General features: G+C 38.7%; 2 protein-coding genes across 2 annotated transcripts; both read right to left on the bottom strand.

The window, feature by feature from the left end:
* Nucleotides 1–23,425: 23,425 nt before the first annotated feature.
* LOC148481293 (olfactory receptor 6C4-like) lies at nucleotides 23,426–24,361 on the bottom strand. Its single transcript, XM_088453747.1, has one exon. It carries the CDS (start codon nucleotides 24,359–24,361, stop codon nucleotides 23,426–23,428), a length of 936 nt encoding a protein of 311 aa, XP_088309873.1.
* A 4,684-nt stretch (nucleotides 24,362–29,045) lies between these two features.
* On the bottom strand, nucleotides 29,046–63,356 carry LOC148481292 (vomeronasal type-2 receptor 26-like). Its single transcript, XM_088453746.1, has 9 exons — nucleotides 63,099–63,356; nucleotides 59,749–59,973; nucleotides 57,953–58,076; nucleotides 40,145–40,301; nucleotides 39,391–39,682; nucleotides 34,772–35,614; nucleotides 33,629–33,853; nucleotides 32,177–32,300; nucleotides 29,046–30,010 (listed from the first exon to the last, which is right to left on the bottom strand). The coding sequence occupies exons 1-9, from the start codon at nucleotides 63,354–63,356 to the stop codon at nucleotides 29,046–29,048; spliced, it is 3,213 nt and encodes a 1,070-aa protein (XP_088309872.1).
* Between the last annotated feature and the right edge of the window lie 8,733 nt (nucleotides 63,357–72,089).

The following is a 72,089-nucleotide window of genomic DNA, read 5'->3' as shown; positions in this document are numbered from 1 at the left end:
GTTAGTGTAAAAAGACAAAAAACGCACAATAGAGCAAAAAAAAAATCAAAAAAGACGCTATACCACTTGGCGCAGCTCTCTTGTGCCAGGCGTCTTGCTCCACATGGCGTATCAAGTCTAGGGGGTAAATTTAATAAAGTGAGAGTTTTTAGAAGTGAGTTTTAAAAGTGATGTTGCCCATAGCAACCAATCAGATTCTATCTATTATCTTCTAGAAGGTGCTAGTTAAATGTTAAGTAGAATCTGATTGGTTGCTATGGGCAACATCACTTTTAAAACTCACTACTAAAAACTCTCACTTTAGTAAATTTACCACTAGGTGTATGAGGACACAGCTGTATGCTCGGCTACGGAATATGTGCAGTGCTAAAACAATGATCAAAGATCTGTCCACAAAATGGTTTTGTGAGTATCAGTCCTTAATGTGGCTTCATTTTTACAGTTCTGAGCAATTTGTTAGGATCTTAAACAAAAGCAGAATTTGTAGAAAAATATTTTTATACATCTTACATTTTGCAATACAACAGCAACACACACTTGAGGGTGTAGTAGAAATAGTATTGCATGGAACTTGGCTGGTTTTAATGTTTGCAGTGTTTTTTCAGTTGCTAACTAATGCTGGACATTTTTGTATAGTGTATCTGTTAAGGCTCATACACACTAGATGATAAAAGTGAACTATAATGATATCATTATATCGTTCATATCGTCCAGTGTGTATGGGCTGAATGATTACCGATGCGTGCTCCCGCGGGTCGTTAATGATATCCCCAGTCGGCTGTCTTTGCAGCACAAGCTGGGGATATCGTTAACGATGCCATGCTGCCGAATGCAACATGGCCCCACTCCCCCCTTCCACCATTGTTTGTCGTGCCGACAGCGGTAAGTGTGTGTACACTTACTGATGTCGGCACCCCCGCTGGGCCCGCCTCTGACGATGTCGGGGGATACACATATCACCTAGTGTGTATCCGCATTTAGACATCTGTCTAATCTGGCTGGTTGGAATGAAATCCTGGTTACATATGGAAGCAAATAACATTTGACCATATGGTCCAAAACACTGGAAACCTGGACAAAAATGATTGTTCAAATTGGTTACATTTGTTTGATTTAACCCTTTTGTCTGAATGACCATTTTTGTTTGTTTCCCAGTGTTTGTGAGCAAATGGTCGATTGACATTTGCTCCCACACTCTACCAGGTTTTTATTCCAACCAGCCATATTGAACAGATATCCGACAGATAATTGTATAGTGTATGCCCACCCCTAGGAATGGAATCACATTAACATTAATTCATAATCTGTGTTAGACAATTATGTAATAGACATCATTTATTAAGTGATACATGTTTTTTAATACATTTGGGTAAATTAAAGGAACACACATCTATAAGAAAGCAATGGGTATGAAAATTGGTCAACAGAACATAACTGAAATCTTGTCGGACAAAGACAGTCATAAAATGACTGTTCTATAGGATATATCTGATACAGTATGCTTACCATGTGGTCCAATGTTTCATTCTTCTTTAAATACTGCTGAATTTAAACACATAAAAAATAAGACAAAGAACTGAATCTGATTTGTAGCAAACAAAGTATTTATAAAAATAGTATGCCGTCTGCTTAAAAAAACCCTCAATTTACAATGGAACTGGTTTTATTAGGTTATTTATTGAAATCCTGAAAGCCTTCTTAACATCGCTGTTTCTAAAGGTATAAATAAAAGGGTTAATCATTGGTATAAATGCTGTGTACATAAAAGAAAGATATTTGTCATTAGGATTTCCCTTAGGTTTACCATACACAATGAAGGCGGAACCAAAAAATAGAGCGGCTACAATGAGATGGGAGGAACATGTGGAAAATGCTTTCTGTTTTCCCTTATTACTTTTGATCTTTGAAACAGTCACAATTATATTAATATAGAATCCTATAATTATATTAAAAGGAATAACAACAATTAATACCGTGACTATAACTGAAGACATGTTGCTAATGAAGGTATCGGAGCATGCCAAGTTCTGCACCGGAGCCAAGTCACAGTAGAAGTGGTCTATCATATTAGGACCACAGAACTCCAAACATGCTGTTGTGATGACAGGAAAAGTAATTATGCCAAATCCCAGGATCCATGGCAAAAGAGCCAACTTAATACAAAACGTAGGAGTCATTACAGCTGGGTAGTGTAAAGGATTATTAATAGCTAGATGTCGGTCAAAGACCATTAATAAGAGAAGATAGCATTCAGTTGAACCCAATGAAATGTAGATATACATTTGAGTAAAGCATTCATTGAAAGAAATAATGTTATCAGCTGCAATTAGGTTGGCTAAAATTTTCGGGACAATGGTAGACACAAACATAACATCTAAAACAGAGAATATACTAATAAAAAAATACATTACAGTATGAAGAGAAGGTTCTAATCGAACAAGAACAACAATAGCAGTGTTCCCCATGACACATGTAATGTATGTCAGTAGGAAAACAAAGACAAGTAAATTCCGGAACTGGTGCAAATCGGCAAAAGCGTGCAAAATAAAATCTTTTACCACAGTTTTGTTTGTCTCTGACATTTTGCTGACAGAAAAAAAATCCTGTTAGGAAAAAAATGTCATGTTCCATGATTAGTATGTAAAGAATGAAACTTAAATATTCTCATTGGATATATATATACAGTATATATGCATGCAAGTGCAAATTAGTGTATGTGTAATCATTAGATGTGTAAAATAGTTCTCAAAATTAAATTGCTTAAATATTTTTCATTATAATCCAGATTTTAAAAAAAACCAAAAACATATGATTAGTGGTGTATAATTGATTATGTTATATTTTAAACCATAAAATAGAGCTGAAAGCATACAGTATTTCATCAATGTTATATTTTCAACCATAAAATAGAGCTAAAAGCATACAGTAGGTCATCTAATCCAAGGCAGTTATCAAAAACTGTTGTTAAGTAAAATTAATGTTATTTTAGTCATTTCACACAATTTTCACAGCTTTTTAAACACTGTTGCATTAAATATATAAATAAATATATATATAGAATTATTATATACAGTATAAAATATAAAAATATTGTATTTTATATAAAGTATCTAAATATTACTATATTGTTTATAGTGTTTGGAGCAAAGGCAATGTGTAATTGTTCAAATACAGTAGTCAAATAAAATGTATTCCAATTAAAATAAATACTCAGTTTCATGTATATACAGTATACGGTAAATACAGTAGATAGAGGATTTAGTTTCACATATATGCACTATTTATTCACTTTTCACTTGCTATTTAAAGCCAGAAAGAAGTGTATTAAACATGTATTAATTGATTTCTATGGGCTTTTTTCCTCCATTGTGTTCTAAATATTGAGAAAGCATTATGCCCCCTTTCTCAAAATTCATTATGTACTATAGATTGTTTTGGTAAAAGTGCACTGTTTAAAAATGCTATGACAAACATTAAAAATAAGTAATTTTATGTTTGTTGTGTAATGCTTATCATTGTGTATAATATTGGTATTATGCTTATTATATTACTTGTCTATATATTACAAACTTGTTTGCAGTGTTTTTGCTCCAATAAATAAAAATAATTAAAAAAAGACACTTAAATTCATCTAAAGTACATATTTGTGATTAAGTTAAATCTGTTCCATTCTAGTTACAATTTGTCTATGGCTCATATTTGTTTTAGCTACAAATAATAAATAGTAAATTGCATTGTTTTTTATGGAGCAGAACACACAAGTTTATTTGTTGCTTATCCATAAAAATTATGGAATTTTTAAATCGTTTACAGGTTGCTACCTGCAAGCAAACCATTCATTTACATTTTAGTAATTAGTTACTTAACAAAAATAATAATTTAATTATATAAAAATAAGTTTACCTTAAGAAAATTGTCTGAATTTGTTTTGTGCATACACTTGTTTTAGTATTACTTATATACCCAAATAGTTTACTTTTGCTTGTTATTTATTGCAAACAGACAAAATGTCCTTGTCCAAAATGTTGTAGTATAAACGTGAGTCAATTAGCTTTTGAGTTAGAGGTTCTGTGTTTCTTTGGCAGCTTTTGAAGAGTTAGTGCCAAGTAATGTAACCTACTGTAACCTTATATACCTGTGGATTATAATGTGTGCAAAGAAAAGATTTTACACAGGGGACATTTTTTTTCTATTCATGCTTCAAACAGTTCTCATTAACCAGCTGTTTGGTTCTTAATTAAAAAACAGCTCTAACAAGATCCGTAGTGGCTTTATATTTTTCTTTGCTACTATGACATCAACTTAAAATTCTGATAGTTCTGTAGTTCTACTCAATAAATTGCTTGTAGAGAATCATACCAGTGCCAGAATCCTGACCCCTGTCATAATCCAGTAGCCGGCATCTTGACCTCCGGCATCCGGAAGGTAAGTAGCAGGGTTAGGGTGAGTGTTAGGGGTTAGGCACTTGGGGGAATGTTAGGGTTAGGTACTAAGGGGGGAGAGTTAGGTTATGGTGCGCGGAGGTTAGGTTTAGGCACCGGGGAGGGAGGGTTAGGATACTGACTGACAGATGTCAGTATCCTAACTCTGTGGGGATGCCGGCATCAGGATTCTGACCGCCCAGATCCCAAACACGGGCATCCCGTACATAACCCCTTGGATGGTGTTGCTGTGCATTACCTCTTCTGGTTATGATTAAGTATTTGATAGAAACACTCCATGAAGGAAGAGTATGGCTGGCCACAGAGCCGTAACTAGACTTTTTGATGCCCTGTGCCAGAAAGAGCATTGGTGCCCCCTCATTTTTCAAAGGGACATAATGCACCCAAAAAAGGGACATGGCTTCATGGGGAAGGGCCAGGGAAGAGATAGGAGAGGCCAGGAGATGCTGGGGATGAAATAAGAGGAAGCTACAAGCAAGAATGAAAATAAACAGAAATATGACAGGCCCAAACAGCGCCCCTGACCTGTGGTGCCCTGTGCGATGGCACCGGCCACACTACTCTAGCTATGGCCCTAGCTGGCCACCCTTTTTGAGAGTCACATTTGTCTTGGGCAGGTATTATTTTTGAGCAGATGAAAGCAGTAGCAGATAATTAGTGGACATTGCCTAGTTAATTTAAATAGGGGCCTATTCAAATGGGGGTGAGGTTTAACAAGGTAAAAAATCTTGTGTTCAATTTTGGATTACTTTGGAAATGTGCGCTCATGATACTCGCGGTAACTAGCTGAAAAAAAATTGTGTGGGGTTTTACAGCTGAAAACCCTGCGACGCATTAAAAAAAAACGGTGACTTCTTGTCACTGGGAAGGGTGCTGGTAGGGAGTTTCTGGGATGCTCCGGGGGCTGCAGGTGTCACAGCCAGGGTTTCTCGGCATGGTGGTCGGCGGGTATTACCTGTGAGGTCACTATGGCGGGGGGTGTCTGGCATTTGGAGAGGGACATTGGCTGCGCGTGGTTCTGTGCGGGCGTATTGTCACTCAGGGTTGGTGTGGCCTGGTGGTGTTTCCGTTCCATTTGGCATGGGCGCCGCCATCTTGGCTTCTGACCATGCAATTCAACTGCCCAATCCTGGTGAGTCATGTGCTCCTTCCAGCCAGTCATAGCGCGGCACGGGGTATTTAGGAAGCTCCAGAGCCTTCCTTCATTGCCAGTGCAACGTGTATCTCAGCCTAGCTGAGAGGGAGTTCTCTGTGCTCAACTTTGGTTACCGTGTAAACACTACCTGCCAGCCTGCTTGTCAGCTCCAGAAAACCTGCTGGACTACCCTGCATCCTCCACTACCTTTTCCCCTGCCTGAGTGCCTGAGCCTGCTGACACCCTGCACCCTGCCTCCATTTCACTCCCAGCAGGACTCATCACCTCTGCCTGTGTTTTTTCAGCTCACTAACCTGCATACTGGACTGTTCTCACCTGCCACTATCTGGACATTCTCCCATTACCCTCACTACAGTCTACAAGTGCACTTTAGTGCTAAAACTGGACTTTTGCTTTTGCCATTCCCATGTCTGCCAAATCACACATTAAAGAATCTACCTTTTTATTTCAATCCGCTTCTGTGTCAGCTCCTGTCACCACCCCGGGTCCACAACTAAACCAGAACATTACAGCAGGGAGTCACAAGGGCTGCTGGGAGATGTAGTTCTCCCAGCGCCTGTTACCGGGGGGGAATACAAGCACGCTACGGGGGTCGCACACACCGGGGGTCACTGACACACATACACTCACTGCACACACATACTCACTCATACACACTTACAAACCCTAACAAACACTCACTCACACACACTCACATACTCACCCTTCTGCAGAAGACCTGGCTCCCGATGCCGGAGGAAGAAGACACTGCTTCGGAAAGTGAGTAATTAATGACTAATTAAGCTAATTGGAAACTTCCAATTGCTTACTTAGGCATTAAGAGGGGTACTGCTGGGGTCCCAGAGCATTTCCCGACCATTTTTCCTAAAAATAATGATTTTAGGAAAATTTGGTCGTGCTCTGGAGGTGCTCAAAAATAAACCTCCCTGTGCTAAAAAATGAAAAACCCCACTCCTAATTGAACAGGAAAACCCCTGCAGATGCGGAATTTTTGCTTTTCTCACACCTAATTGAATACTCCCCCTAGGGTCACAGGGTCTCTCCAATGATTGAAGCTTGGAGTGCCGCCTCATCTTTTCCTGAAGGAATGCTGTATTAGCTGCACAAAGGAAACATTTGTGAGTTTTTTTGGGAAGGCACCCATACTAGAGATGTGCATTATCCAGAGTGCCGATCCACAACAGAATATATATATATATATAATTATATATATATATATATATATACACATGCACCTATATAGCACTGCAAGGTGGTTCCAGCATCAGCACCTACCTACAGGTTGTTGCTCCTGTGATCTCATGGGGGGTGTGATCTTATGATTATGGGGGGGTGCACCCATGTGGGGGGCTGTTGTAATCGCCGGGTGGAGGGGTACCCATGGGTGGGGGGCAGTTGTGATTGCAGAGGGAGGTGCACTGTGATGTACAGAACCCAGGGAAGCAATAGCTCTGCCTCCAGCTGAGCATGTGCTGCCTAATGGACACTAGAGCCCACCTCTCCCTCTGGCCCTTACATTGCAGCCATTTTGGGAGGGATTTTCAGCTGGGCATCTCAGTAGCTGGCCCGGCCCATCTTGGCATCGGCCCTTCTGGCATTTGCCAGAACTGCCAGATGGCCAGTCCAGCCCTGGGGGTGACTGCTGCTGACTGCTGTTCTCATGCACTAATGGCGGTCTGTGCTCTTACATGGACTTGGCACCCTAGCCAGGTGCGGACACTGTTAATGTTCTGCCCAGTTTGGCTCCTGATTGGCTGTCTGGCTGCGTGACATAGCTATTAAATAATGAGGGAGGGTGCACGGGTGACACAACACGTGAGGCTGCTGCTGTAGGGGGAACTCTTCTCTCACCTACTTTCCCCAACACGTTGTCCAGGCTTGCAACTCCCAGCCAATCAGAACCGGGTTTGCGCCTCGAAAGCAATACCTCTTTTCTCTAGTATCCATGACAGTGTCCGGCAGCCACTGATTGGCTGGAGGCTGGGAGACAGTGAGGCGGAGTAACAGTGCAGTATCATTTGCATCTATAGGGGCTCAGCTTGCAAAACCCCCTGAAAATGGTCCATTTTGCTTCAGAGTCCATGGCCAAATATAACATCACACTTACAATTTGGCAAAATGTTACAATAAAAAAATCCCCCCAAACCATAAAAGTGCATGGCTTAGCCGGTTGTTTCATACACATCTTTTATTACCTGTTGTATTAACATATAATCTAGGCATTATATAGCAAATCATTTTCCGTACGTATGTTCTAGGTTCAAATTGGCAAAATGTTCGCCACGGGCATACTAGTATTACTATAAAATGACATTTACTATCTATATAATAATTTTACAAGGTCTGTCCCAAACAGACATGCGCAGTGAAACAGACATGCACAACCAACACAACAGCTCCCTCTGCTGGTGATGGAGACCAAGGACCTGATTCAGAGATGTACGCAATCCAGATATTTACACAGATTGAGCGATTGTTTGCTCTTGCACATCCGTTTAAGCTGCAATGTGCATCAATTTTTTTGCAGCTACGTTTACACAGAAGATTCAATTATAAAGTGAGTGACAGGTGGTCAGGCTTTGGAGGAGGTAATGGGGAAGTGGGGGTGGCTAGGCAAACCCTGGCATGTCTGACCTTTTAAATGTTGTTTAATGCATACATTAGCCATTGCAATCTCCTTTGCAGCATGAGAGTTTTCTGCTGTGTTTGAGACAGGTCAGACTTGCTGCATATGCTGCATGGCTGGCCGATCTGTGTCTATGTTACCAATGTTCAGGGTTGGACTGGCCCACAGGGGTACAGGGGAAATCCCCAGTTGGCCCCACTGCCTAAAGGCCCCACCTCCTCTTCTAATGTCAGTTTTCAGACTGTGCACTAGAATTATACATTGTTACTTTATTACAGGGTCAGTTACCTGGTAGAGCAGGAACTTGATGAATAGACCATGCACTGTAGATCCATGTTGTCTGCAGGCTACATCCACTATATTGGTTAGCCAAGCCTCTGTGGTTTAACCATGGGCCTCTACCACCACCTTCTGCTGGTGGGCACTTCAAGCCCCAGTCCGACACTGCCGATGTTTATGCTGGTGCGTGATGTTGGATGGATATGAGAAGGCAGCAGTGGGCATCCCTATGCTCGAGTAAGCTTTGGAAACATTAGCATATTTTGTCATTTTTGTTATTATTATTATTATTATTATTATTATATTACACCATGTAAAAATGGTTTCTGCCCCCAGCCGTATCCCAACAAAATGGCAGCTGCCAGACATTATGGCAGAGAAGTCCAGCTTACGGTAGAGAGACTGCACCATGAAACCACCCTCACCTGCACACCACTTAGGGGCTGATTAAGGAATACACACAAATGCTGTTGTTCACATAGTTGAACGATTATTTGCAACTGCGCAGGTTTGAAAAATTCTGCAATCTCCTACTGCACCTGTGTTACATGGAATATCTCTATAATGTGTGATACAATATGGTGACTTTCTGCATTTTGCAGTATTTGGTTTGCTACATATGACATTTTGAATATATATGTCACATACTTTGAGTTCAAATTATAGAGATATTCCATGTGGTTAGATTGCATTCAGCTGTACTGGGTTCCCAGCATGCACTTGACATTATGCAATGAAGAGGAGCCCGACACCCACCACACAGTGTCACCACACTGACACTCATCCAGTTACCATCATGACAGCCATGGAGGTATGCTCCCTGTGAGCCACCACAAGGGATGCCACAGTCTGGATGCCCCACCCAGCAGGCCAGTCAGTGGTCCACTGCTGTCTGGACTCCCACCAAGAGGAAATCATTGCCATGGACATGACACCCAGCAAACCATTCTATCATGGGAATGCCATGCTGGGAGGGGGGGCGGGGGTAAACTGAGTGAAAAGTGTGGGAGAGGAGCCAGGAGGAGGGGGAGAGGACAGAGTCTGGAGAGAGGAGCCTGGCTGCCGAGGAGAGTGGATGAGGAATTGCTATGACCTGGAGAGTGGGTGAGGAAGCTGGCTGACATAAGGAGAGTTTAGGGGAAGGTTGGAGTATACTGCTAGAGTGAGGGGAGTAGGTGCTGAGGCTGGTATAAGGGGAGTGAGTGAGGAGATTGGAATGAGGGGAGAGAAGGAGGCTGCTGAAATTAGGGGGTAAGGAAGCTGAGGCAGGCATAAGTAAGGGGAGACACTCTTGTCCGATGCGGTGCTGCCATCTAATGCATTAATCTGGTGCTGCCATGATGACCACACCTCCCTCCCTGTCAGTGGTCACACCGGGCATTCTGGGACTGTGAGCAGCCACAGGGGAGAGAAGACCAGGATCATGGAGGAGCAGCCTAAGCCTGGAGGGACACAGAAGGAGGTGAATCACTGAGGAGGAGCACTACAGTATGGCATAATGTGTAAAGGGCATTACAGTGTGGCATAAAGTGTAAAGTGCATTACAGTGTAGCATAATGTGTAAAGGGCATTACTGTGTGGCATAACGTGTAATGGGCATTACAGTGTGGCATAATGTTTAAGGGGCATTACTGCATGGCATAAAGTGTAAGGGGCATTACTGCATGGCATAATGTGTAAGGGGCATTACTGTGTGACATAATGTGTGACAGGCACTACTAATGCATGGCATAATGTGTTAGAAGAGGCACTACTACAGTGTGGCATAATGTGTATAAGGAGCTCTGTGTGGCATAACATACAAACTCTGGCTGCAGGATGAAGCAGCAGCACATCTACTTTCTGCTGGGCATGCCCCCTAGAGTGATGAACAGGGGGGCATGTCATGAAACCACACCACCTTTCAGGTGCACATGTCCCTTCAGCACGTGCAGAAGAATGCCCTCTTTGATTCTTGCATTTTGTGGGGGGAGGGGGGGACCAAAGGGAACCTTTGCCCTGAGCTCCACAAGGTTTCAAATCAGGCCTGTATGTACATGTTTTTGTGTTTTTCCTTTGTGTTCTTTTTCCTCTGAGCACTTGAGAACACCCTTTACAATTGGTCACACCTACTCTACCTCTAGCTCCACCCCTCCCCAACCACTTATGGGGGGGAGAGAGGGAGTATGTCCCTGCCTCAGCTGTAATAGATATTTGACTACTGCACCCAGCATATTCTTGCTGCATTGTAATTGTATGTCCCTGCCTCAGCTGTAATAGGTATTTGACTACTGCACCCAGCATATTCTTGCTGCATTGTAATTGTATGTCCCTGCCTCAGCTGTATTAGGTATTTGACTACTGCACCCAACATATTCTTGCTGCATTGTAATTGTATGTCCCTGCCTCAGCTATAATAGGTATTTGACTACTGCACCCAACATATTCTTGCTGCATTGTAATTGTATGTCCCTGCCTCAGCTGTATTAGGTATTTGACTACTGCACCCTGCATATTCTTGCTGCATTGTAATTGTATGTCCCTGCCTCAGCTGTAATAGGTATTTGACTACTGCACCCAGCATATTCTTGCTGCATTGTAATTGTATGTCCCTGTCTCAGCTGTATTAGGTATTTGACTACTGCACCCTGCATATTCTTGCTGCATTGTAATTGTATGTCCCTGCCTCAGCTATAATAGGTATTTGACTACTGCTATGAACAATTAACCTAGAAGTAATGTTAAATTAATTAGTTTTTCACTGCATACTATCTGTAGCTGATGGTTTTGAATATAGTTTTTTTTTGTTTTCTTTGTTAGCTTCTAGATATATAGACCCAGATGTTAGCTTAATGGTCTGTGCTATTTGTTTGTTTAAGTTAATTTATTGCTAGCATTATTAGTGGGAGTGTTTTGGGGGTAGTTAGTAATCAGTGGCTTCACATGCCAGGTCTCCTATGTAAGGTTCATTAGAAGGCTGGTGTGCCCTATCTTAGAAGTGCCCGATTTAAAAGTGCCAATTACATTTTAAATCGATTATTGGCGTTATATCAGCGTTACACAGAAGTGAAACAGAAGGAAACCCACCACACTACAATCAAACAACAACCCAAACATTACTTGGACAAAGTGTAACAAACTATTGTAAGTTCACAGTCTCCATACTACTAGATCCTGTGGACTACATTACCAGGACTTTCAGCACTGAACTCCCTGTCTGGTGGCTACATAAACCCGGTGCCTCCTTTGCTACTATTTCTGCTGGCTCTGTGCTTTACATATAATCCTAATGCATACTTATCTGTGTTATGTCAATTTACCTTTATAATAATGTACTTTTACGTTAGCTCTTTTTCTAAGTCTTAAATCATCTAGCTCCAACCACTGTCAAAGAACCGAACGGAACCGAGTAGAACCGAGCCTGCACATCCCTAATTTTAATACAGGTTGAGTCTCCCATATCCAAATATTCCGAAATACGGAATATTTTTAGCATGACTGAGATAGTGAAACTTTGCTTTCTGATGGTTCAATGTACACAAACTTTGTTTAAAGTACAAATTATTAAAAATATTGTATAAAATAACCTTCAGGCTGTGTGTATATGAAACATAAATGAATTTCATGTATGTACACACACTTTTTTGATGCACAAAATTATTGAAAATATATATTATAAAATGACCTTCAGGCTGTGTGTATAAGGTGTATATAAAACATAAATGCATTCTGTGTTTAGATTTAGGTCCCATTCCCAAGATATTTCATTATTTTATGCAAATATTCCAAAATACGGAATATTCCGATATCCAAAATACCCCTGGTCCCAAGCATTTTGGATATGGGAGACTCAACCTGTATTTAATTTCTGCTCCCACCAAATCTCCACTTTGATTATATTCAATAATAAACTTTTTTTTTCCACAGACACACTTTTTCCACCACTGTACTCTTACTTACATCTCTGGAAATCTGCACTCTTACATTCTTTCTTCATTCCTACCTTCAACTTTTTCTTCCCCTATTTACATCATCCTTACCATTACCATGTTTTCTTCAACTCCCACCTTCACTCAGTGTCTACCTAATCTTTGTTCTGCCCCTTGCATCCACCTTTATCCTTTCCCCCTTGTCTCTTCCATTTCCTCTTCCCCTTATTTCCTCTCCTCTGTTTACCTTCCTCCCCATCTTCTCCCATTACTCCACTTTCATTCTCTTATACTCCACCGGGATCCTACTACCTCACTGCTAATCCCTCCTCCCACCCCCTTCTCCATGTCACTTCACCCCACATCCATCCACATATCATTAAGCTCCCTTCCTGCCCACCTTCTGCTGGCTCTCATCACTGGAGACCGCACCATCGCTACACTCTATTCATCTCGGTCCCCCAAATCAATCTCACCTCCATGCTACAGCAACCCTGATAATCTCATTCAAGTCTCTACAACAAACCTTGTCTCTCTATCCTGTGAACTCTGGAATGCCAGGTCAGTCTGTAATAAACTGGTCCCAACCCATGACCTTTTCATCTCCAACTCCCTGAATCTCCTAGTCATTACTGAAACCTGGATTTTACCCTCTGACACCACTTGTCGTGCAGCTCTCTCCTCTGGGGGCCTCACCTTTTCCCACACCCCATGACCTGGGGGTCGCCATGGTGGTGGTGTTGGGGTCCTTCTATCCCCTGGATACTCATACCAACCCATCCCCTCTGTACCATCCCTTACATTCTCTACATTTGAAGTCCATGCTTTATGCCTCTTCCACCCAGTACACCACCGAGTAGCTGTCATTTACCATCCCCCTGGCCCTCCCTCCAAGTTCCTTGACAACTTTGCTTCCTGGCTCCCTCACTTTCTCTCCTCAGACCTTCCCTCCATTATCCTAGGTAACTTCAATATTCCAATTGATATCCCCACAGAATCCTCTGCCTCCAAACTCCTCACCCTCACATCTTCACTTGGTCTCTCCCAATGGACTTCCTCTCCCTCCCATGTGAGTGGCCATTTTCTTGATCTGGTCTTCACTCACCGATGTGATATTTCTGATCACTCCAATTTCCCTTTCCCACTTTCTGACCATCACCTTCTCTCTTTTAACCTGTCCCTCTCTCCTTCCCCTCCTCTACCTCCAAAAGCCACAATCACTAAGCGTAACATTGACAGCTATTGACACAGTTTCCTTTTCTTCCCTGCTTGACTCACTTCTCTCCCCTATCCTCTCTGTCTCCTGCCCTGACCAAGCCACTTCCCTATACAACGCCTCCCTTACTACTGCTCTGGACTCTGTTGCTTCAGTGATCACTACTCACACTCGCAGATCTACTCCTCAACCCTGGCATTCCAAATGCACCAGATACCAGCAAAAGTGTTCATGAACCGCCAAGCGACAGTGGAGAAGATCACGCTCTAAGGCATATTTTCTCAATTTCAAATTTATGCTCTCATCCTATAGTGCTGCTCTCTGCCTTTCTAAACAGTCATATTTCAAGATCCTCATCTCCTCTCAGTCCTCTAATCCCCAATGTCTCTTCACCACTTTCAACTCCATCCTTCGCCCACCCCCTCCTCGTCTCCCCTCCTTGCTCTCTGGCCTTGACTTTGCTACCTACTTTACATCTAAAATTGATTCCATACATCAGGACATCATATCCAACCAGTCCCCTAGCTCTCCACCTCCTCCTTTCCCAGATAACCCCTCCCCATCAACTTTACCAACTCTAACATCCTTCTCTCCTGTAACTGGAGAGGAAGTCATGGCCCTCATCTGGTCCTCCCCCCCTTCCACCTCCCCCCTTGATCCTATCCCCTCCTGCCTCCACCGCCTCCTCTCTCTTTCTGCCTGCTCCCATCTTGCCCATCTTGCCCATCTGGCACTGTTCCTTCTGCATTCAAGCATGCCCTTGTCTCCCCCATTCTTAAAAAACCTACCCTTGATCCTAACCTTCTTTCTAACTACCGACCCATCTCTCTCCTCCCTTTTGCCTCCAAACTCCTTGAGCGGATTGTCTACAAAGGCCTTACCGCTTTTCTTTCCTCCCGCTCCCTCCTTGACCCTTTTCAGTCTGGCTTCCATTCTCTCCACTCCACTGAAACTGCCCTCACAAAAGTCAGCAACAACCTCCTTGCTGCCAAATCAAAGGGCCACTACTCTCTTCTCATTCTCCATGATCTCTCTGCTGCTTTTGACACTGTGGATCACCCTCTCCTGCTGAATATCCTTCACTCCCTTGGTCTACATGACACTGCCCTCTCCTGGCTGTCATCCTACCTCTCTGACCGATCTTTCTCCATTTCCTCTCATGACTCCTCTTGCCCCAACAGCCTCTTACAGTAGGTGTTCCCCAAGGTTCTTTTCTTGGACCGCTCCTATTCTCCCTCTATACTTCCTCTCTAGGTGAACTCATCAGCTCTTTTGACCTCCATTATCATCTCTATGCTGATGATACTGAAATCTACCTTTCCTCCCCTGATCTCTCCCCATCTCTTCTGACTCATATCTCCAACTGTCTCTCTGCTATCTCTTCCTGGATGTCCCAGTGATTTCTTAAACTTAATATGGCTAAGACAGAGCTGATCGTCTTCCCACCCTCCCACATAACTTCACCCCCCACTATTTCTTTATCAATTGATGGAATAACTATCTCATCTAGTCCCAAGGTGCGCTGTCTTGGAGCTATCTTGGACTCATCCTGTTCCTTCAAACCACATATCCACAACCTCTTACAGTCTTGTCGTTTCCATCTCAAAAATATTTCTAAGATCAGACCCTATCTCACCCAGGATGCTACAAAAGCCCTCATACACTCACTGGTCATCTCCAGATTGGACTACTGTAACCTCCTCCTATCTGGCTTCCCCAAATCCCATCTCTCTCCTCCCCAGTCCATCCTTAATGCTGCTGCATGGCTTATCTTCCTCTCCAAATGCTCTACATCTGCCTCCCCTCTCCTACAAGCCCTCCACTGGCTCGCCTTCCCTTTTAGAACCCAATTTAAGGTTCTCACACTCGCTTACAAAGCCCTCACTCAATCTTCCCCCATATACATCTCTGATCTCATCTCCCTTCACTCTCCTCTCCGCTCTCTTCGTTCAACTAATGCATGCCACCTTTCATGCCAGCTGATTACTTCCTCCCACTCCTGCCTCCAAGATTTTGCCCGCACTGCTCCCCACCTCTGGAACTCTCTCCCTCTCCCCATCAGACTCTCCACCTCTTTGCAATCCTTCAAATGGACTCTCAAGACCCACTTCTTCATCAAAGCCTTCCAGCTATCATTCTAACTCCCTGCTACATGCTCCTTCCTCCCCATCTACCCCATCTTTGTCACCCCTGTTTGTCTTCTCCTCCCTTTTAGAATGTAAGCTCTTATGAGCAGGGCCCTCTACCCTCTTGTGCTTCTCCCTACTTTAGTTTCATCTACTTCTTACTCACCACTAGGGCACCTAACACTTGGTTGCTTATGCTCTGTTGCTTATCTGGGTGTTATGGTCGCTAATGTAGCAATATATATTATCCATGTCCTGTATTGTATTGTTCTGTAAGTCGCTTGTCTACAACTTGTTTATGTACTTTGTAAGGTGCTGCGGAACATTTGTGGCACCATATAAATAAATGATAATATATATACTGTATATATATATATATATATATATATATATATATATCTATATATATATATATATACAGTATAATTACATAATATTATTATATAATTACTCAATAGCACTTGCAGGGGGGTTCTAAGTACCCAGAAACCCACCCTGACAGACTCGAGAGCAGGCACCATGTTCTTTAGCTCTACCTCACTGTGAGGTTGTTGGGGCATTTGGTCTTGTGCTGTATAGTGAGCAAATGCTTGATTCAGAGTGCGTCATGTGCCTGGTGTTTATAATGAGATAGCAGATCCTTTTCTAGCTTTAAATTTGCTCTTTTTCAAATGCTAGCTCTAGCGGCCTGTGCAGTTGGGTTACCTTACCCTTCATTTGTGTGGCAGATTATCAGGCCGGCATAGAGGGCCTGGCATGGCAGTCACTAGCTCCAGCAAATCTGAAGACTTATATTGTGGTGTGGCAGGATTGAGAGGCTTTCTACACACATGGTTCTCAGGAGGGCAAGTTTTCACGGGACATGTTGTTGTCATTTGTTTGGGGACATTATCAATAGGGTTGCTCCAAGGCTTCAATGGGCGCAGCACTGACCAGAGTGTATTTCTTTTTTGAGTTAAAAGGTCTGCATGATTCTACCAAGTCATTTATCCTATCCAAGGCCCTTAAATGATGAGCGAAGGAGGTTCCTGCCGGTGCTGACTCGAGAAGGCCTATTGATTTACAGCTTTTAAAGGAGTTGATTGGGGTGATTGACATGGTGGCTTGCGATGTTTTGGAAGCTGCCCTTATTTGTTTGGCTTTTGCAGTAGCCTTCTTTGGGGCTTTTCGAGTCATTGAGATTGTGGTATACAATAAGCCGTCGCTTTCCACGGGTTTGTTAAAAAAACATAATTTTAGGGATTTGGCAGCTCTGTGTAGGTTGATGTTCTCTAAGACAGACCAGTTAGGGATGGGCAGATGGGTTACCCTATCAAGGCAGGTACATCCTTTTGTTTGCCCAATGCACCTGGTGTCTTTTTATAGGGTCATCGGCCATCGGGTGGGGCCCAGTTGTTAATTCAGGTTAATTTAAAATCTATCAAAATTGATCAAGATCAATGTTTTATTTCTTCTGGCGCTAAATCACACATTTACTAATACTTAAAAAAACGAATTAAAAAGTTGACTGTTAGTAAATGTGTGATTTAGCCCCAGAAACACAACATCGATTTTGAGCGATTTTAAATCGATTAAAATCGACCTTTAGTAAATATACCCCTTTGTCTGAAGACAGAGGGTCTCATTCAGACCCGGTCGCAAGCGCCGATGCGCTCGCAACTGGGCCGATGGTTAGCCCTGTGCAGGCGCGCGGCCGCACTGTGCGTGCGCAAGCCCCGGAGCAAGAGAGAAACTCTTTCTATGAAAGGGGCGGCTGTCGATGTTGATCGACAGCTCGCCCCGATTTGTAGGTGGGGCGGGGGAGTGGTTTCACAAACGGAGGCGTTCCTTAAGGAACGCCTGCCGTTTTGTGGGCGGCCACACTGATATCATCAGTGATGTCAGTGGGGAGCTTCCTGCTTGATCAGAGCAAGAAGCTCCCTGGGGCTTGCGGTTGCTGAGACCCAACCTTAGGGTTTCGTCTCAAGCCCCGATGGTCGCGATGGTCGGTTGCTAAGCTGTGGGTGGTAACCCACAGTTTAGCTAGCGACCAGGAGGCCGCACTAAAAAAAAAAGAAGCGGCCGCCCTCATTCAGAGAGAGCGATTGTTCTTGCGACCGCCTATGAATGAGTACCAGACTCTTTTTCCATTCTGGAGCCCACCATCCAACTCAAAACTTTTGCTGCTTTTTTGTTTGTCTGATTAACATTTTCTTTTCCTGAGTTAGCATTGGTGGGAGAACGCTGCATCTCAGTGGCTTTATGTGGTGCAAGAAAGTCTTGTGGGGGTGCTTGCCCTCTATTACATGGCAATTTTGTTGGTGAGTGACAGGACATCCCCTTTGGTGGGCGTGCCAGGGGTGAGGCTGCCAGAGGGTGGCGTTCCGATAGGAACCCGTACCGTCTGGGTCCGGCCCCACTGACATCACTAGTGATGTCAGTGGGAGTGATTTGGGCTCTGATAGAGCCCAAATCACTCATGGGCTTGCAGCAGCAATACCCTACCGCAAGGGTCTCATCGCAAGCCCAATGGTCGCGATGGTCTTGACCATCGCGACCATCATCATGGACGCTCACATAAGCTGTGGGTGGTCACCCACAGCTATGCGAGCGTCCAGGAGGCCGCTCCAATGTTAGGTAGGAGGGCCCTGATTCAGAGCCAGCGCTCTGGTCAGAGAGTCCGGCTCTGAATCAGGCCCTGTGTCCGTGATGGAAGCAAGTCTTTTGCACCATAATTACATATATGGGGGGGACGTTTTAGTAGTTCCCCAAGTGTTTCACATATAGAAAAGCTAGAACTGAGATTGCAGCGTTTTCTGGCCATCTCATTAAGGTTCATTAATAAATGAAAGCTGTTATTGTGTGGTTGTCTTTAATTCTTAGTTTAAGTTTAGTTATAAGTTAAGGTAGGGGTGTTTATATGGTTAAGTAGCAATAAACCAATGATGGTCTTATAATACTTTATTATAATACACTATCCAGGGCATAAGGAAACCAGTATGTACATATATGTCCAAGGCAGTGCTAGGTTCTTCTGCCGATCCTCCAAACTCCTGGACTTGTTCCAACACCCTGGACTGGTGACCACATCTGAAATAAAAACATTCAGCTCAGGCAGGATGGCCCTACTGCTGCATCTAATGGCTGACTGTGATCACTGGTCCTCATCGCAAGTCCTGATGGTCGCGATAGTCTTGACCATCACGACCATCATCCTGGTCGCTCGTTAAGGCTGTGGGCAGGAGGCCCGATCATTTTTAAGATGCGGCCGCCCTCATTCAGAGTGAGCGCTCGCATTTTGCGAGCGGCTCTGAATGAGGTCCTTTGTATAATGCATGTTAAAGCTGGATAAGTGCTAAATATGCCCTCTTCATGGACTGGCCATACTCACTCTAAATTCAAGCATTTGGAAACCCCCCCCTCTAGAAATCCTGCATTTCTAGTAGCTTAAACCAATCAGCCAAATGAGAAGCTGTTATGACACGACAAGCCCAAGACTGATTATCAAACAGAGGAAGGTCCACGATTATCTGTGAAATAGCATTTTATTATGAATATCAGAATAAATTACAGAACTTCTATGTGACAGATCATACATACAATCCCTCCCCTTCACTAAAAAACTTGATAAAAGTATAAATGTTATCAGCACCAATCAGCAATTTTTGCTATAGAAAAGGTTTTCAAAAGTTGTAAACTGTTTTATCTCAATATCACAGTTTCCTAATAACCACATTAATTTATGTAAACATTCCACTCTCAATATTCATGTTTTTTATATGCTACGTTTGGGACATTACATACAGTGTGCAATTCAGACTCGGACGCCAAGCTGTGCTCTCTCGCAGCTGTCATGGGCTGGGTATGCAAATTCCGCGACTGGCTTAAGGACTCCCTCTATGTTTTAGAGAGAGATAGCAGAGTGAACGCACGCTGGTGTAATGACGCCCACTTTTCTTTCTTAGCACACATCATCTCCAGGAAGTGTATGATTATCAGTAACATCGAGAGCCATCGGAGCTGCACGCAGCGCTTGAGGTAGACCCTACCCCGCTGAAAGCACTGCGATCACGGCAGGCTGAAATACAACCAAGTGACGTGTACAATGATGCTTCCATGATAATTATGGATGCTCATTAAACTCCGTTTTGATGACCAGACATGCCTGCGTTCACACCACCACTCCCCCGTTCACAAGCACCTTCCCCTGTTACCACCCACAAATGGCACTATCTGTCACTCAAAGTAGCGTCCAGTCTGTGTACTACGAGCACACTATTGCCGGACTCAGTGCATACGCATTTTGACGCATACGCAGACAGGCGACAATCGCCCATAGCGAATGTTCACGGTTTAGCATCCGGATCTGAATCAGGCCCACAGTGCTTACACCCTCTTGTCCTAGATGTACTTTATCTCAACATTTGCTAAATGGAACCTCCCAAAACAATCCTCTTACCAATAATACTAATTTTCATGAACATCGATTTGAAATCTTCTTACTTCCAAATATAGGTTACTATAATGGAAGGCTCATTGACCTCCTTCACTGCTAAGTATCATTGAGACTTGTCCTACTGATGTACATTAAAACTGCTAAGCATGAGACCCAATTTTTCTAAGCACTGCCGGAGTTCATATGAAGTTAAGCTTAACTATATTTCAAATGATGTGCCACCTGAGAAGATATTCTTTACTGATGGGATGTACAGTACTATAGCATTTTTTGCAGTCAAGCCTCCAATGTTAGGTAGGAGGGCCCTGATTCAGAGCCAGCGCTCTGGTCAGAGAGTCCGGCTCTGAATCAGGCCCTGTGTCCGTGATGGAAGCAAGTCTTTTGCACCATAATTACATATATGGGGGGGACGTTTTAGTAGTTCCCCAAGTGTTTCACATATAGAAAAGCTAGAACTGAGATTGCAGCGTTTTCTGGCCATCTCATTAAGGTTCATTAATAAATGAAAGCTGTTATTGTGTGGTTGTCTTTAATTCTTAGTTTAAGTTTAGTTATAAGTTAAGGTAGGGGTGTTTATATGGTTAAGTAGCAATAAACCAATGATGGTCTTATAATACTTTATTATAATACACTATCCAGGGCATAAGGAAACCAGTATGTACATATATGTCCAAGGCAGTGCTAGGTTCTTCTGCCGATCCTCCAAACTCCTGGACTTGTTCCAACACCCTGGACTGGTGACCACATCTGAAATAAAAACATTCAGCTCAGGCAGGATGGCCCTACTGCTGCATCTAATGGCTGACTGTGATCACTGGTCCTCATCGCAAGTCCTGATGGTCGCGATAGTCTTGACCATCACGACCATCATCCTGGTCGCTCGTTAAGGCTGTGGGCAGGAGGCCCGATCATTTTTAAGATGCGGCCGCCCTCATTCAGAGTGAGCGCTCGCATTTTGCGAGCGGCTCTGAATGAGGTCCTTTGTATAATGCATGTTAAAGCTGGATAAGTGCTAAATATGCCCTCTTCATGGACTGGCCATACTCACTCTAAAATCAAGCATTTGGAAACCCCCCCCTCTAGAAATCCTGCATTTCTAGTAGCTTAAACCAATCAGCCAAATGAGAAGCTGTTATGACACGACAAGCCCAAGACTGATTATCAAACAGAGGAAGGCCCACAGTGCTTACACCCTCTTGTCCTAGATGTACTTTATCTCAACATTTGCTAAATGGAACCTCCCAAAACAATCCTCTTACCAATAATACTAATTTTCATGAACATCGATTTGAAATCTTCTTACTTCCAAATATAGGTTACTATAATGGAAGGCTCATTGACCTCCTTCACTGCTAAGTATCATTGAGACTTGTCCTACTGATGTACATTAAAACTGCTAAGCATGAGACCCAATTTTTCTAAGCACTGCCGGAGTTCATATGAAGTTAAGCTTAACTATATTTCAAATGATGTGCCACCTGAGAAGATATTCTTTACTGATGGGATGTACAGTACTATAGCATTTTTTGCAGTCAAGCCTCAGAAAGTGATGTTTTCAGAGGTTTGGCTGCTCACCACACATGCACCAAGCCCCAGGATGTGATACATTCCAGGCTTGGATGCAGTGGGCAATGCTATCTTTAGATGGCATTGCCCAATAGAAGCCTATGTTGTGTAAACAGATGCTCAATCACTCACATTGGATGCCATACTCACATGTTAAATCTCCACATGCTATAGGACTGGTACAAGTTTGGATAGAGAGACCAATGGCAGCTTTTAAAGATGCACCGAGTAGTATAACAGATGCTGATAATGAGTATATCAGTCACACGCATGGATGTACACCAGGGAAGAGCTTTATATTGACATTTGCATCGTCACAGTGGCCGACTGCCAAAAAAGAAGCCTCTTCTGCATCTGTCCACACATCTGAATCAGGCACTTTAGCTCTATATGCTCTTAACTCTAAGTGAGGTCATAAGTGCAAACTCTTTGTTCTCATTTAGGATCTATAATCATTTGTGGTCTATAATCAATCTGTTAATAAACCATTTTCTTAGTTTTAAAATTGTACCTTAAAATGTTTCCAAGTAGAGACTACTGTCATCAAAGAAAAGCTAAATATATACAGTCCCATTGCAGTGTGCCCTTAGAGGCTGAATTAGACTTGCATGCAAGTTGGGCGCAAATTCCACTTTGTGCACAGAACCAAATGTGGATGTTCACCCATATTTTAAATTTACAATGCCCATGGCACACCTGCACTCAATGACACCTACGGTACTTGTATATGTCCCATTGCCACTCAGTAACACCCATTACAAGATTCAACTGAACTTTGTATGACTGTTAATTGCCTTTAGTCACTTAGTCTATGGAGCATGCTCAATGTTAACATTGAGAGATCCATTTGGAAAACAGAGCTTCCTGCAATTCTACATCATCCCCTTAATGTTCTGCCGTGTTAAGTGGCCTATGTATCAAAGCTTGATGAGAGATAAAATTGTGTGAGGAAAAGTATTAACCAATCAGCTCCTAACTGTCATTTTTCAAACACAGCCTATAAAATGTAAGTTAGAAGCTGATTGGTTGGTGATTTATATCTCACAATTTTCTCTCTCATCAAGCTTTGATACATACTTATTTTTAATACACCCCCACTTAGTGATAAAAGACACTGGTGTATAAGTTAGTGAAGTTAATTCTCAGCTTATGTCAGGTACTGTACATCTTTAATGGAAAGTTTGTTTAGTGACACATATTTATGCAGAAATTTCCAAAAGCCATAAGAATGGCAGTGGTAATACCTGTACAGCTGGGCAATAGTACATAACTGAAATCTTAGGGCTGATTCAAAGGTGTATGCTATTGCGGCCATGACTACGTCATTTTCCCCAACACGACTGCATCTTTATGGTAATGCCTTGGCCAATGGACATTGTAAAGAGGGGCCCACCACCTGGGATGCTAACCCCCTGCTCTGCATATTAAGTTGCACCATCGGTCGCACATCAAAGATTGCACCAGCCCTATGGAGGTGCAGAATCTCTATCTGAAAAGGGCCACTGGTGTCAGCGCAACTGCGGCAAAAGTCACAGTCATTGACCACGACACGCCTGCATCTGGCTAGCCACCCCCTGTTACCAATCATAAACACCCACCAATATTGCCTGGAGATAACAAAGTATCTATTAGAAAATGCATGAAGTGGGTTTAATGAAAACAATCTTCATTTTACAATGGAACTGGTTTTATTAGGTTGTTTATTGAAATCCTGAAAGCCTTCTTAACATCCCTGTTTCTAAAGGTATAAATAAATGGGTTAATCATTGGTGTGAATGCTGTGTACATAAAAGAAAGATACTTGTCATAATGGGTTCCCTTAGGCTTGACATACACACAGATGGCTGTTCCATAAAACAGACCGGCTACGATGAGATGAGATGAACACGTGGAAAACGCTTTCTGTTTTCCCTCCTGACTCTTGATCTTTGAAACTGTCATTATTATATGGATGTATAATCCTATGATTGTATTAAATGGAAGAACAACGATTAATATGGTGGCTATGATTGTTGCTATATTGCTGATAAAGGGATCGGAACATCCTAAGTTCTGCAGTGGAGCCAAGTCACAGAAGAAGTGGTCGATCCCATTAGGACCACAGAAATCCAAGCATGCTGTGATGATGACGGGGACTAAAATAGTACCATATCCTATAATCCATGGTAAAAGAGCCAACTCAATGCAAACAGCAGGTGTCATTATAGTTGGGTAACGTAAAGGATTATTAATAGCCAAATATCGGTCAAAGACCATTACCATTAGAACATAACATTCAGTTGCTCCCAAGGAAATATAAATATACAGTTGAGCAAAACATTCATTGAAAGAAATAATATTATTACCTGAAATCAGATTGGTTAAAAGTTTTGGGACAATGACAGTCACAAGCATAATTTCTAAAACAGAGAATACACTAATAAAAAAATACATTACAGTATGAAGAGAAGGTTCTACTCTAACAAGAACAATGATAGCAACATTCCCTATGATACATGTAATGTAGGTCAGTAGGAGAACAAAGAAAAGTAAATTCTGGAACTGGTTCAAATCTGCAAAAGCCAACAAAATAAAATATTTTACCACAGTTTTGTTAGTTTCCACCATTGTGCTGACTTAAATATTCCTGGAGGAAAAAAATGTCAGGTTCCATGATTAATGTAAAATATGCAGCATTGTTTGTTCCTTATTTATGCAAATGCAAACTATTGTTTACAATAAAGAATTCAATATACATAATGTTTCCCAAAATCATTTTAGGCAATTATTTTGCATTATAGATCAGATGCAATCTTTGTGATATGCATTATATTTAGAGATGTGTGCTGACCCCTGTGTTTTCATTTTGGATCTGGATTCATGTTTGTGTTTTGGTTTTGGATCTGAATTTTCTTTGTAAATGATAAAAAGTTTTTAAAAACAGCTAAAATCATGTAATTTTTGCAATCCAAAACCCAAAATTCAGATTTAAAATCCAAACTCCGAACCACTGGAAGTTCTGAATTTTAACTTGGATTTATCCGGGTTTCCACAGTAGATTAGAACCGCGACTTGGATCACCTGGATTCACGATATTCAGGTGGATTCAAATTTCTGGAGAACCGAACCACACATCTTTAATTATATTATAACTGGTGTGAATTAAGTAAAGTTATCTGACTATGAGGCCTATTCACGATGAAAAAATGAGTGTAGTAATAATTATGGATTGAACTTGCTGCAAGTTCAGTGTAAGTATCAAAGGCATTCATCATACCTCCTGTACTTAATTATCACTTCCAAACAGCTGCCCTTTCTGGAGAGACAACTTTCCGGAAAAGTGAGATACTTCTCCTGGTTATTTGGAGCTTCCTTCCCACAACCTCTGCCCAGTGTGCCTGCTCCCTCTCCACATCCTCTGCCCAGTGTGCCCGCTCCCTCCCTGCATCCTCTGCCAAGTGTGTCCGCTCCCTCACGGCATCCTCTGCCCAGTGTGCCTGCTCCCTCATGGCATCCTCTGCCCAGTGTGCCCACTTGCTCATGGCATCTGCTGCCCAGTGTGCCCACTCCCTCCCCACATCCTCTGCCCAGTGTGCCCACGCCTTCCTCACATCCTTTGCCCAGTATGCCAGCTCCCTCCCCACAATTTCTGCCCAGTGTGCCAGCTCCATCTCCACATTATCTGCCCAGTGTGCTTGCTTCCTCCCTGCATCCTCTTTCTGGTGTCTCCCCCCCACTCTGCTGCCCATTCCCATCACTTCTGCCCAACTGCAAGAGCCAGCTCACCAGCATTGCACTGACAGCCATGAGCCAGTCAGCTGCCGAAGTTCTACCATTTGCAGCTTCTCCCCCAGCTCCAGTTGGTGGCTCCTCTCTTCCTCCAGCCCAAAGACACAGCCAGCAGGTGTGAGCCCTGAACTGACTCAGAGGAGGGGACAGGCAGTTAGCTGAGAGACACAGGAAAAACACAGATGTTTTACAATGCACAAGGTGCTGTGAAAAATGACATCTTCTGATGGGTTCAAATGATGTAAGTCATCTCAGGATAGCATATACTTACATGTTCTGAAATAAATGAGTTTTCAGAACTTGATGAGTGGCATAATTTCATACTATAGTATGGAGATTGTGGAAATTATTGGGAGAGAATTGTAACCAGGAGATATCATTTATATATTCTGTGTTACACAGTTAATGAATGGCCGTGAAACTTAAATTTTACAAAAGTAGGTGAAAATTTAAATTTTCACCTACTTTTGTAGAAATTAAGAAAATATGAATAGACCCCTATATCATAAAATGGAGCACATATCATAAATCATGTAATCTAAAACAGACATCAGAAACTTATCTATAATCAGCTTCATACAAGTTAAACAAATGGAAAGCAATATGATTAGATGGGTGAAAGTTACATAATTTTTTGATGTGCAGCTCACAAGTGTACGATAACACTAAATTATTATTGTATTATTTTTTTTCAATGAATAAAAATAAAATAGTAAATATTAGACATGAGATTAATCAGAAAAAATATTACACAATGCTTGGAACTACTTTGGGAACTGACAATAATAATCACTTTAATCATCTTTACAACTTTTAGGAACCCAGCAGGAAAACGGCAAACAAGTAGAAAATATTCCATAAATATTTCAAATTCCAATAATATTATACAGTATGTGTTACACAATGCTTGTCACTTCTGTACAGCATTACTAGGTAAATGTATTTATTTCCAACCAAACAGTTGTATTTCATAGTTAAGCAGAATAAATCAGTGAGTCTACACCATGCTGAAAGCTGTTTTTATTACTGTAGTATTAATGTGTCTGAAAATATAGGTTTATCTATAATTATACCTCGTATTTAATACAAACAGTGTATTTTTCTTTTAAGTATATAGAAGTTAATGTATTATGTAGATTGTTTGTAGCTAAAGAATGTAATTGTGCAAATTACACAAATAAAATTTGTACCCCAGCTTCACATAGTTATTCTGTAGATACATTGCTAGTGAAGTCTGAGAGTGAAGGTTGTTAATCTACTTTTCATCTGCTAACGGAAGCCTGCAAAGTGCATTAAATAGGTATAAGGTTTCTCATGGGCTTGTTCCCACCATAAAGATATAGAAAGCAGCACGCCCTATTACTTAGAGTATGTGTTAGTGCTACCAGAACAATGGTTTGTTTTGGCAAAAGCAGTATATGAAGAATATGTGGAAAATTTTAAAAATACATCACTAAAACACATCTAGCACATATTAGTTGTCATACAGTATTATGCATTTTCCAGGCACATATTTGCAAATGAGCCCTGAATGCAGAACATACAGACTTTCAAACTTGTATCACCATACCTACATAGATACCTATAACACTGTCCTGCATATCCCCAAATATCCATTTCTCAATTTTTATAACTATACACCCTTCGTATATTTATTTTAAATGAGAATTCAGCAATATATTTTATTTAAAAAGTTTTCAAGTCTTTTTCACAATGCATCTGTTCTTAGTTTTGCCAGATGCAAGTAGTCAGCGTTCTAGCAAAAAAATAAATGTAACACAGACTAAAAAAATAAATACATTTCATTGTTTTTTTTTTCCATCAGCTGCAGGTTGCTACCTGCAAGTAATCCGTGAATTTACATTTTTAGTAATTATTTACTTAACAATAATAATGAAGTAATATGCACAACTTTACCTTGAGGAAAATCTAAATTTGTTTTGAGATACATGTATTTTAATGTCACATACTGTACATGATCTAATTTGTTATTTTTCCTTGTACGTTACTGCAAACAGAAAATGTCCTTGCTCAAAATATTGTAGCAGAAACCTACAGGTTCTATTATTTTATTTTTATTTTTTTACAATTCAGCTGTGGCAGTTAAAGTCAATTTATGTAACTGAACCTTATATACCCCTTTATTACAATGTGTGTAAAGAAAAGCTTTTTACACAGGGGAGATTTTTTTTTTTTTTTAGTATGCTTCGCATACTGTAGTTCTCATTATCCATCTGTTCTAGTACGTTACTAAAACAATCCTAACAAGGTCCTTAGTGACTATGAGGTTGGTTCTGAGTTTGGAGCAGAACAAAAAAAAAAGCAAGTAACTTTACACCTGGACAAAAAAGTAGAGATGCAAGTCTTGCAAATACTGTAGATTTAAGTTTTGCATGCAGGGTAATTATTGGCTGTTTTTGCATGTAGCCCACACATGCTAGACTGTTTAATTTTACACTGCAATTTAGATTTGAGCTTGGACTTACTGCTCTCATATCTAAATCTGTCTGCACTGCACTGATTTTTTAATTAAAATGGTAAAACATTTAATCTCTTTCTAAACTCTACAAGAGTCCAATAAGCCAAACAAAAACCTTAAAGGAATTAATCTTTAAAGAAAAGAAAGTGCTGTTCAACTAGTAGTAAATACATTTATAAACCTTTTATTGTTAGATAAATTTAGACCATAGTGTTTAACAATATAAAAACCATATTGTATAAGTATACATTTGCACATAACATAACAATTTAAAGATATTTAAAAACACATATTTTAAGCTCACATTAAATTAATCCATAAATCCCTGAATTCGCTGATTCATTTAAAATTGGTCACGCACAGCGGAAACAGTGAATTCAGGAATTTATGGATTGATTTAATGTGAGATTGAAATTGTTATTATATGTGCCACTAGACAGAACAGTTGCATGCAATTGCATTGTCACTGCCCAGTTTCCCACCCTGAAATGCCCATTTCATGTAACAGATCCGGCTAAGATACACCTAACTCAAAATCAAATAGAGATGTGCAAAAATGCATAAAGTTGCTTCTGGACATAATGTACATTATAGGGATGCTTCCTAAAACCAGTGTGTGGGCATATATAATAAACTGAAGTCAGCAAGCAATCAAATAACTTGACTAATTCTTTTTTGCAGTTCATAAACAACTATTTTTTTTTTAGTTTCTCTTAATGCATTGACCATATATTGTATTTTAAATTTGTATCAGACATAATCTGTGTGCACGGAACTACATAAAATGTGTATGCCTTGTAAAAAACAGCTAATAAAATTCACTAATGGAACAATATACTGAAACTATTTATTTGACAAACAAAACATTACCATACTCTAATAACTGAAATATGTTAACTTCAAAAGTTATTGTGAATATAAACAAGCAATGAGAAATCTAGCAAGTGAATAATTGTTAATTTACAATAATCACTGTAATTATACTTATGCAGTATAATCATTATCATAAAATATGTTATATGCTTATATTAACTTGCTGTTATTTTAGTCATTGTGCTCTATAGAAAATTTGGCATTATACAGTACATAGTCCTGATGAATTTTTTTTAATAATTTTCTCCTTGTTATATATCTCTTATTGTTCATTTCAGGCTTCATTAAAATAATGTAACATTTAGGAAAGAATATGCACACAAGTAGCCCAGCACTGGAAGATATGATGGCAAATATCTCCACGGCAACCATGTGTTTTCCTTTGGTGCTTAGATAAGCTGGGATAAATGTAATCCAGACACTTGCAAACACTAACATGCTGAAGGTAATAAACTTGGCTTCATTGAAAGTGTCAGGGAGATTCCTGGATAGAAATGCAACAAGGAGGCTAATAGATGCCAAAAGTCCTGTGTAGCCCAAAACACATGCAAATAATACTTTAGACCCTTCATTACATTCAATAATTATAGCTCCAATCTCTGCTACCATATTGATTTCTTCAAAAGGAGTAGAACTGCACAACCATATTAAGCACAGAACTAATTGGACCAAAGTACATGATGGAACAATGTATATAGGAATTTGCAATCCGACAAGTCTCTTTATTTTACTATCTGGATTTGTAGCACTGAATACCATTATGACAGTGATAGTCTTGGCCAGTATCGCTGACAGACTTATGGAAAAAATAATTCCAAACACTACTTGGCGCAACATGCAGGTTAACATGTTTGGTCGCCCAATGAATATTAAGGAGCACAGAAAGCAAAACGTAATGGAGACCAGAAGAAGATAACTAAGTTCTCTGTTGTTGGCCTTAACTATGGGTGTTTTATGTTTAATAATAAACAAACAAAGCACTGACAAAGTGACTAAAGAACACATGATTGAGATGAATGCCATGGAGGAACCCAATAAATCATTATAAGCAAGAAACTGAATGAGTTTTGGTACACATTTCTCTTTTGAGGTATCTGGCCACTGATCTTCTGGACATTTCAGACATTCAGTGTCATCTGAGGTAGAACATAAAATCAATTACTATTATATATAAAAAGTAATGCAACACACACATGGGAGGAAGCCATTTTGATAGCTAAACCAATATTTATGAAACAGCAGTCTTTGATATCCCTGGGAACTAGTGACATTACTGAGGTTTAAGGTCATTCACAAAAATGTACTTTACATCACACTCCCTGGCAATATTACTGGTTCCTAGAAAATTTGTAGGCTTCATTCTTATGAATAACAGATGAGCCTACAAAACAACCTCCACACACGCACTGGAATGGCAGAGCATTAACATTTTAGTAAATAAAATACATTGTAGGCTCTTTTTAATTAGTGACTAAACAAATATCCATTTGTATCTGTTTTATAAATCCAAGACACATTTTTTTTCACTTTGATAATTAAATTTTTTTTAAGTTATGTTTAGCAGATATTGGACAAAACCTCTACATTTAGCAACATTCTGGAAAAAAAACTGCCACACTGCTTTGATTAGGAATGTAGTCAATATTATTATTAATAGTTATTTTATTGTAAAACAATCTTTAAGTTCACCATTGAAAATGGATGAAATATCCATATACTGAAAGATTTAATATGGTTGTTTATTAAAAAAAATCCCAGAAATGTATTCACTAATATTTCAATCAAGATATAAAGCAGAATATTGAATCTGTAGCTGATATCTCTTGGCTCTCATTGCCTTAAATATAATTGGAATTTAATTTAATTTAACATACATCTATTTAGTGTCAGTCTATAATAATGAATTTCTAGTTTCTTTTTTTAATGAAGTAATTCTTTTTTTTGATGGCCTGTGTCTTTAGCTCTATCGTAAACTAACATTCTTTGATCAATATATATCAATGTGCATATTCCAATGTTCTTGATATCTGTTTCTCTATAGTGGGACCAATTGTCCAATGGTACTGGAAGTGACAGAGAAAAGTTCCAACAAAGGTTATGTAGATACCTTTGAAAAGTATATTATACCAATATAGAGGTATTTGGAGCAGATGACATCTCATAGGTTTATGTCAATTTCAGTTTCAAAAGTATTACATGTTTCATGGATAGCTGCCTGCTTCTTCAGATATGGAAGGTGCTAATGGTAAAAGTGACAGAGCAGTGTGTCTCAAAATGAGTTAGCCAGCATTTTTTTTAATTTTCTACAGTGTAATGGTATGTGTGCTCTCGTCTTGCACCCATACCTTCAGCATGTTAGTGTATCTGAAGAAGCGGGTAGTGACCTGCGAAGTGCTTATTACTTTGGTAACTGAAATTGACATAAACCTATGAACTATATACTCCAAATTCCTTCACTTTTCCATAAATAAATTATTTTGGAAAATATCTATTCTCTTTCACATCTACCACCATTGGACTATTCGTCCTACTATAGAGAGACATTTAGCAAGAACATTGGAATTTTCATATAGTAAACCTGTGCCCAAGAGTTCACCCTTTTTTTACAGAAAAATTCCTAGGTCAGGGTGTGAGTGAGGGATAATGTCTCCAGAAAAAACATTCATATAAAGCATAACCTTTAGTATTCCTAGAGCCTGGTAATGGTGAAGTTGAATCTTGAAAAAAACAAAAACAAAACCCACAATGTATCTATTTAAAATTCTACATCTTATATTTCAGCTTTGTTTGGTCAGGTTAAACACCAACGGGATGAAAGCAGCCAAACGCTCTAGCCTTCAAAAGCCTGCTTTATATGTTAATAATTCATTATTACCAATCTCATAATTAATCTTTTATGAAGAAAATTATCTAGAAAAGGAAAGATAAGTATGTAATTTATTATTCTTACTACATTTTAGGAAAGAGTTTCTCCAGCACCTATGTTTGATGAATTTATTGCAAATAATTAAGGGAAACAATTTAAAGATTTCTGAAGGTTAACAGAGTCTCAGAAGACCATTCTGCAAGATTACCATTTTCCTAATTGACATAGTAATAGAAACCACAATGTTAGAGATGGATTTCATAAAATGTCTATAGTTTTTTTTTTACAAAACCTAAACTTTTTACTTTTACTTTGACTGTATCTATAGGAAACCCAGCCTGAGAAAGGATATACAATAAATAAAAACTTATATCATCTCAATATCGCATTTCACATACATTAAATAGTACTAAACAAAATAACTAATATCACATACCTTTTGAGTTGAGGATCTCTCCTTCAGAACATGGAACACAATCAAAACAACAGGTCTGTTTTCCTTGACCTGTGGATCTTCGAAAGCCATTTGGGCAAGGATTACTACAAACAGATTTTGGGGGCTGAAAAAATTGTGCAAGCAAATTTAATAAACCATGAAGCACAGAAAGAGGTATGGCTAATTTGAACAAATGAAACAATGTAGCAGAGGGTCATGGAGTCAAAAAGTTCTGGATCTAAAATAAAGACTAACCTTAATCAGTTACACCATTTGGAGGTAGAGGTAAAACACCACTTGACCAAATGCACTCCATATCATTTCAGCTACACATGAACAGTATTTAATTAGCATATATACAGTTTTGTAAAAAGTTCAATAGAAAATTATACTAATGGCCTAAGAACCAGTACACATCAGATGATATTTGGACAATAGATTGTTGCGTTGCGGTTCAGAACAAGATATCACCCATAACACTCAGTGCGTACCCTCAATCGCATGTTCACATTTGTCATCAGTGATGTCATCCCATCTAAAGTGCTGCACATCAGATGGGACGATGACGCTGGTGAAGGCATACAGGTGAATGCAGGATGGAAGGATATATTGTGTGGTCATACACCAGAACATGCAATGTGTACAGCCGCCCTATATATCCGTACATCGGGCATAAAGTTGGCAGGGATACACGTCATTCTCATGTGTACCTGACCTATTTAAATAACTAGTCTATCTGTATGCTGTAATAAGTTTGATTCATTGATAATATAGAGTTCCAAAAAACAAGGTACAAGCACTGACATAATCGTGTTTTGCTAGTTTTATTTATTTTTTATTCTTTTAATATTTGACTTTTCATTTTATAAAAGCACTAAAATAAGCTCTAATCTAATCTTTCTCTACATTCATATAGTACAATTACAAATAACAGCAGTGGACACAAATACTCATCCACAGATACAAATTCTTAAAGCAGTTGTATTCCAATTGTTCACGTAAAGACATGATGTTAGATGCAACTGTCTTAGATAATACACTATACAGCCAAATACTATACTGTACATATTATAGATGAGCACGAACCCCTGTATTTTGGTTTCAACAAAACCACCCTCAAGTGTTTTGATTAGGATTTGTTTTTGTTTTTGTATATCTTTAAAATTGATAAAATAGATAAAATCATGTAATTTGGACCTGTTTACATGGAATCCAAAATGTGAGATTTGGATTTTAAATCAGAGTTCTGTACTTACAGCAGACCCAAGCTGGGACTTGGTTCAACTCGGAACCCCAAAAGTGATTCAAGCTGGGACTCAATTCAACTCAGAACCCCAAAGTTCAGATGTGTGTCTCTAATACATATGAATAATATTCTATTTTATATATAATGTTAACTGTTTTAAAAAATTACTATAAAAGTATATCTATATCTAACAAACCAACACTTACATGACTGTGTCCATTCCAGACAATCTTTCCTTCTTCCAGCTGTAGGTCTTGCCCTTTTGGGGCACGTCCATCAAAGCTGCCAATGTGTACATACTGATTGCTGCCATTATCGTAGAGCTGCCAGTTAAGGATATCCATTGAAGGGGGTGTATCTCCATTCTTATCAAAGAAAATTTGTTCCCCTGCAGTATTGAGGAAGTTGATTTTTTTAATGTAATGAAGCAGCTGAAAGAAGCAAATTGTATGCTTTACTTTTTGTAACATTGACATATTAAGTTTTTTACTCTTTTTACTCCCAATGGATGAAAACTAAAAAAAATGATTAAATCACAAATTACTAATTTTAAACAAGCTAAAGCTCCTATACTGATACTTTTTTAATGTAATGAAGCAGCTGAAAGAAGCAAATTGCATGCTTTATTTTTTGTTATATTGACATATATACAGTTTTTTACTGTTTTTTTTCCTAATAGATGAAAACTAAAAAAAAATCCCAATCTACTCATTTAAAAAAAGCTAAAGCTCTTATACTGAGAAAGCATGAAAATTTAAATCGAGATAATCTACTGGGCTACACTTTAATCATACTGTACTGTTCCTACCCAGTGCTGCATGGTTAGAGGAGAATGAATGTTATGCAACATGACACAGGATTAACCTAAAGAGTGGTTTTATTAAGACTTTATCCATTTTTAGTGCTCTCTTATAGCAAAGTTTGTACTTACTATATCTGAACTATATTGAACTTTGGGTCTTAAAATTCGTATATAGAAGATGTTATTAGTTAAATATTAATGGCTATCTAACATACAGATATATATTTGAATATTTAGCAATTTTTTTATAGATAAAGGTGATATAAATTCAAGTACCATAAATTTAATACTCCTTAAAATTTTAATTTGATTCAGCAAAATATGCAACTTAATAGTTAAGACTCAGTTGTGTTGGTTTATTTTATATTTTTTGCACCTACAGTACTGTGCATAGTGTTAGTTATTTCTTAATGATATAGAATTTTTAAAAACAAAAGCCCACAGACTAAAAATATTAAGATGTAAAACTAAAAGTATTACAGTAGCTATTTAAACACATCATCAACACAACACTTTAATAAGAAGGCTCTTATATGTTATACTTTACCTGCCAATGCTGATAGCTAAAAATATCTGCACAGGATCCATTGAGAAAGGGCCCTTTCCCTGGTATACAGGAATGCATTTCATGTAAAGCTTGTGCAATGACAAAAACGGCATTGTGAATCTTGTATGTGTATACGAATTTATAAACATCATATACATTTGGATCAATACTGTCTAATCTCTCTTTCCCTGTGCACCAAAGAGTTCGGTCTTCAGACGTGTTTGCAAATGTAAAATTATCAGGAGCATCTGTTGGCCAAACACAACCAAAGGCATTATGCCAAAATGTTTTAATAAAAATGTCATCTGGATATTTAGATGGGTGAATGCTATAAAGGAATTCTTTAAAACCAGGGATTTTTCCACTTAGATAGGAAAGACCTAGACTCCCATTTAAGGTGGTCAAAATGTCTTTTCTTGGGAAGTCGGAAGTGATGGACCAACTTCCACCACCAATCCACACTTTATCTGTAATATTGTGAAATGAGGCCTCCTCCATAAGGGAAATAAGGTTCTCCATGGTGGAATAGACCATAATGGCTGTGGCTTTTGATTTCTTAATGACATCTATAATGCGGAAAACTGATTCCATGGAACTGAAGATTGGAAGAATTTCAAGGAATGCAATGCAGCCTCCATTCCGTTCAACCTCCTTCATAAGCAATTGAGACCCTGATCTTCCCAGTTCATTATCAGAGCTTATAATTCCCACCCAAGTCCAGTTGAAATGACTCGCCACTTTTGCAATTCCTACAATTTCATAATCATCATTAGCTATGGTTCTAAGGAAAGATGGAAACTGTAATTTATCACTGAGGATTGGGTGTGCTGCGGCATAACTTACCTAATTAGAAAGAAAGAAGACAGAAGCAGCATATGACAATATATACTTCACATAACTATAACTGAATTAACAAAATTCTCATTGACATAAATTTTTCTTGAAATTTACACAATTGTAACTTGCCCTTTTAACATTCTATCTAAAAGTTCCCTTTCAATTTTTATTGTACTCATGCTGCAAAACAATTTTTGGACATTGCAAAGGTCCAGAAAATATATACAGTATCTTTAACACAGACAGGGCCATTGAGACAGGAAAGACAGGGGGAGTGGCCAAATTTTGGTAGGCTTTGCCAGGTCAGAAAAACACGAATGAAAAATATTATACCCCACACCCTGCTGAGGGAAACATTACTCCTCCACCACAGCTCACCTGACCCCTCAGACAAGGCCAGGCTCGGGTAATATATTATTAAACCCTTTTTTCCACAAATGGCTATTTACTCATAATAACTGATATTTAGGTACTGAGGGCATTTTAATACAGGATATATCACTGATATCTCCATTTTCAAACTCATGTACTATTGACATTAGTAGCTCGTTTCTATAAAAAAAAAAGCTATTGAAGGGCTCTCTACAGATTCCTCAGCATTTCCAATTTTTTCTTAGGTCACACATACACAGGAACACAGCTGGGACAGAAGCCAACATTGTAACATTTTGATGCTGCAATCAGCATAAAAGAGTTATGTTCCCTCTTCAGAGTGTGTTGGAGCATATGTACCAATATGAGAATGATTGATTGCCCCAAAACTAAATAGCTCTCCCACTTCAAATAGCTGTAATTAGATGTTAGTTTACAGGTATATATATATATATATATGTGTGTATGTATATATATATATATATATATATATACACACACAGTTGAAGCTGATTTGTTGCGCCATTAGTTCAATTGTGAACAAAGCGTCCCATATAATAAAAGGATGTCCAATGTAACTGTCCTTTCTTTAAAAGTGCAGCATCCCTATGGGCTAATCACCAAGCCCAATAGCAGGTATTCTAGAAAAAAACAGGTGCGTACAATGTGAGCGAAATAAATAAACTTTATATAGATAAAAAGTATCATAAAAACATACATTTCCTCCGCTAGGGTATATGTAAATGGTTGCCTTTCCTCTAATTTTAGCATCTCAAATGGCACCCGTCAGGGGTGTCCTCTCTCCCCATTAATTTTCGCGCTAGCAATTGAGCCTTTGGTTGAGAAAATCAGAGAGTCACACAAAATTCAGGGCCCTAAGCTGGGGAATACTAGCCACAAAATTTGTCTATTTGTGGATGATGTTTTGATTAGTTTGTATAATCCCCGAGACTCTCTCCCTGCTCTACACCATCTGCTGGATGCTTATTCAAGGGTCTCATTATATAAACTTAATTCTAATAAATCTGAAGCCCTCCCAATAAATATCTCCATGGACACATTAGAGTTTTTAAAATCATCCTTTAAGTATTCATGGGAATCATGTTCCCTGAAATATTTAGGAGTGTGCCTGACTAGAACCAAAGATATAATTGAATGCAATTATGCCCCTCTACTGGCCACTTTTGAAGTGGCCTTGAAAGACTGGATGCTACATGAAGTATCCTGGCTGGGCAGAATAGCTGCCTTTAAAATGGTGCTACTGCCAAAACTGTTGTATCTGTTTCGTACTATTCCCAGAGTTCTCCCTAAACCTATGTGCAATAAATGTAACAAAGCCATAGACCGATACATCTGGAAAGGGGGTAGGCCAAAAATAGCAAGAGCAACTCCCTCTTTACCTAAACTTGAAGGAGGAGTTGCATTCCCAGATATAGAGAAATACCAGTATGCTTGTTTGATAAATCAGGCGAGAGATTGGTTTGCGGAGGATAATATTAAACCTTGGGTTGCGTGGGAATCGGAGGCCGTTAAACCCCTAGCTCTCCCAGATTTGTTATGGCTTCCAGTCTCTACACAGCCCTCAAGTTCCAGGCACTCTGGTTCAGTTGGTGCCACAATACAGGCATTGAATAGATTCGTTATTAAGTGTGAAGATGTTTCCTTACCGACAACTGCACTCTCAATATCTTGTATAGATAGACTAATTGGAAACCTACAGGTGGAGTCTTGGAAGGCTGCTGGAATGAATTCATTGGGGGATATGATGTCTAGTGGAGAAGTTATCTCCTTTTCTGAGCTTCAGAGTAAGTTCAGTGTCCCGAAACAGGATTTTTTAAAATACTTGCAGATGCGGCATTGGGTTCAGAGCTTACCCTCCTTCAATCTCAATCTCCAAAATAGTTCCTTACCTGGGTATATACTAAAACAATTCCAGTCCTCTACTCAAAAAGGGGGCATTACATGGTGGTATCAACAGCTAATAATGGAGAATAGACCAAAGAAATTCACATCATTACAAAAATGGGAGAAGGATTGGTCAAGAACATTGGAAAAGGAAGATCGGGAAATAGTTTTTCGAGCCTGCTATAAGATGTCTCGCTGTATGAACCACTCAGAAATGTTCTTAAAGTTACTCCATAGATCATATTTCACCCCTGAGAAACAACATAAGATTTGGCCATCCATTTCTAAATTTTGCTGGAGAAAGTGTGGAGAAGTGGGAAGTATCTTCCATGTATTTTGGTCATGCCCTCTACTGAGACCTATTTGGGTCGAAGTGTTCACCTTGATTGGGGACATTGCGGGAGTGGGGATACCACTGGACCCGGTTATTGCTCTGTTTCATTTTTTTCCTGGGAACCTATAAAAGGGAGATAGATATATAATGGGGCACATTCTAATTTCTGCAAAAGCTGCCATTGCTCAATTGTGAAGAACAGACTGTGTGCCCAGCTTAGGCCATATAATAAATAAAGTTCAATGCCATTGTGATTTTAAGACAGCGGACAGTAACTATTCTACTGCGGTCTCTTCACCCCATATGCTGTGGTTTAAATTGAAAGAATATAGGGATAGTCTGGGAGGAAATCCCTTGAGACCTGGCCCAACTGATATTGGAATACTACATTCTCCTTCTCCTTCTAATAATATTGTCTCTTGAGTTCCAAAAGTGTATTGTTTTGTTGATATATAACCGGGTTATACAATACCGTTTTGAAAATGTGATATTTGTATGTATTTTCTGAGTGTGTAAGTATCTAAAATTTTGCTATTTACCCTTTTTTTTGTCCCACTCCTTTTATTTTATTTTGTTTTAAATTCTATTTGATTTTATTTTTGTATATGTTATTGTTGAGATTATTATAATATTTCAATTTATTTACTGTATCTAATAAAAATATAATTGGGGAGAATTCCCCACATGCCAAAAAAACAAAACAAAACATACATTTAAATATAAAATGAACAGTTCATCACAAGCCTGGTAACATGGAGGGTCTCCACATGTCCGCTTGCTGCCGCTCTCCAGTAAGCTGGCATGGAGTCCGGAACACAGCGGTCAGCACGTGAGTTCCACGCCTCACTCTGGCACCCATCCACAATAAAGTTTTGACAGCATGAGTCACCAACCCAGGCACGCACAGATGATAGAGTGAGGCGTGGAACTCAAGCACTGACCGTTGTGTTCCAGAGTCCCCATCGGCTTACTGGGGAGCCTCGCTCACTGTCTCTTGTGAAGAGCTGTTCATTTTAAACTTAAATGTATATTTTTATGATACTTTTTATCTATATAAAGGAAACTTTTTTCCCTCATATTGTGAGCACCTGTTTTATTTCCTAGAAAAAAAAGTATATTATATATATAAATAATGTATTCTTAAATCAGCAGTTTTGTTTAAGGAACTTACCTGAGGAAATCTGTACAGTCCAAGTATTCTGGCCATTGGTATTGAGGCCTTGGAAGTCATGTCACCAACTATTGCAGCTGGCATGCCTTTCATATCACAGTTAAAATTTGGCACTACTTGTTGTCCTCCTGATAATATCAATGCTGTTGTCAGCAATGATCTAACTTCATTGTAACAAGTATCATACAATTTAAATCCCAGTGTGATATTTGGTAGAATATCTTCTGACTTGTTGATTTCCCATATAGCATACACCATAGTCAGGAGGTAGCGGTAATATCTTATATGAAATCTATAATTAAACAATGAATAAAGCTATAACATAATATATTCATACATCCAAAGGAATAATTTGATCAAATAAATACATAAATGCAATTCTTTCCATAACAATGTCTCTTTAGAAGGTGCTTACAATGTGAGTTAGGTGATGTACAGTGTTTTTGTGCTGTTACAATGGCTTCAGGAACAATCTGTGACATTTACCATTTCTTAGTGAATTACAAGTACTTTTTACTCTAAAGTGTATTTTACAGTATGTATATGTTTTCATATAAATCTATTACATGTAATCCCAATCATGTATACCTTAGTTTGAAACATACCAATCAAACTGGGGGAAGGGGATACTCTAAACCAATTTAATGATCATGCTAGCCTAAAAATTTGCCTTAATACAGGTTTTGGTAGGGCTGCCACACAGGTGGGAGGTTGATAACAGCTCAGACTTGCCTCATATGATAATATGTTGTACATGTAGTGCTGTATCTCGCCAGCATCATCCTTTATTCTTTTATTGCCTTCCCAGTGCTTTGTAATGGTTAAAAGTGCTGAAAAGGAGAGGTTGGGTTGGGTTGGGATTGTAAAGGAGAGAGAGAACTGCAGGAAAGCTGTTTTAAAATCCTGCTCTCCTGGATTAATAGGTTGGAGAATTAAAAATATTGGCAAAAAGACATATTATATCTATGAATTTTTAGTAAAACATAAAAGTAATTTATGAAATGCAAGATGGTTGCGGCACAGAGCTGTCTAGTTCATAGAGGCCCTCACAAGAGTGTACAGTTACTGGTCATCCTGTATGCATGCTGGGTGGTCCATCTAGATGTACTGTATTAGTGCAAAACAAAGTCAATTTACACTTATTATTAATTATGTCTTTGCTTCATAATTAGGTCTTTGTTTCAAACTCAATACTCTTTTCCTAACTTAATCATAAGTATATATACCATTTTTTATTTGATTTTTGCAGTTGTGAATCTTACCATATGATCTTATGTACAGTATATTTTACTCTGGGAGTCTCCAACTATACATGATTATATCTCAAAAATATAAAAACACAGGAATATAAGCAATGACATTTATACTGTACAGTACAGTATCTGCATTAAACCCTAGTATTACCCTTATATTTTAAAAACTTAAAGTAAGACTTACGTGCGGCATTGGAGAGATTGAGGTTGTTCTTTGAATGTTAATTTTGGATAGTCTACATCCAAATGAACAGCAAAGAGCCCACCAAGTGTGATATCCCCTTTTAAAGAGTAGCCTTTAATGTCCTCTACAGAGAGTCTGCACCCACTCACGGATGTTCCACAAGTATTATTACAAGTTCTTAGTATCAACAGGAAGAAATACACACAGTAAGATTCAAGAAAGGAAAGCCACAGCTTCATTCTGTTATTGAACACAAAATATAAATACATTAGTAACAAAAAAAACCATTGTTCCAATTAGATGTTTGAATTTATGAAACTGTTACAGTATATTTATATCATATGTAACTTATTAGGCACTTAAACTACCGCACTCTCCTTCTGTAACACAGGCGTATATACCAGTGACATGTGGTGAGGTAAATGGCTGGCTAGTATCAGAGCCAGATTTACAGATACTTATATGAACCTGAAGGTACATGTGGGCATTATACAGAGGTGCAGCATTATATAGTGCTGAAAATTTGGTGAGTTTTGATCAGGGATGTGCAGAAAAATGTAGACAGGGGAGGCAGTGCCTCACCTGCCATACACTTTTTACTCCAGAGTTTTGACTATAAAAATGATGAGAATAATAAAACATTTTTGTAGTCAAAGTTTGGAGTACACCTAAGTGTGACAGGAGAGGCACTGCCTCACCTGCCTACACATCATTGGTATATACTACTGATGCTTCCTGGCATAACAAAAGCATATATGCTACTCATGAAGAACTGGCCACATCTTATAATTTGTCATCTCATCATGGATCGCAAGTTGTGTGTTTTTTTGGATGCAATTAATCTTATGGTTTCACTGACAATGGCATCTAAGTCAACATCATCCCATGAAAATGAGTACGCAGTGGCCTCAAAATACAATATTCCATTCTAACATTATATGCCACACTTTCCAAGAACAGCTTACTATTGAGCATGTAACTTTTCATGTTATTTTCAGAACACTTCATACAGGCATAAGACAATAAATATGCAACACTACATCCTCAATCATCATAAAGAAGATTTTTATTACCATTTAGATATGCCAATCTGATCAATTACAGTTGAAAACTTATTTGACCCCAAACTAAAAATTCTAATTAAACCCCATCACACAAAATTAATTGATTCAGGGTTCAATCTTCCCTAAAGTCTGACACAAGAACTGACCATCTCTCCTACTAAAGGAAGCATATCATGGGTTTTTGCTAACAACATCCTGCTTGTTTGAAGAAAGACAGAAGTGGGGAGAAACCTGTAAAGTCTATTGCACTCTCTTCGGTTCCAGCTATGTAGTACTTACCATACTGGTAGAATGTAAACCACTTGAGGCAACCCACCCATCATATAGAGTGCTGCACCACAGGTAAGAAATGTCCTGGAATGTATCTTAATTAAACTTCTCACATAACTTAATATTTCTTTACTCATTACTACAGGTGAAGAAAATAACTTGAGAATGACACCCATAGACTACTGTCTAAGAACTTGCCAATATGCCCTTTGCTTGGAATTATTTTTAAAATGTTGGTAAGTAGACATACTGTCTAGGAAGATATTATTATTATATCAAGATAAACATTTTTGATATCACAAACACAGTTTACTTACAGTTTCTTGGACCCCAGTGGAAAAGATAAAGTAGCTATTGTTACAAAAGTAGCAAAGACATTGAATGAAGATCTCTGTTTTTCAAAGCACAGGGCACTAGTTTTCAGGGGTTTATGTATCAAGCAGTGATAACAGTGAAGGAATGGACCAGTGGAAAAAATTCCCATAGCAACCAATCAGCTCCTACCTATTATTTTATAGACTGTACTTGATGGTACTTGGAATCTGATTGGTTGCTATGGACAACTTCTCCCCTGGTCCACTTCTACATTATTTTCACTGCTTGATACAATAACATTAGAAAGTAGTTAATCTTAGACAGGACAGATGGGCTTTGAAGTGGTGGCATCCCAGCTGCATAGTATAATATCACTGTTTCAATTGTATAATTAACTACATATTCTACCACCCAGAAATTGCTACGTGAGGCTTATAAATAAGTTTATCAAAACATAGGAACAGCCTTAGCAGACATAAAGTTAATGGAAATTAATCTATCAGTTTAAGTAGAATGTATCTAGCAAGTATTAAGTCTCACCAATTTATGATGCATCATTTGCAACTATGGAACCTTTTTCCAAAGTGTTCAAGAAACCATTCGTAAACTCGTCAACTGTGTTTGTGATATCAAAAAATAATTATACCAAGAATACAGTATCTTCCCATACAGTAGGTCTAGTTACCAACATTTTAAAATAAGTTTTAGGGACACATAGTCATTGAATCAGCACAGCTACTGTAAGTATGTCACATGTTATATTGTTTTGCTGGAACTTGGGAAACTACAACTCCCATCATGTCCTGACCTTGATTATAATGAATTGTTTAAAAAAAAAAAGTACCTCCTTACAATAAATTATTATGAAGGCAAACAGTAAGATAAGGACACATACATTTTACTTTGCAGTTGGCCAGTTTTGTAAAACAGCAACAATTTCAAAGCTTGGGCTTGTTCTTGGGAACTAGGGATAGTTGCGTTTTATACTTCTATTTATCATCCTCTTAGACAGACAACCAGACAGACAGACAGATAGATAGATAGATAGATAGATATATGATAGAGCAATTGCTTACCTCATAACTGAGAGCAATTTCTATGAAGACATTTTCTCCATGATTCAAGTTCCACAAACGATTCAACTGTAAAGTGCAATATACAATATGATTCTACAATGACTGCATACAATAAATGCAAATATAATGATAAATTATCGTAAGGTGGTCATATACAAATTTGCTACACACATAGATTATTAATTCAGTGTAATATTTATATGTGTGATGTTTTAATCATTTATATCTCGAAGTTGTAATATACTGTAATTCAATGTATATATTTACAAAGCCTCATGCATTACTGGAGGGGAATTCCCCTTTCAAGACCTTTTATACCATCCCACCTGTTTGGGAGACTGATTCTGATTATGAATGAAGTTACTATATGATTATCTTCAAAATAAATAATAGGTTTGTACTGTACTATGTTATTAAGCAAAATCATCATAATTACATTGATTACTACAGTAGTTTTTAAAGCAAGAAAGATCTAGAGGGGATGTACAATTATAATGATATGGCTAATTGTAGCACATTTCTCTGGGCTGACTAGGTAAATATTCATATATTATATCTATTTAAATGTATGTAGCTAGAAATAGGATCTTATACTGTATTCCTAAAGGGCCAGAACTGTGCAGGTTTTAAAGGAAACTGACAACTTGCACAAAGGTTTAATTCAAAATATTACAATTAAATGGATATTTTGGGGAAGCTCCTTGAAGAAAATTAATACATTTCTATTTAAATTTATATTATTTTACTTCAAAATTATATCAATGTAATACTTTAACACACATTCACAAAGGTTGAAGCCTATATGTCACATTACTTTAAAAAGAGATGTGCGCTGACCCCCGTATTTTGGTATTAGTTTTGCAAATTCACCCTAAAGTGTTTTGGTTTTGGCTTTGAATGTGATTTTTTTTTATTTCTAAAAAGTTTTTAAAAACAGCTAAAATCATGTAATTTTTACAATCCAAAATTCTGAACCACTAGAAGGTCAGAACCGTGACTCATATCTGTCCATATTCACAAAATTCAGGTGGATTTGGATTTCTGGAGAACTGAACCGTACGTCTCTAATTTTAATTGATAGTCTTTCTGGCCACAAAATATGCATATTAATCAGCCATAGGGTTTCAACTTCAATAGATGTTGTAGATTAATATTGATTTAAAATTTATTCAAATCGACCTTTAGTAAATTTACCACTATAGTAGGCCTGAGAGACTATGGAGTTTTATAAGGTAAGGGGGCAAGGTGGGTTTGTGATGGTGTGGTTTGGGTTGTCTACTGTGATTTTGTTAAAATCAGATTTGCCTAGTTTTATGTAATGCTGGATTTAAAAATATGTGTTGTGGTCTATTACAAGATATATCCATTTTTTTATATAATGGTTATCTAATAGATTATTAACATATTTTGTTTTAACTAGTGTAATAATTCAATAGTCTAGTATTTTTAATCAGTGTAGTACTTTTTTTGATGAATATTAACAGTCATTTGATATATCAAAAGCGCAGTATAACTGGAATATATCATAAGTTTAAACATAATGGCTGCTGGAACGCATATGGAAATAAGACTCAGTAAATACGTGTTGAAAATAGTAATGGCAGCTGGAACGCAAGACTTCCGGCTAAGAGAATAGGAGAGCCAAATATGGTCTGCATCCGGCTAATGAGAGCCAGAGGAATGTTAAATATGCATCAGCTGTAATGACAGGTGCACTTAATAGAGCCACAATGGGAGTGACATAAAGACGGGCTCTTGTGGGAGTATGGACTATTACGTCTTTTTCATCTGAGGAAGCCGCCGATTAGGTGGCGGGGAAACACGTTACGAACAGGACATAGTTCTGAGACCACACACAGCCAGCCTGCAATCCACGCTGAGGAGGAGTGAGAGATCTGCTCCCAAAAAGGTGGAGACTATTCCATTAAGTTGTTCAGTGGAAACAATATAACAGGCTATTGTGGCCATTTTGCGGGTTATAGAGAAAGGTGAGAGAATATTCTCTAAAGGAGGTGTGGACTATTTAAAATCATTTCCCTCCCCAGACTGCACGGTGTAGACTCTGGCAGCAGATTGAGAGGAGATGGATTAGGTATGGATATACATTCTATTTATACTCCAACAGATAACTAGATCTATTAATGCAAAAGGTTTCTATTGGTGTGGTATGTGCCAAATGTGTGAAAATTGAAAAAACCAAAGAAAAAGTCCACACAAAGTTTTTTTAAAGCATTAATCAATGGGAATTCGAAATGAAAGAATTTATTACATGCCATAGTCAGAACGTAGTGTACTCTTTACAATGTGAATGTAAGAAACAATACGTGGGGCACACCACATGTAAATTGAAGGACAGAATGGCTGAGCACTTACGCAATATCAGGAGGGGACTTACAACACATGGAGTATCGGTACATTTTAAGGTTGAGCATAACTGCGATCCAGCTAAACTTATCTCCTTTTTTGGTATCCAATTGGTTTCACACCATTGGAGGAAAAAAGATACAGAAGAATGGTTGGCTAGGACTGAGATGCATAACATTTTTACTTTGAACACCTTACAACCCTATGGATTGAACTTAGAGTTCAAAACTAAATGGTTTTTGTAATGATATCTTTTCATGTCTTGGGAAAACTTGTTTTTAGAGTCATTGGTATTTTTTTATATTACTGTGTATATATTTTTATACATATTTTATATTTCCTACTTACCCAGTAGAATCTTATTCTGTAGACTTTTATCCATTCTCATTGTTATTCTCTTTTGATGAATTTTAAGTATGATATTTAATAGAGTTATTTTACTGATGGAAGATATTATTCTAATTAATTATGTTTTATTTTTGCACTGGTTTATCTAGTGAATAATTAATATGCATATGATGTCATTGGGATGCACCACTATAGTATTTGGAAGACAAAGTGGTATGCAAATCACCTCCTAGCTCTGAAAGTGGAGATAAGCGGGACAAGTGATTAATGACATACACCTGATGGGCACACGTGTTTCTTTACAGGGTGAAGGGATTGTCCTTCCCTGACCCACGTGACACATGGGGTTCTCTATATGCTGGAAGTTTCCTTAACCTTCTGGCAATACAATCCATGTGTGCCTTAGACACAATGATGTCACTTCCAGTTACCATGCGTTCCGGAATGTGGAATGCACAGACAGCTTTTTATTTTCCTACAATCTTTTCGATTTCATTAGGAGCTCGACCACAGAATAGAGGTCTCCCTATGAGAAGGTATATATTAGGTTAGCATTTTTCAGTTTTAAAGGTGTAATATGTTATTCATATTGGTACTGTTTTCATGGTAACCACGCCCCCTGTTACTACAGTTTCCGGTGTAGGGGTATTTATGTTTGCTCCATCACCCTGTCAGACACACCTTTAAAAAGACTGCTTTCGAAACGCATTGGTGGATAGGGTTGGAGCCTGTGGTGACCTAAACAGGAATCTGTGACCAACTGAGGGACTGTCCGGACTTTTTCAATCCTCATACAGGTCATATTGTTTTCATCTTTTTCTATTATCTCACCCAGAGCACCTTTGTGTATTTGAGAAATTTTTTAATAAAAAGTTAATTTAACATCACCCCTTCCTGACCTGACCTTCCATTCAGTTTAAGTTTATCAACACTTTGAAGACTGAAGTTTGAAGGGGATACAGATCAGGAGGAAATAGAAGGATTTTGAAAGATACCTTTATGTAGATAATCAACCATTACTAACTGTGAGTAGGGTACGTCCCACTTACACTTGTGCATATTTTTTCTCCTCACACGGATGGTACGATTGTTGAGCCATAACTTACCTTTATGGGAGGGCTCCTCAGTTTCACGTGAGTGAGTACGGTATGAATATTTACCTATATATGGATTGAAGATTTTACCACATATTGAAATAATTATTTTATGGTGTTAGAACTACTACACTATCATCCCTTTCCTTTGTGTTTCTTCTCATTTTTCTAGAAGAGGATCATTTGAGGAGCCCCCATAGAGAGTAGGTCTTTTTTGACTCACAACTGGGATATTAAGAAAACACCACACACTATAGATCCAGTGGTATAGTTGATTTAGGTTGGAGGATTTCACCTCCCTGTACCCATGTGGACTATTATTATCATTGTAGCCCTCTTTATACTTAGAAGATTGTATTATTTTAGTTGTGTTTATTGTTCATTATTTAATATTTTATTTCTAACAAGGGAAGTGCGGTTGGAGTGGGTCTATTTGTCTTTTTACTTATCCTCAATACTCAGTTCACCAGGGCAGAAGTAAACCATTTTGACAAATTTCACAGTATACATGGATGGGAGAAGCTTTCCATGACCCTCCTCCCTCACAAGGGTAATAAGTGTGCTTTTTCCTCCCACAATATATATCCGACCCCCAGGTTTAGGGCTGAGACTTCGGTTATTGGAAGGAGAAATGGGTTAGAAAAAGTCTGCACCAGGACACAAGTGGAAAGCTCCACAGATCCTTCATTAACAAGGGGAGGAGTGGGTGGTGACTGTAAATCAGTGGGTACAATACCGTTGTCAGTATCACCAGTTGCATAACTAGAAAATGCTAAGTCTGGGTCAGGCTGAGGAACATAAAAAACCTTGGAATCATCTACCCCCAGTTCCCATGCAACATGCCAGGCCTGGGTGGTCAGAGAAAGGTGTCAAAGCAAGATCAAAAGAGGACATTAACTGGTCAAATTGTCTAATTCAGACAGTTTCAAAAACTCTGTTTCCAAAGCTTCAGAAATCAGTGAAGAATTCAAAGTTGACATATTTACACAGAATGAATTAGACTCAGTGAGTAATGATGTAGAACAACACCAATAGACTCAATAAAGTAGAGGACTTGAATGTTACAAATAATTTTGGCTATATCAGGCAGTTTAGCCACAATATTACTGCCTGAAGAGTGAATTTGAGAACAGGCATATGGATAGTGTACTATACCTCGTGGAGGGCCTGATTCAGACTTGGGAATAGAGTAAGATATATCTCTCAACTGTGAACCTGAACAAACCATATTGCAATGCAAGGGGTGTAAATACATACATTTTTTTACATGTGGGATAAATACTGGCTGCTTTTGCATGTAGTCCACAAATACTGCACAGCTTTATTATTACTCTACATTTTAGATGTCAGTTTGGAAACACTCCTCCCAAATCTAAATCTCTCTGCACATTTTTAAATCTGCCCCACCTGCAGTGCAGCATGGTTTCACCAAGATGATCAGTTGAGAGATATATCTCTCTATTCCCAAATCTGAATCAAACCAAAAGTCATATATCATAAGTCATATAATCCAAGACAGACATCAGAAATGTATCTATAAAAAGCTTCATACAAGTTAAATAAATGGAAAGCTATATGATTAAATTGTCAAAAGTTACATAATTTTTTGATGTGCAGCTCACAAGTGTACGATAACACTAAGTGATTATTATATTAATTTTTTCAATAAATAATTTTTTTAAAATATTAGACAGGAGATTAATCAGAAGAATCAGTAAACAAATAATTAGAACTACCTTGGGAACTGACAATAATCACTTTAATCATCTTTACAACTGTTACAAACCCAGCGGGAACACAGCAAACAAGCAGAAAACATTCCATAAATATTTCAAATTCTAGTAATATTATACAGTATGTGTCACACAATGTTTGTCACTGCTGTACAGCATTACTGAGTAAATGTATTTATTTCTAACCAAGCAGAAGTATTTCATAGTTAACCAGAATTAATCAGTGAGCATGCACCATGCTGAAAGCTGTTTTTAATACTGTTGTGTCTGAAAATCTAAGTTTATCTATTATTATACCTCATATTTAATACAGTGTATTTTTCTTTTAAGTATTTAGAAATGAATGTACAGTATTACATAGATTGTTTGCAGCTAAAGCATGTAATTGTGCAAATGGCTACATAAACATTTATTACAAGTAAAATAAAATGTATACCCAGCTTCACATAGTTATTCTGTAGATAAATTGCTAGTAAAATCTGAGAGTAAAGGTTTATTCAACAACTCATTGTTAATCTACTTTTCATCTGCTAATTACAGCCTGCAAAGTGCATTAAATAGGTATAAGGTTTCTCATGGGCTTGTTCCCACCATTGTGTTCTAAAGATATAGAAAGCAGCACGCCCTAATACTTATGTGTTATTGCTACCAGAAAAATTAATAAGCAGTACATGAAGAATATGTAGAAAATGTTAAAAACGGGATCGGTATGAATGACGCCGGAAGACCGGGAACAGTGAAGATCCCGACAGGTAATTAAGGTAAGTATAAATAACTCTCTCCCCCCTAACCCTAACCCTCCCTTCAGGGTGCCTATCCCTAAGCTCCCTCCTAGTGCCTAAACTTAACCCCCCTGTCCACGCAGCCTAAACCTAATCCTCCCAGGGGGGGTTACCTAACCCTAAGTGCCCCTCAGAAGACCCTTACCTAACCCCTAACCCTCCCCCCACAGCTGTCCACGCCTGCTGCCTGGCTTACCTTAATTTGGTATGCAAGGTGTAGGGCTCCTGGCAGAGGGATAATGATAGGCATCAGGATTTCGACACCTATCATTAGTCCCCTGTCGGGATTGCACAGTCGGGAGGCCAGTGGTCGGCATTTCGACCATCGGCTTCCTGACTGCATACCGTTAAAAACACATCACTAAAACACATCTAGCACATATTAGTTGCCATACAGTATTATGCATTTTCCAGGCACATATTTGCAAATGAGCCCTGTATGCAGAACATGCAGACTTAAACTTGTATCACCATACCTACATAGATACCTATAAGACTATCCTGCAAATCCCCAAATATCCATTTTTTTTTTAAATAAACTATATACCCTTTGTATATTTATTTTAAATGAGAATTCAGCAATATATTTTATTAAAAAAGTTTTCAAGTCTATTTCACAATGCATCTGTTCTTAGTTTTGCCAGATGCAAGTAGTTTGTGTTATAGCAAAAAAAAAAATACTTTGTTTTTTTTCCCATCAGCTGCAGGTTGCTACCTGCAAGTAATCCTTGAATTTACATTTTTATTAATTAGTTACTTAACATTAATAATGAAGTAATATGCACAACTTTACCTTAAGGAAAATCTAAATTTGTTTTGAGATGCGTGTGTTTTAGTGTCACATACATTATCAAATTTGTTATTTTTCCTGGTAGGTTACTACAAACAGAAAAATGTCTTTGTACAAAATATTGTAGCAAAAACCTGAAGATCATTTGCTTATGAGTTACAGGTCCTATTATTTTATTTTTATTTTTTACAAATTCAGCTGTGGCAGTTAAAGCTAATTAATGTAACTTAAACTTATATACCCATTTATTATAATGTGTGTAAAGAAAAGCTGTTTACACAGGGGAAATTTTTTTTTCTACTTCGCATGCTGTAGTTCTAATTATCCATCTGTTTTAGTACTTTACTAAAACAATCCTAACAAGGTCCTTAGTGACTATGGGGTTGGTTCTGAGTTTGGAGCAGAACAAAAAAAGCAAGTAACTTTACACCTGGACAAACCAAGTTGAGATGCAAGACTTGCAAATACTGTGCATTTATTTTTTGCATGCAGGGTAATTATTGGCTGCTTTTGCATGTAGCCCACACATGCTAGACTATTTAATTTAGATTTGAGCTTGGACTAACTGCTCTCATATCTAAATCTTTCTGCACTACCCCAAATGCAGTGCAACATGGTTTTGCCAAGGCACAAGTTACTTCTTTATTAGGCTTTGCTCACAACTTTGAATCAGTCCTTTTGCCACCTTAAAATCAGATTAAAATGATGGCACAGTATTTCTGTACGCTGCTAAACATATTGCTTGCTAAAAATCCAACCCTACATATCTGTCAGTAAATCTAAAAAAAACATATATAAAAATAACCAGTAAAAATTAAATAACTTAATTCTAAATAAAAACTCAAAATAATTTTACGCTATTGTTGTGATTCAAACTGGTCAATATAATGATACTGATACAAAAAATGCATACAGTAATTATGTATTACAGTAATTATGTATTACAGTAAATATTACTAATATGGAGTTTTTTATTTAACTAATTTGCTGCTTAGTTTTTGTTGTACATATTTTGGGTACACAACTTTTTAACATTTTTCTGTGCACTAACCTAATTGTTTTACTTTTCTATTGAGCTTTTCATATTCCAAAAGTACCATTGTTTTTTCTATTATACCTGAATTGCCAAAAAAGTGTCAAATGTCAAAAGCGCAGATTCTTTTTGATTTTCCCAAGGGATTTAAAGCAGCAATTTTTTTGAAAGGCAAAACTATGTAGGTTTTGCTTTTAAAAAATTGCCACATTAAATTTTGTGGAAAATTAATGTAAAATCAGCATCTTTTACAAAGCATACTATATTACATATTAACCAAAGTGTTTTTTTAATAAAATTGTAAAACATTTAAACTCTAACTCCACAAGAGTCCAATAAGCTATAAAAAACCTTAAAGGAATTAATCCTTTAAAGAAAAGAAAGAGCTGTTCAACTAGTAGGAAATACAATTATTAAACTTTTATTATTAGATAAATGTAGACCATAATGTTTGACAATATAAAAACAGTAAAGTATAAGTATACATTTGCACATAACATAACAATTAAAAGATTTTTAAAAACACATATTCTAATCTCACATTAAATGAATCCATAAATCCCTGAATTCGCTGATTCATTTAAAATTGGTCACACACAGCAGAAACAGTGAATTCAGGAATTTATGGATTGATTTAATGTGAGATTGAAATTGTTATTTTATGTGCCACTAGACAGAATAGTTGCATGCAATTGCATTGTCACTGCCCAGTTTCCCGCCCTGAAATGCACATTTCATGTAACAGATCCGGCTAAGATCCACCCAACTCAAAATCAAATAGAGAAATGCAAAAATTTATAAATCTGCTTCTGGTCATACTGTACATTATAGGGATGCTTCCTAAAACCAGTGTGTGGACATGTATATTAAACTGAAGTCAGCAAGCAATTAAGTAACTTGAACATTTTTTATTTTTTTTGCAGTTCATAAACAACTATTTTTTTCAGTTTCTTTTAATACATTGACCAAATATTATATTTTAAATTTGACAGGGAAGAGACACTATTTTTGACAAAATCTGTGTGTACGGAATTACATCAAATGTGTAAACCTTGTAATAAACAGCTAATAAAATTCACTAATGGAAAAATATACTGAAACAAAATTTATTTGACAAACAAAACAATATTACTATACTCTAATAACTGAAATATGTTATCTTTAACAGTTATTGTGATTACAAGCAAGCAATGAGAAATCTAGCAAATGAATAATTGTTAAATTACAATTATCACTGTAATTATATTTATGCAGTATAATCATTATTATAAAATAAGTTATATGCTTATATTAACTTGCTGTTATTTTAGTCATTGTGCTTTATAGATAAAATGGCATTATACATAGTCCTGATGAGTTTTTTTTATCTCATTTTCTCCTTGTTATAAATGTCTTATTGTTCATTTCAGGCTTCATTAAAATAATGTAACATTTAGGAAAGAATATGCACACAAGTAGCCCAGCATTGGAAGATATGATGGCAAATATCTCCACGGCAACCATGTGTTTTCCTTTGGTGCTTAGATAAGCTGGGATAAATGTAATCCAGACACTTGCAAACATCAGCATGCTGAAGGTGATAAACTTGGCTTCATTGAAAGTGTCAGGGAGATTCCTGGATAGAAATGCAACAAGGAGACTAATAGATGCCAAAAGTCCTGTGCAGCCCAAAACACATGCAAATAATAATTTAGACCCTTCATTACATTCAATAATTATAGTTCCAATCTCTGCTACCATATTGAGTTCTTCAAAAGGAGCAGAAATACACGACCATATTAAGCACAGGACTAATTGGACCAAAGTACATGATGGAACAATGTATATAGGAATTTGCAGTCCGACAAGTCTTTTTATTTTACTATCTGGATTTGTAGCACTGAATACCATTATGACAGTGATAGTTTTAGCTAGTATCAATGACAGACATATGGAAAAAATATCTCCAAACACTGCTTGGCGCAACATGCAGGTTAACATGTTTGGTCGCCCAATGAATATTACGGAGCACAGAAAGCAAAACACAATGGAGACTTGAAGAAGGCACCTGTGCTGAAACACGTTGGAGACCCTCACATCAAACCTGACACTGATCCAGGCTGACCTCCACTTAAGATCCCCATCCCCACCAGGGACCACCAGTGCAGAAAGCTCTCAGCCCACCCACCTGCTGGTCCGCACCGCTCACACCTCCAGTGACCGGCTCCACCCTGGACCAGCCCCTCTCCCCCCCTGCTCCCAGGCATGCTCAGCAACTCACTCCTGGCCAGGGGTGTCTCCACCGTCGATTCCCATTTCCACGAGGGACCGTCAGTGATAAGAGCATCCCACACATCCGGCCGCAAGTCCGCCCAGCCAACATCGCCAGTGACCAGCTCCATCCCGGTCACACTTTCCACATCCTGCCTCGTCCCTGGCTTTTTTTGAATCAGTATCCCGGGCAGACCACCCGCCAGGGGTGGTCCCAGCACACACGCTGCAACCCAGCCTCCCAGCAGCTCACCCATCCACACCTCTGGCTCCGCACCACCAGCAGCACGACCAAGAGCCAATTTCAGCTGCATACTACGTTCGCTGACCTCAGCAGACCAATCAGAACAGCCGTGCACTTGCAGCAAACCAGCAACATGCTGATCCAGCTCACCAACAAACCTGCAGCTTCCAACCTATCTGCAACGGCCGCAACATCGACCTACATCACCATAACAAAAAACCTACCGGTAGGTAAGTACTGCCAAGGCTCACACCAACATGTGGGATGCTGCACAGGTGTTCCAACCCACTCTGCAAATCCCCCCACCCCCTGAGACTTCCTAGACTGTCGACCATAGGTCCAGCAGGGGTGACGTGCAAGGTCACTGAACCGCACGGGAAGGAGCCCCCTAAAAGGGTCCACCTACCTCCCCAGTCTCATCATCACTCATCACTGAACCCCACCCACCTGCCCGGGATCTTAACAGAGCAGCATTGTGACTACTCAATAAAAGATTTTGCCCAAAATTACTGTGTCTCGCTGGCCTCATTTTGATCCTATTCCATTCCCCTTTTCACATTACTCCAAACTACACTCCATACCGAATCACACCCTCCTCACTCCCAAAACATCACCACCACCAGAAGAAACATTCTAATTAACACCACTCACAAACACACACAAGTCATCACCATTACTAGCAGGAAGAGTGCACCTTACCCCCCCTACCCCATACATTTTCAGTGCGGGAAAGGTACTCCCACACAAAGGCGCAGCACCCTGAAACCACAACACACCACCCCCTGGTCAACGAGAGCGCAGTTCTACCACCCATCTTCATATATCATGAAATGGAAAAGGTGTAGTCCCTGTAGTATCCCAAAATGTCTTTTTTTATATAGTTCACTCCATATGATGATCCTTGTAGAAAGCTCCATTAGAGCCACGCACTTCCACCCTCAGGTCCCCCATGTTCATATAAAAATAAATTTTGGGATACTACAGTGACTACAACTTTTCCATTTCATGATACAGGAGGACTATTGGACCAATAAAGTTTTGCCGTAATTATATAACCAGAATTAGGTTCTGTATAAGAACCCTTATATTGTTTCTCTTTACCGTGTACTTTTCCATATATCATTACCTATGTTTATATGTGATAAAGGTAGAGGTAGAGTGCAGTTGGGAGTTGTCATATATGTTTTTGCCAAATTCTCAGGTTGGTGGCAGGTGACCCACCTTTTGATTTCTTCCACAGCAGCCACCTTAGTGTGCAGAGTACCCCTATATTTTGTCTTATTGTAGTTTAACATAAACCTATGAGATAACATCTCATAGGTTTATGTCAATTTCAGTTTCTTCAGCTATAGAAGGTGCCAATGGAAAAAAATAATAGCGCTTGAGGTTTGTCTCAAAATTAGTTAGCCAGCAGGTTTGTTTTATTTTTCTACAGTGTAATGGTATTTGTGCTCTCTTCTTGCACCCATAACATCAGCACGTTGCTGTATCCGAAGAAGCAGGTAGTGACCTGTGAAGTGCTTATTACTTTGGAAACTGAAATTGACATAAACCTATGAATTACTGTATTTGCTCCCCATACCATCACTTTTCCATAAATAAATACTTTTGGAAAATATATATTCTCTTTTACATCTACAACCATTGGACTATTGATCCTACTGTAGAGAGACATTTATAAAGAACATTGGAATTTACATATAATAAACCTGTGCCCGACAATTCACCCTTTTTTTTACAGAACATTCTAGGTCAGGGTGTCAGTGATAGATAATTATTTATTTCAAAGTGGGTTTTTTTCTAAGTGGGACTACATGTACAGCATAACTTAAAGAGTTAGTCAGGAGTTAAGCAGGAGGAAGACAGGAGGACGACATTTTAAAAGAACTCTCTAAAACTTGGGGAAAAAACAAAGGATCTTCTGAGCTTCTGAAAACCCTGCTACTCAGCAACCAGCTTCCATTATAACCTGGACACACTTTTTGCCAACACCGTGCTTCAGCATTGCAAGCAACTACCTGCTTACTGAACATTTAATACTTGTATGTTTGTGTTTCTTCTCTACATTGTTTAAATCATTCCAATACCACTGTCAATTTATCTTTATACCACTGTAGTATCTGCCATTGTTTCACACCTATACCTTTTTTTTTTTTTTTAATATATTCTTACTTTATACTAATTCTCAAGTCTTGCAACTTGAACACCTCTAGACTCCTTTTTTGGTTATAATATACTATTGTAGTTGTGCCTTTACATCTTCCAGCACTGTTCTTCCTTTTATCTGATTTTAACCTTCGACCTGTACTGCTTTCTCATCTCACACTCATTACTACTACTGACTTTCCCCCCCCCAATTGCCTCATCTACACAATGTCTCTTTTCTTCTACTCCTCCCTCACTCAGCTGCTACATTATTTTCTCCTCTACCACCAGTTTTCACCTCTTTTCTCCATCCATAGTCCCCTCTATGTTCTCTCCCTCCTTCCCCTCCTTTGTCTCTCTTCATCACATATACGTCTCTCCACTGCATCTCCCACAACTCCAGTATTATTAACTTCTCTTCCACCATGGTCCTGCTGCACCACCACTAAACTCTGCACCCTCTCTTTTCTCCAAGTTACCTATCCTTCCCCCCCCCACACCACACTAAACCTCCACCTTACCCACCACCTGCTGTCACCCTTCCTCATTCAGAAGCCAGCCACATAACCCCACACTCCTTATCCTCCTTCTCTAGATCAATATCACCTCCACACTACATCAACCCTAATAATCTCATTCTCTTCTCGCCTCTTAACTTTGTCCCTCTCTCCTGTTCCCTCTGGAAAGCCAGTTTTGTCTACAATAAACTGGTCTCCGTTCATGAGCACTTCATCTGCAATGCCTTGATTCTCCTTGCCATCACCAAACCCTGGCTATACCCCTCTGACACCACTGATCCTGCAAAATTCCTCAATCACTTGGCTTCCTGTCTCTTAATCTTCAAATGGGCCCTCAAGACCCATTTCTTCCTCAATGCTCTCCAGCGCTCATCCTAACCCACTACTCTATGCTCCTTCCTCACTATCTAGCCCATCTGTGTCACCCCTGTTTGTCTGACCCTCCCCTCAGAATGTAAGCTCTCACGAGCAGGGCCCTCTTTCCTCCCGTGCTTCTTCTTGCCTTACTTTTACTTTCATTTACAATGGCACCTAAAACTGATTACTGACACCCTGCTGCTTATTTAGGTGTTATGCAGCATTGTTTATAAATCATGTACTTGTCCTGCATTGTCTGTACTGTTAATAATTGTTGTCTTGTGTGCTCATTTGTTTCTGTACTTTGTAAGGCACTGCGGAACCCTCATGGCGCCATATAAATAAAGGATAATAATAATAATAATAATTTATTTTTCTTTCTACATTTTAGGAAAGAGTTTCTCCAGCACCAATGTCTGATTAATTTATTGTAACAATGAAGGGTACCAATGTAAGGATTTCTGAAAGCTAACAGGGTTTCAAAAGACCATTCTGCAAGAATACCAGTTTCTTAATTAACACAGTAATAGAAACCACAATGTTAGAGATGGATTTCATATAATGTCTATACTGTAGTTTTGTTTTTTTTAAAAAACATCTAAACTTTTTGCTTTTACGTTGACTGGATCTATAGGAAAAACAGCCAGAAAAAGGATATACAATAAACAAAAACTTCTTTCAACTCAATATCGCATTTCACATACATTTAATAGTAGTAAACAAAATAACTAATATCACATACCTTTTGAGTTGAGGATCTCTCCTTCAGAACATGGAACACAATCAAAACAACAGGTCTGTTTTCCTTGACCTGTGGATCTTCGAAAGCCTTTTGGGCAAGGATTACTACAAACAGATTTTGGGGGCTGAAAAAATGTGCAAGCAAATTTAATAAACCATGTAGCACAGAAATAGGTATGGCTATTTAGAACAAACGAAACAATGTACTGTAGAATAGGGTAAATGAGTCAAAAAGTTATGGATCTAAAATAAAGATTAACCTTCATCAGTTACACCATTTGGAGGTAAAGGTAAAACACCACTTGTCCAAATGTATTCAATATAATTTCAGCTACACATGAACAGTATTTAATTACCTTATATAAAGTTTTGTAAACAGTTCAACAGAAAATTATACTAATGGCCTAAGAAATTAGTTTGGAACATCTAGTGAGTAATAGTGCGTACACACGTACCAATCAGCCAGCGATACGATATCTCTGGCTGATCATCCTGCAACGTCCCTGGTGTGCTGGATGATATTGAACATACAGCACATCATCAACTCACCGATGACCATAGCGACCCTATAGTAACCTGCTCAATGTCAAGCAAGTTGACTGGCATGCACGGCCGATGTACGATATCGCTATTGTCCATACGTGGCCGCGCATCGCTGGTCGATGGTGACTTGGTAGGGACCATTTAAATGACCAAATTGAATGATAACGGTAATGATAACGATATCATTATCATTCAAATCGCTCATTTAAATCGCTATGTGTGTACGCACCATAAGGCTAGTACACATCAGGTGATATTTGGATAATAGATTGCTCCGTTGCGGTTCAGAACAATATGTCACCCAAATCACTCAATGTGTACCCTCAGTCACGTGTTCACATGTATCATCAGTGACGTTGTCCCATCTGAAGTGCTGCACATCAGATGGGACGATGATGCTTGTGAATGCATGCAGGTGAATGTAGGATGGAAGGGTATATTGAGCGGTCACCAGAACATGCAATGTGTATGACCGCCCAATACAGTATATCCTTCCATTGGTCATAAAGTTGGCTGGGACACATGTCATTCCGATATGTACCTGGCCTAATTAAATAACTAGTATATCTGTGTGCTGTAATAAGTTTGATTCATTGATAATATAGAGTTCCAAAAACAAGCACTTACATGACCGTGTTTTGCTAGCTTTATTGTTTTTTTTCTTTTCATATTTGACTTTTCATTTTATAAAAGCACTAACATAAGCCCTAATCTAATCTTTCTGTACATTCATATAGTATAATTAGAAATAAAAGAAGTTGACACAAATACTCAGCCAAATATACAAATTCTTAAAGCAGTTGCATTCCAATTGTTCACGTAAAGACATGATACAGTATTAGATGCAATTGTCTTAAATAATACACTATACAGCCAAATACTATACTTTACATATTGGATATGAGCATGGACCCCTGTGTTTTGGTAAAACATCCTCAAGAGTTTTGGTTAGGATTTGTTTTTGTTTTTGTTTTTGTATTTCTTTAAAATTGATAAATGAGCTAAATCGTGTAATTTGGACCTGTGTACATACAATCCAAAACCTGAGATTTGGTTATTAAATCTGAGGTCCGAACTTACAGCAGACTCAAGCCGGGACTCGGATCTACTCGGAACCCCAAAAGTGATCCAAGCTGGGACTCAAAGTTCAAATGTGTATCTCTAATACATATGGTTATTATTCTTATAAAAAATGTAAACTAATTAAAAAAATAACTATAAAAATATATCTATAGCTAACAACCCAACACTTACATGACTGTGTCCATTCCAGACAATCTTTTCTTCTTCCAGCTGTAGGTCTTGCCCTTTTGGGGCACGTCCATCAAAGCTGCCAATGTGGACATATTGATTGCTGCCATTATCATAGAGCTGCCAATTAAGGATATCCATTGAAGGAGGTGTATCTCCATTCTTATCAAAGAAAATTTGTTCCCCAGCAGTATTGAGGAAGTTGATTTTTTTCATGTAATGAAGCAGCTGAAAGAAGTAAATTGTATGTTTTACTTTTTGTAATATTGACATATTAGGTTTTTTACTCTTTTTATTCCTAATAGATGAAAACTAAAAAAAATATCAAATAACAATTTACTAATTTTAAACAAGCTAAAGCTCTTATACTGAGAAAGTATGAAAACTCAAATTGAGATAATCTACTGGGCTACACACTGATCATACTATACTGCTCCTATCCAGTGCTGCATGGCTAGAGGCGCATGACTCTATGAATGTTATGCAACATGAATAAGGATTATCCTGAAGAATGGATTTATTAAGGTTGTGCTTATCTGGACTATATTGAACTTTGGATGTTACAATTCTTATATAGAAGATGTTATATGCATATAGTTAATTATAAATAGCTATCCAACATATATATTTGAAAATATTTTCCATTACTTTATAGAAAAGGTTGAAATAAATTCAAGCACCATAAATTTAGCACTGCTTAAAATTTTTACTTGATCTAGCAAAATATGCAACTTCATAATTAAGGCTGTTTTTTTTGAATATGCAACTTAATAGTTAAGACATAGTTGTGTTGGTTTATTTTTTAATTTTTGCACCTACAGTACTATGCGTAGTGTTATTTATTTCTTAATTATATAGAATTTTTAAAAACTAAAGCCCACAAACAATACATTAACCAAGTCTTACAAAGAATAAATGCTTAATACTTTTCAGAATTTAGACTTCACATAAGTATAACTGATTTTACAAAATTCTCATTGACATAAATTTTTCTTGAAATTTGCACAATTTTAACTTTCTATATAAAAGTTCCCTTTCATTTTTATTGTCCTCACACTACAAAACAATTTTTGAACATTGAGAAGGTCCAGAAAATACATACAGTATTTTTAGGCCAGGCAGGGCCAACGAGACAGGAAAGATATGGGCAGTAGCCAAATTCTGGTAGGCTTTGCCCGTTCATAAAAACACAAATGAAAAATACCATGCCCCACACCCTGCTGAGGGAAACATTAATCCTCCACCACAGCTCACCTGGCCCCTCAGACATAAGGCCAATCTCAGGTAATATGTCGCCACCCCCTATCAGCACCCATGGCACCAGGACAACTCGGCATCAAGCAGTTAGGAAACTTAGACAAGTATTTATATGGCATTCTATTACTTTGTGTTATTATCTTACTTTATAATGCAACTCTATACAGTACAATGCATTAAATATAAACAATCGGAGCAAATAACTTATTTAGTGTGTGTATACCTTTCCTTTCAGTTTATAAAGGCTCTACAAATTGTTTAGTAGTAAAAATGTAACATATTTATTCTGATATGATGCTATTGTTTAAGGTGTATAATATTTGAAATAAGTAACTACAAAATCTCTGCCCTTTGCATTGATAATTATAAGGGGCCTATTTATTAAGCCTTTTTGCCACAAATGGCTCTTTTCATATAATAACTGATATTTAGGTACTGAGGGCATTTTAATACATGATATATTGCTGATATCTCCATTGTCAAACTCATGTACTATTGCCATTAGTAGTTCTTTTCTATAGAAAAAGCTATTGAAGGGCTCTCTCCAGATTCCTCAGCATTTCCAATTTTTCTTAGGTCACACATACACAGGAACACAGCTGGGACAGAAGCAAACATTGTAACATTTTAATGCTGCAATCAGCATAAAAAATTGTTGTTCCCTCTTTGAGAAGAATGATTGATTTCCCCAAAACTAAATAGTTCTACATTGCAAATTGTTGTAATTAGATGTTAGTTTACAGTTTTATATATATATATCCTGCCAATTGAATTCAACTCTTGGCAAAACTAAATATTTGTCTTTGTCCTATATGTTGTTTTTTGTGCAGATGTTGTGTTGACATGTCTTATTAATTAATTTTTCTAATATTTTATTAGCATATTATTAAACGTTAAGTTTTCACTAATATAGGTAGGTTGAGTGCCCCATAAAAGAGACTTCTTTCTCTTCTTTTGACTTTCCAATTAAGTTACCACAGCATGAGTCACTAACCCAGGCATGCACAGAGGCCAGAGTGAGGCATGGAAATCAAGCACTGGCTGCTGTGTTCCAGAGTCCCTGCTGGCTTACTGGAGAGCCTCGCTCAATGTCTCAGAGCAGGGAAAAGGAATGACTAAAAGCGGCAGCAAGCAGGCATGTGGACACCCTTACTGTTACCAGGCTTGTGATGAGCTGTTCATTTTAAACTTCAATGTATGTTTTTATGATACATTTTGTCTATATAAAGTTTTCTATTTTCCCTCATATTGTGCGCACCTGTTTTTTTCCTAGAATACCTGCTACTAGGCTTGGTCATTAACCCATAGGGATGCTGCACTTTTAAAGAAGGTTCTTGGACAACCTTTAATTATATGGGACTTTTTGTTCATAATTGGACAAATAGTGCAGCAAATCAACTTCCTGCGGGTGTGTATTATATATGGGAAGAAAAGGCCAGTACTCCCTTGCTGGGAGCCTGATGACCACTCCATTTGGGAAAGCATATGTCCATATTTACAGGCGTCACTCTCGGCGACTTATAAATTAAGCTCAAACCAGCTTGTGATTATCAACGTTTCAGAACTTTAGTATTACGCTCTTTCATCAGGATGTGAATGTAATACTAATGTTCTGAAATGTTGATAATCACAAATGGGTTTGAGCTTTATTTATAAGTTTCTGAAAGTGCCCCCTTTCTTTAAATATGGACTATATATATATATATATATATACATACCCACACCTGTAAACCAACAACTAATTACAGCTTTTTGAAATCTATATAAAGTTTACTTTTTACCCTCACATTGTGTGCACCAGTATTTTTTTCCTAATATATATATATATATATATATACACACACATACATACACATACCATAAGAAGAAGGCGGCACTCCCGGACATATAATGCAAAAAATAGCTGGTGATTTAATACAATGTTTTGGGGTTAAAGCCCTGTCATCAGGACACCCTGTCCTGATGACAGGGCTTTAACCCCGAAACGTTATATTAAATCACCAGCTATTTTTTTGCATTATATGTCCGGGAGTGCCACCTTCTTTTTATGGTATGTATGGAGGGGGCTCAATTTTTATATACTGTATGGAACATACCTGTGGAAATCTGTACAGTCCAAGTATTCTGGCCATTGGTATTGAGGCCTTAGAAGTAATGTCACTGACTATTGCAGCTGGCATGCCTTCCATGCCACAGTTGAAATTTGGCACTGTTTGTTGTCCCCCTGATAATATCAATGCTGTCGCCAACAATGATCTAACTTCATTGTAACAAGTATCATACAATTTAAATCCCAGTGTGTTATTTGGTAGAATATCTTCTGACTTGTTGATTTCCCATATAGCATACACCATAGTTAGGAGGTGGCGGTAATATCTTATATGAAATCTATAATTAAACAATGAGTGGAACTATAACATATTAAATTCATACATTGAAAGGTATAATATGATAAAATAAATGCCTAAATGCAATTCTTTCCATTACAATGTCTCTTTAGAAGGTGCTTACAATGTGAGATAGGTGTACAGTGTTTTTGTGCTGTTACAATGGCTTCAGGGACAATCTGTGACATTCACCGTTTCTTAGTGAATTACAAGTACTTTTTACTCTAAAGTGTATTTTACAGTATGTATATGTTTTCATATCAATCTATTACATGTAATCCCAATCATGTATACCTCAGTTTGAAACATACCAATCAAACTGGGGGAAGGGGATACTCCAAACCAATTTACTGATCATGCTAGACTAAAAATTTGCCTTAATACAGGTTTTGGTAGGGCTGCCATACAGGTGGGAGGTTGAAAACAGCTCAGACTCGCCCCATATGATAATACGTTGTACATGTAGTGCTGTATCTCACCAGCATCATCCTTTCTTCTCTTATTGCCTTCCCAGTGCTTCGTAATGGTTAAAACTAAGCGCTGAAAAGGAGAGGTTGGGTTGGGTTGGTGAAGGAGAGAGAGAACTGCAGGAAGCTATATTAGAATGCTGCTCTCCTGGATTAATAGGTTGGAGAATTAAAAATATTGGTAAAAACAGTTCTTTTTAATTAAACATACAGAAGGCAAATATAATTTATGAAATGCAAAATGGTTGAGGCATAGAGCAAAATGAGGTTGGTCTTTGAATGTTATGTGTATATTTTTCACAATGTTCCTTTTAAAATTAGTTCCAGCTATCTCCAGACCTAGGAGAACGTCTAGTTCATAGAGGCCCTCACAAGAGTGTAGAGTTACTGGTCATCCTGTATGCATACTGGGTGGTCCATCTAGATGTACTGTATTAGTGCAAAACAAAGTCAATTTACACTTTGTATCCTTGCTTTATAATTAGGTCAATGTTTTTTTTCAAACTCAATACTCTTTTCCTAAACATATGTGATTATTTATTTGATTTTTTGCAGTTGTGCATTGTACTATATGATCTTATGTACAGTATATTTTACTCTGGGAGTCTCCAACTATACATGATTATATCTCAAAAATATAAAAACACAGGAATATAAGCAATGACATTTATACTGTACAGTACAGTATCTGCATTAAACCCTAGTATTACCCTTATATTTTAAAAACTTAAAGTAAGACTTACGTGCGGCATTGGAGAGGTTGGGGTTGTTCTTTGAATGTTAATTTTGGATAGTCTACATCCAAATGAACAGCAAAAAGCCCACCAAGTGTGATATCCCTTTTCAAAGATTAGCCTTTAATGTCCTCTACAGAGAGTCTGCACCCACTCACGGATGTTCTACAAGTATTATTACATGTTCTTAGTATCAACAGGAAGAAGTACAAAAAGTAAGATTCCAGAAAGGAAAGACACAGCTTCATTTTGTTATTGAACACAAAATATAAATACATTAGTAACAAAAAAAACATTGTTCCAATGAGATGTTTGAATTTATGAAACTGTTTTATTTATATCATATGTAACATATTAAGCACTTTAACTACTGCACTCTCCTGCTGTAACACAGACATAAATATAACAGTGACGTGCGGTGAGGTAAATGGCTGGGGAGGCTCTGGCTAGTATCAGAGTCAGATTTACAGATACTTATAAGAACCCGAGGGTACATGTAGGCATTATACAAAGGTGCAGCAGTATATAGTGCTGGAAATTTGGTGAGTGGGTGTGCGGAAAAGATAGACAGTTGAGGCAGTGCCTCATCTGCCATACAATTTTTACTCCAGAGTTTCAACTATAAAAATGATTAGAATAATAAAAAGAAGATATTTATGTTAATATATTCAATTTTTTCTTATAATTTTTACAGTACAAACTTTGGTGTATACCGAAGTACTGTATGACAGGTGAGGCACTGCCTCTCCTTGCCACACACCACTGGTATGTACTACTGATGTTTCCTGGCATAACATGTACTGTATATACTACCCATGAAGAACTGGCCACATCATGTGATTTGTCATCTCATCGTGGATCGCAAATTGTGTGTTTTTTTGGATGCAATTAATCTTATGGTTTCACTGACAATGGCATCTAAGTCAACATCATCCCATGAAAGTGAGTAGGCAGTGAATTTATCTTAAACTTCTTACGCAACTTAATTTTTCTTTACGCATTACTACAGGTGAAGAAAAGAAACTGAGAATAACATCCATAGACTACTGTACTGTCTAAGAACTTGACAATGTGTCCTTTGCATTGAATTATTTTTAAAATGTTGGTAACTAGACATATTGTCTAGGAAGATATTCTAATTATATCAAAATAAAAAAAAATGATATCACAAACACAGTTGACAAGTTTGCTTACAGTTTCTTGGAGCCCTTTGGAAATAAAAATAGTAGTTCTTATTACAAAAGTAGCAATGTCAATTTTGGAATTATTAAAGGAAGATCTCTGTTTTTCAAAGCATAGGGCAGAAGTTTTCAGGGGTTTATGTATCAAGCAGTGATAACAGTGAAGGAATGGACCAGTGGAAAAGTTGCCCATAGCAACCAATCAGCTCCTACCTATTATTTTATAGACTGTACTTGATGGTACTTGGAATCTGATTGGTTGCTATGGACAACTTCTCCCCTGGTCCACTTCTCCACTATTTTCACTGCTTGATTCAATAACCCGTTAGACAGGAGTTTATCTTAGACAGGACAGATGGGCTTTGAAGTGGTGGCATCCCAGCTGCATAGTATAATATCACTGTTTCAATGATGTAATTAACTACATTTTCTATTACCCAGAAACGGCTACGCGAGGCTTCTACATAAGTTTATCACAACATAGGAACAGCCATGGCAGACATAAAGTTAATGGAAATGAATCTAAAAGTTTGAGTAGAATGTATCTAGCAAGTATTAAGTCTCACCAATTTATGATGCATCATTTGCAACTATGGAACCTTTTTCCAAAGTGTTCAAGAAACCATTCGTAAACTCGTCAACTGTGTTTGTGATATCGAAAAATAATTATACCAAGAATACAGTATCTTCCCAGACAGTAGGTCTAGTTACCAACATTTGAAAATAAGTTTTAGAGACACATAGTCATTGAATCAGCACAGCTACTGTAAGTATGTCACATGTTATATTGTTTTGGTGGAACTTGGGAAACTACAACTCCCATCATGTCCTGACCTTGATTATAATGAATTGCAATTGACCAGTATTTTCAGTTTTCAAAGCTTGAGCTCGTCCTTGGGAACTAGGGACAGTTGGCAACTAATCAGTTTCATTTTATACTTCTATTTATCATCAGACAGACAGACAGATATATGATAGAGCTCTCAATGGGTCTCATTAATTTACATTACATTGCATACAGCTACAACAGTGTAACAATTGCTTACCTCATAACTGAGAGTAATTTCTATGAAGGCATTTTCTACATGATTCAAGTTTTGCAAACGATTCAACTGTAAAGTGCAATATACAATATGGTTCTACAATGACTTCATAAAATAAATGCAAATATAATTATAAATCATTGCAAGGTGGTCATATACAAATATGCTATACACATATATTATTAATTCAGTGTAATATGTTATTTATATGTGTGATGTTTTAATCCTCTATATCTCAAAGTTGTAATATACTATAATTCAATGTATATATTTACAAAGCCTCATGCCTTATTGGAGGGGAATTCCCCTTTCAAGACCTTCTATACCATCCCACTTGTTTGGGAGACTGAGGACCTCATTCAGAGTCGGTCGTTGCGGCCGCACGGTCGTACGCCACCGATGTTTGCTAAACTGCGCATGCGTAAAGTTCGCAATGCGCGTGCAACAAACTAGCTCTTACGATCAGAAATATCTCTCTCCTTGAACACAGCCAGGTCGTTAGTTTGAGTGACAGAATGAGGCGTTTGTGGGTGGTAACAGGGGAAGGTGCTTGAAAACGGGGAGTGGAGATCCGAACGTAGGCGTGCCTAATTATGCGAACAACGTTTTATGGGAGTGCATAATTAACAAAGTAGTGTCATGGCACACGTGACATGGGAGGTTTTTACACTGACATGATCGTAGTGCTTAAGAGAGGGTATGGTCAATCGTAAGCTCTACGACCAGCTCCGATGGTTCCCGATGGTCTCGATTAATCCTTATATGCCCGGAGATGACGTGTAATGCGTACGAGAAGGGGGCGTATTTTTTTGTCTTCCGGCCGCATCCTCCCCTTTGTTGTCCAGCTACCGATCCGATCTGAAGGACGCAGCTTCCGAGTGCATCATTTGCATATCCGGCCCCTTTTCCCTTACGACCGTGCGGCCACAACGACCGACTCTGAATGAGGTCCTGATTCTGATTATAAAGGAAGTTACTATATGATTATCTGTAAAATAAATAATAGGTTTGTACTGTACTATGGGCCTGATTCAGAACCATTCGCTATTTGCGGTCGTTCGTTCAAAAACAAGGGGTGGCTATTCAAATGATCCCTTCACAAATTGCAGTCTGTTCCCACCTCTAAGTCTGAACGAGCGTGCAAAACATACGCTCGTTTATTTGATAAAAACGCCCCCTGGCCGCTCGCACCATACGTAATGTCCGCTATTTATTAGATTAATCTAGTACATCGTAGAGCGTATGAACTGCTCGCTATTCTTGTGGTTGGTTTTTTCAACCGCTATTTTGCGAGCAGTTCTGAGTTAAAAAAAACCAAGTGACGTGGTCAATGACGCTGCTGTATTAATTAGGCACTCCCTTAAAACGCCCATTTTGACCTTTAAGCACGCCTGCGTTCGAATTCCACTCCCCGGTTTTCAAGCACCTTCCCCTGTTACCACCCACATACACCTCATTCTGTCACTCAAAATAGCAGGCACTCGCTATATAGCGTACAAACGATTTTCGGCCGCACTGACTGGTTCGCGCATGCGTACTAAAAACCGTACGCATGCGCAGATGTGCGAACATCGCTCGGAACGAGCGTACTGCCGCTAGCGAGCGGCTCTGAATGAGGGCCTATGGGCCTGATTCAGAGCCGGACGCAATTAGCGCTCGCTCGTCCAGAAAATAGGGCTGGCTATTCAAATGAACCGTTCGCTGTTTGCGGTCTGTTCACGCCTCTAGGTCTGAACGAGCGAACAAAACTTGCGGTCGTTTTTTGGAAAAATACGCCCCCTGGCCGCTCGCATCCTACGTCATGTCCGCTATTTATTAGATTAATCGAGTACATCGACCAGGGTATGAACTGCTCGCTATTCTTGTGGTTGGTTTTTTCAACTGCTATTTTGCGAGCAGTTCTGAGTTAAAAAAAACCAAGTGACGTGGTCAATGACGCTGCTGTATTAATTAGGCACTCCCTTAAAACGCCCATTTTGACCTTTAAGCACGCCTGCGTTCGAATTCCACTCCCCGGTTTTCAAGCACCTTCCCCTGTTACCACCCACATACGCCTCATTCTGTCACTCAAAATAGCAGGCACTCGCTATATAGCGTACAAACGATTTTCGGCCGCACTGACTGGTTCGCGCATGCGTACTAAAAACCGTACGCATGCGCAGATGTGCGAACATCGCTCGGAATGAGCGTACTGCCGCTAGCGAGCGGCTCTGAATGAGGGCCTATGGGCCTGATTCAGAGCCGGAAGCAATTAGCGCTCGCTCGTCCAGAAAATAGGGCTGGCTATTCAAATGAACCGTTCGCTGTTTGCGGTCTGTTCACCCCTCTAGGTCTGAACGAGCGAACAAAACTTGCGGTCGTTTTTTGGAGAAATACGCCCCCTGGCCGCTCGCATCCTACGTCATGTCCGCTATTTATTAGATTAATCGAGTACATCGACCAGGGTATGAACTGCTCGCTATTCTTGTGGCTGGTTTTTTCAACCGCTATTTTGCGAGCAGTTCTGAGTTAAAAAAAACCAAGTGACGTGGTCAATGACGCTGCTGTATTAATTAGGCACTCCCTTAAAACGCCCATTTTGACCTTTAAGCACGCCTGCGTTCGAATTCCACTCCCCGGTTTTCAAGCACCTTCCCCTGTTACCACCCACATACGCCTCATTCTGTCACTCAAAATAGCAGGCACTTGCTATTTTGCGAGCACACGATTTTCGGCCGCACTGACTGGTTCGTGCATGCGTATTACGATCCGTACGCATGCGCAGTTGGGCAAACATCGCTCGGAACGAACGAGCAGCCACTTGCGTCCGGCTCTGAATCAGGCCCTCTGTTATTAAGAAAAATCATCATAATTACATTGATTACTACAGTAGTTCTTAAAGGAAGAAAGATCTAGAGGGGATGTACAATTATAATGATATGGCTAATTGTAGCACATTTCTCTTGGCTGACTAGGCAAATATTCATACATTATTTCTATTTAAATGTATGTAGGCAAAGGCAAACACAGGGAGATGTTACACTGTAAAGGGCTAGAACTCTGTAGGTTTTAAGTAACTTGCACAAAGGTTTAATTCACTATATTACAATAAAATTGATATTTTGGGAAAGCTCTTTGAAGAAAATTAATACATTTCTATCTAATTTTATATTCTTTTCCTTTGAAATGATATCAATGTAATACTTCACACACATGCAAAGGTTGAAGCCTAAATTTCACATTACTTTAATAAGAGATCTGCGCTGATCCCTGGGTTTTGGTTTTAGATCTGGATGCATCTTTGTGTTTTGGTTTTGGTTTTAGTTTTGCAAATCCACCCTCAAGTGTTTTGGTTTTGGCTTTGAACCTGGGTATTTTTTTTAATTTATAAAAGGTTTTTAAAAACAGCTAAAATCAAGTAATTTTTACAATCCAAAATTACAAACCGCAGGAAGATCAGAATCGCAATTTGGATCTGTCTATATTCACAAAATTCGGGTGGAAAAACCACCTTCAAGTGTTTTGGTTTTACAGTAAGTCTGGATTTCTTTAATAGTGGATAAAAACAACTAAAATCATGTAATTTTGACCTGTTTTTGTTCCAACAGTATTATTCAATAACATTAATTTCCAGTCAATTTTGGCCACCCCACAGCTTTCACTAATATCGACCTAAGGCCAGTGACATAACTAGGGTATTTAGAGCCCAGGGCATGCTGAAAGAGTGGGCATGGCAACATGCCACAAGGGGCATGACCACTGAAAAATGGGGGCATGTCAACATGACACGCCATCGTTTCTTGTCACTCTGGGAACATTCCTTTCCATTCTATATGCACATTAACAAACCCAGTAGTAATGCCCCTTATGCAATGCCCACTCCTTTGTCCTACCGCATGCACTATGGGAGAGACGTCATGACCCACTGCGGGAGCCAGTAGGCGAAGCTCATGAGTAAGCTGCAGCCCTGCTCCGGTCATGGGTGCAGCAGCCAATGAGAGTCTGTCTGACTCTCATTGGCTACTAAAGCAAACACACTGCCGCTGGGTAGTATAAGTGTACTATCCAGCACCAGCAGCAGTGTGTTTGTTACTGTGTAGTGTGGACCGCACTTATGTGTGCTCTGCATTTCACTTACTGAAACCACTGACCTGGAGCATGGCTAGCGGTGCCCCCGTGCCACCGCTCCCCAGAGGACGAGCCCCGTCCACCCCCTTAGTTATGGCACTACCTAAGGCTTCAGCAAGCTGGCTAGCTAAACTAATTGACTTAGCAGCGACACAAACACCAAACACTTTAAAGTTTAAAAGAATATAGCACATCTATGAAACATAGTGACACAGCAGTGGCAGACAGGATGGCAGTTTAATAAGCTATATGACCCTATAGATTATTTTCATTGATCAAGTAGCAGTAGAGGTGGATGCACAGATGCAGTGGATTTTCAAAAATATGCCAATGAGTCAGCTGCTGTCTTGTGTACAAAGATGCCCACAGCTGGTGTCTCAGACCCGCTGCTTACTTACAAAAGATGTAACAGAACATTGGTTGAACCATCAAATTTATGAGCAACCCTACGATGTATCAGAATGTCCATCTCAACTAATACACCAAGGCAGTGGTGTAACTAGGCATGGTCGTCTCCCGCCATCCAGGTCAGTGGTTTCAGTGTGTAGTGTGGCACTACTACTGGGGGCATTGTATAAGGGGCACTACTACTGGTGGCATTAAGGTGCATATGGAATAGAAAGGGATGTTCCCAAAGTGATGAGAAACAGTGGTATGTCATGATGACATGCCCCCATTTTTCAGTGGCCACACCCCTTGTGGCATATGACCAAGACCACATTTTTGGCACGCGCACACACTCGGGGAAGGGGGGGCTCAGTTTTTCATCTTGCCCTGGGCTCCAAATACCCTAGTTATGCCACTGCACCAAGGACAGTCCAACTGCAAATGAGTTTACAGTGGCTGACTAAAACATGCCTAGAAAATGGTGGTGACATGTCTGCATTTTTGTAGCCACCCCTTTTATCTCCTCCAAATGGTTACTACCTATCACTCACTTTGAGAATAAATCCTCTCCATGTCCCTTGTCTCTAATTAGTCTTTGCACACTGGTAATTTATCACACATTTCTTGCAGCCTGTAATTTTTGTTTGGTTATATTGGGGGTGGGCCGCGCTTCAGGGTGTGGTGACAGTGGGGGGTTGAGTCTAATTGGTGGGGGTGTGGAGGGGGATGGGTAGGTGCTGCAACATAAAGTAGGGGTACCTAGTCCCACTATCTGTAAAGT

This window comes from Taudactylus pleione, unplaced genomic scaffold, assembly GCF_031769625.1.
Source record: "Taudactylus pleione unplaced genomic scaffold, aTauple2 ptg000587l, whole genome shotgun sequence".
NCBI classification, from domain to species: domain Eukaryota; kingdom Metazoa; phylum Chordata; class Amphibia; order Anura; family Myobatrachidae; genus Taudactylus; species Taudactylus pleione.
The sequence above is the reverse complement of the archived record's forward strand: the minus strand, read 5'-3'. Positions and strand labels throughout refer to the sequence as shown.

What these genes read in the sequence shown, in the direction of transcription:
- LOC148481292 (XM_088453746.1), bottom strand. Translation starts at nt 63,356, where the DNA reads ATGGTGTATGCTATATGGGAAATCAACAAGTCAGAAGATATTCTACCA. An exon ending in GACTGTACAGATTTCCACAG is followed by an intron (nt 59,974 to 63,098) that starts GTATGTTCCATA and finishes TACTTCTTTCAG; the next exon opens with CTGCTTCATTACATGAAAAA. An exon ending in AGAGATCCTCAACTCAAAAG is followed by an intron (nt 30,011 to 32,176) that starts GTATGTGATATT and finishes GTTCTACCTCAG; the next exon opens with ATGACACTGAATGTCTGAAA.
- LOC148481293 (XM_088453747.1), bottom strand. Translation starts at nt 24,361, where the DNA reads ATGGTGGAAACTAACAAAACTGTGGTAAAATATTTTATTTTGTTGGCT.